The sequence below is a fragment of the Cydia amplana genome, chromosome Z, assembly GCF_948474715.1.
Source record: "Cydia amplana chromosome Z, ilCydAmpl1.1, whole genome shotgun sequence".
In the NCBI taxonomy this organism is placed as follows: domain Eukaryota; kingdom Metazoa; phylum Arthropoda; class Insecta; order Lepidoptera; family Tortricidae; genus Cydia; species Cydia amplana.
Window position 1 is genome coordinate 9,433,022 of NC_086096.1, and position 71,712 is coordinate 9,504,733.

Consider the following 71,712-nt stretch of genomic DNA (forward strand, 5'->3'; position numbering starts at 1 on the left):
TAATAACATCACAAATTGAACTGTGTGCAATCAATTTACAATTGTAATTCAAATAGTATACAACAGGGGCCGATTGCATAATAACTTGTAACTAATAATATAATCGAAAGTCTCTTTCTAATCAAAGAAATTGGAAAAGACTTCCGCTAATACATAATAGCTAGGTACAAGTTATTAATGTTATTATACAATCGACCCTCGTAAGCTTACATTTAGGCACAGATCTTAATATTTAGACGACTGACTTGTAATTTTATGGTACATAATGTATAGAAATAAAACTTGGACACGATCTTTGACGCAATTACGCGTCGTATTCATATATTATTATTACATACGGTCTTATTTAGTGTTGGAAAGGAACTCGAGTCTCTTGAGTCTATAAATATTGAAAGAACTTGACTCTTTTTATGATAAACAGTGGTTAAAAACTTCCCTGTCTTTTATTGAGTCTTTTTTAAGTGCAACTAAAAATAACTCGAGCCTCCAAATAAACACTCCGTTAATATATTATTTTAATAGGTTTTATCTAACTGTAAAGAAAATAGGCGTTATTGTATGATTCGTGTACCTACACGAATCATACAATAACGCCTATTTTCTTACCTATCTAACCCATGAATTTTACATGAAGGTGTTTATAGTTTCAATTTGATTGCAAAAAAATCGTTGTGAGTTCTTAAAGGGATTCAAATCTCTTGGTCTTGAAAATAACTCGAGTTACGACTTAGTTAAGTATAAATAAGTCTGAAAAACGAAGTCGAATCTTAAAGTAAAGGACTCAAAGGACTCGAAACGTAACCAACACTATTATAGTTCGTTTTTTTTTTGCATTAGAAAGAAGGTAAACAATCTTGATGTGTCTTTTAATTGAAAAACACATTTTAAAAATAAGTTACGGTAAATATGTAACAATTATGAATCTAATACGATCATTTATAGTCTTCTGCTTTCATAAGTAATAGTTATTAATTTTTTTAAAGTGTTCTTCAATTAAAAGACATGTCAAAATCGCTTACCTTCTTTCAAGTTCTTTCTAATGCTAAAAAAACGAACTATAGTCTCAGTATGGACCTACACGTCTTCATCAACACCACAAAAATGTTACCACAGTGCCTAACTCCAATGAGTATTATTTTAAAGCATGACGATTCATTCCATTATTAAATGATGTATACTGAAACTGCTTGGACTAATTTTGCCAAGTAATTAAAACAGATGTGTTAAGTGCCTATATTATAAATACAGATGCAGTTACATGGGCGATATACAAACAATACAATTGGCAGGTAATCACCAAACCTATAGAGCAATAAAAACAATTTAGAGTCGTTTCTAATTTCTATAAGTTGTTTTTCAACTTTCGGTTGGTTTTCTAAATAATTTATAAAATTCATTACTGTGGCCAATAAATATAGCAGTCACCCTATACCTACTCGCCCGTGTGACTGTTTCTTTAAGCAGACGATTCAATAGAATATAGCATTAAGGCTCCTTCAAAACATTTGCTCCATCGACCATACTATATTTATCCAAGTACAGTGTATGTACACTCAAGTATGAATCAAATGAATGACTGAAGCGTGAGATGATTAGGGAACCAAATGTCTGCATTTACTATTATAGTGATAGATCCACAAACCAACATTTTCTTGTCACAACGAGTGCAGCCAACAATAGGCCTAGTAAAAAAAATGGCGAGTAGCTTAGTTGACCGAATATTTGATTTGGCTGAATAAGCTTTTTTAAAGTTAGCTTCGGCGCTGTCGGCCGCGAGCTGTATCGCTGTGTACTTCGATTATGAATTGAGCTCGTCAATTAGTCATTGTCTACTTTTGTATTTAAAGCGCTACAAAAACGGTTTATAAATATTTTTTTGTAGTTTTTCTTTTGCCCGACAGACATTTTTTAGCTCTTTTTGGGAGATTTTTTGTATATACTGACAATTGACGGGCGAGCAGATTCCAAAATCAAGTAAGCAAACTCGATACGCGTAGTCGAGGCAGTATAGTAGTCAAGTCACCTGCTGTTGTTGGTGCATATATTATATGAAATTTATGAAATATTTTTGTATGAAATCAGTTTTACAGTCACGACACTAAGTTGCTAGGAAAACACACGGACTTGAATGTAGGTGAATTCTAGTGAACTTACGATAAATAACGTTAGGATAGGACATTGATCGAAGGATTTAAATACGCACTAGACGTATGTCACGGTAGTTCGTTTTTGATCGCGAAAGTAGACATGTAAGTGTAAGGCCTGAGTGGACGCTCGAAGCGGAGCGTTCGGCGGGGCGTGCAGCGTGGCGTCGGGCTCACGCGTGATGTGAGCAGCGTGCACTAAGGCCGCTCCTATACGCTTGCATTTGTTTAACATGCACGCCGCACGCCCCGCCCCGCTGCACGCCCAACTCGAGCGTCCACTCAGGCCTTACACTAACGGTGGTAACATTGAGTAGGGTGACTGCTATAGTTATTGGCCACTACATAGTAATTGGCCACTCTTAACAATAAAACTTATTGGCTTATTTCTTTCTGATTTGTTAGGACTGAGGAGTCATGGCCAATTAAATTACTAAAGCAGTCACCTTATATGGCGCCACAGTAATGTTACATGTTTCTGGTTGTATTTCAATTAAAAAGAGGCGCATAGCTTGAATTATAACAAAAGCCTCACCAGTAAGCAAACTTATGCGTTTTACGACGGTCCGTTGTGTCATTGCCACTAATTGGTGGTAAAAATATATTAAGATATAGAAAATATTGTGTTTATGTATCAGAAAACTAATTCCAGACACTGCTTCCAACACCACGGGCTTTGTGTATGAGATTGGCGACCGACCCCTGGCTGGTACTGGTGTCAATGTTGCCACAAATATAGTTCAATACACCAACTATGTACATTTAAAATTTTGCAATGCTTATAAATTATAAATTTTGTTTCGGTTTGATATGGTCTATTTAATGACCAAAAATTATTATTATGTAGTAAGGATCTCTGTTGATGTGATTTCAATTATCTTTTAAATGTATATACATAATATATATATATATATATATATATTGAATGCTTTGACTATTAAATTTAGTGGTGGTTATATATTTTAAGGAGGTTGTATGTCGGGTTCTTACCTTTATTGCTCACTGAGGTACCGTCAAAGATACATTTAAATGTGAGCCTTATTCAATGAAATGAGGTCTACTAAATGGTCTACTAAGGGTATGTTCGTTTTTAGGGGATTTTATTCTTTTTTATAGCGTTCTTATTTAATTAAGCGAAAACAAAGGGAAGTAAGCAATAACTTATGTACCGTCTTTAAGTAGGAAATAGGCATAATCCTGGCCTTCGATTTGGTACTATAATTTTTAACAATACTTATATCTTTAACATTAATCCACATCGACTGAAGCTTTGTAAGCCAAATAATAGTTAAAAAAGACTAATAGTCTTCCTCTAAATTTGAGATTGGATTTGAGATTTGAGAAACACTGGATTTACATCTGAATACACATGCTTATTCTTGAATGACAGAACAATTTAACTCTGAACTTCTGTTAGCGCAGCAGTTAACTGCACTCCTAAAACAAATAGCGCCATCTCTGTAGGAGGCCAATCAAATTTGATTTTTTCAAAAAAATTACTCCCAGCAACAGGGCGGATACGCCATACATCAAAAATAATTTGCGTTTATATATGTGTGCACGGCATGTCTGTACACGCGTCATTGTGTCTGTGTGGGTAAGTCGCTTTACTGAGAGCATGCCAGAAGTCCGCCAGATTCATGTCGCGGGGCGAGCGCGGGACGAGGTAATGCGAGTTATGCGAGTCGGGGCGGGGCGGTGCGTGGCCGTTCTGTATGATAATACTATAACTTATTATGTGCTCCCATGCAGCAAGCTGGAAATTATTTTAATACCTCCATTTGATCGTAAATGCGTGTAACCCGAGTTTGCTCCATCCCAGGAGGTACCACGTGCATAATTTTTTGAACTTTTTCCGTTTTTTGTTTGTAGATCGAAAACGGTACGTCCGACGGGAAATTTGTTCTAATCATGATGAAAATTTACATCTGAGGATCCCAAAGGTACCTTAATATAAATTCGTAGTCAAAGTTTGCAAAAAATGACCGCCACTTTTTGGTATAATCATAGTTCAAAATCCGATAACGCCTGCCAAGTGCCATTGTAATCGATGGAGGTAATTTTCTTTTGAGATAACGCTATTTGGCTTAGTAGGGCCGACTACATGTACATTACTAAGTCTAGAATAGGTAGGTAGACTTGCGTTACCCTTTGATTTAGCTTGCTCAAAAGGCGTCTTGACATGTATATCTATGCTATGTTTCTTCCCGTTGCCCTTACCGTATTTTGTCATATAACTTTATTTAGATACCTATCTAAGTTTAAAACATCAGTTGCAGACTAGGTATCTAATCTAATACCTTTAAACGAGCAATTCTTGTTAATTTATTTACTAGCGACCCGCCCCGGCTTCGCACGAGTTATTAAATTATACATAAACCTTCTTATTCAATCACTCTATCAATTAAAAATATCGCATCAAAATCCGTTGCATAGTTTTAAAGATCTAAGCATACATACAGACAGACAGACAGACAGACAGCGGGAAGCGACTTTGTTTTATACTATGTAGTGATTTATATGTTTATTTATATATATATTTTGGGGATCTCGGAAACGACTCTAACGATTTCGATGAAATTTGCTATATGGGGGTTTTTAGGGCCGAAAAATCGATCTAGCTAGGTCTTATCCCTGGAAAAACGCGCAATTTTGAGTTTTATATGTTTTCCGAGCAAAGCTCGGTCTCCCAGATAGGTACCTATTATCTAAATTATGAGAACAGGAACGCAAGTCTTTTTGACTTAATCATATTTTCTGGAGCGTATGGAATTGATACATTACTTACCAAGTGCTGTGTAATCCGTGTGTAGCTGTAGAACGGTATTAGGTAATATGTTTTATTCATCAACACTCGCTTGAAGTTTGTATGATGATCCTACTCCTACACTACAATACAGCTTCATTAAAAAATAACTGTTCCAAATTTTAGGTATCTACGTCAAATGGTCTCTGAGAAAAACGCATTTAGGTAACTGATTTGCAAGACCGAAGTGATCCCATAAGTGTTCCGTGAACAAAGTTTTGTACGGAACACTAATAAGCTACGCTGAACAGCTCTAAAATTGGGTTATTTTCAAAGTCAACTCGCACGATATTCTGAAAACCAAATATGTACTTCTATTTGCTTATTCTAAAAATGAGCATGTCATTGACAACTTAATTATGGATTATTATTATTATTATATAATTATGATTTGATGTTGTTTAACAACTCTTAATATAAGTACCTTGTGCTCGGACTCAAATTTAAATATAATATTTGTTTTGCGGGACCTGTGTAACCCAGGATGGAATAATGTATAATAAGGTAGGCTAGAGAACATTAGTGAATATTGTACTTATTGAGTTCAGGCTATTTAAATGACAGGGAAGTGTACATGTTTGGATAGAAGGGAAACTGAGGATGGAAGGGTCGAGTCGGCTGGTGTTTCCAATCGTTTTATTATTCCTATAGAATTATGAAAAGATTTTATGCATATTAGGTACTGCGTCTTTATTTATTGATACTATTTAATTTTTAAATGTCACTAAGCTAATAAATTCCAAAAATGTAACGGAGATAAAAGTATGCAAGTATAATTTACCTTATTTCTAATTATTGGGGCTGTAACAAGTATGTATCTCATATTTGTTGATGATATAATTTTATTTATACATCTTATACGCCGTATACGGCCAAATAGATCAGAATACCGCGGAGCATTTTGGCCGTACGGGACCATTTTGCGAATAAAAAGAAAGTTTATATGCCAGAACTATGGGAAAGATTGATTCCAACAAGTACTTGTAGATTATGTTTCACGCTGATTTCATGTGAAACACAAATAAACTGGCTAGGGTGACTGCTATAGTAATTGGCCACTACATAGTAATTGGCCACTCCTAATAAATCAGAAATAAATAAGCCAATACGCTAGATGACAAATTTTCAGTTATGGTATCAATCAATCAGGTTTGTTTTTAGAATCAAATGTCTCTATGGGACCCATTGCATTAAAGCAATACTAAAGTCGGAAATGATAGTCAAAGTCCGACAGTCGTACTTCGCTTGCGAAACGCCCCTAAGAAAACGTTAAGTGAACGTGACGTCAAGGTCACGAGAGTCCATCTTGAAGTATGAACAAAACAAGAAAACGCGTTTTTTTCGGTGAAATATTGCGTTTATGTATAGCCTGACCAGTAATATATGATAATTGTCAAGAGGGCGCTGTTTTTCTCATGTATAGGGTGACAATTCAGTGTAGTATGAAAAAATTAGTTCCAGTGAAATTCCGCAACATGGCGCACCCTCAATAGATCCTGGTTCACCTATATGTTGCTATACAATCTTTTTTTGGATAAAATGTGAGGAATCGAATGGTATCCTTACTTAGGTTACTTCGTTTTTGGAAGTTAAAAAAACTTAAATTTTGAAACTTGCAGATGCTTATTTAAGTATTATTTCGATATATTTTTTTAACCAATATTTAATTAATAACTTATATCTAAAATTACAAATAAAAGTTAAAATTATAAAAAAAAGACAAAACGCTTCAAGTCGTTCCTGGTGCAAAGGTGCCCATGATGCTCGCAGCATTGCCACGCTGGATCGCCACGGACAGCCTTTGCACAAGGAACGACTCGGAGGGGGGGGCCTTCCCCTTTGTCTGAGACGACGTTCTAAGTCGCGTGTGAAGCGCTTCGCATCGGCTCCCCAGCAACCCGCCGTTTCAACTGTGAAAGGGACGATGGCATATAGGCAGGGATATTTTTTTAATATCCACAATATTGTGATAAATTGCTCATTTCCTATCTATTCTGCTAGATTTTGTTATAAAATTCAACATGTGTCATCATCCCTATTGGCCACTCCAATCAGAAATAAAAAAGCCAATTGAAGCCTTATTGTTAAGAGTGGCCTATAACTATGGCAGTCACCCTATTTCAGAAATATCAGTGCTTAAGACTAGTTACTATTATGCTTACTTCCACTGTCTGAATGTCTATAAAAATGCTACTGCTATAATTAAGTAACAAATGAACAAATAGGTTAGACACCTAGTATTATTAATTTATAATATTACATCTGTTATGTTTTTATGAATACCCTGATTCTGATATTAATTATTTGATAAAAATGGTTATTGGTTAAAATCCGAACCATGTATTTGAATAGGTAATGATTAATGATCTTAATAGATAATTTTTTATGCGAAAAAAATATTGATCACAAATAAAATTATATTTAACGAGACATTCATAGACCTTACGTTGTTTTAAGGAAAAATGCAGTTAATGTACTACACAGACAAGACATCCTCTAGACTGAGCATAGTAACGCTACCCCCTCTGTCACTATATACGGTAGTTTTAATACTCCATCTTCGATTCAAAGTGTCAGAATCCCGTGCCGTGACTGGTCCGTGTCTTTTAACGGACCAATCACGGCACGGGATTCGCTCACCTCGTCCCCCCGCAACCCCGTATTTTTGGCAGCATCGGGTTCATCAAATAATTGCTCTAAACTCCGTATAGAGGATTCCTAGTCTATGATGTACTATTACAAAATTGTATCTTTAATCTACTGGTGTGCCATCGGAAAGATTGCAAAATTGAGAAATATCCACGTGGAAACATTTTGGATGTTTTAAATATTATATTTTGGAACCTATTTTTATCGGATTTTTATGAGGATCGTAGTGTTCCATTTCTGAGAAATATCCAGAAATTTCCGAGAACTTTTACAACTTTTTGTAACCTTTCCGCAACTTGCACATCGGTACCTACTTGAATCTGTTGGCGTGGAGAGTAACTTTAGCCCCTATGAATAAATTTCGTTTTAAATAAATTTTTCCAAATATCTAGGTCATTTTGTATCATTATGCCCATACGAGCAGCTGAGGCAACTTCCGGGTGGGGCCAAAGCTACTTCTCCCAGCGTGTTAAAGACAAACACTAATCCTCCCATATATTTTTAGGGTTCCGTACCTCAAAAGGAAAAACAGAACCCTTATAGGATCACTCGTGCGTCTGTCTGTCCGTCTGTCACAGCCTATTTTCTCCGAAAGTACTGAACCAATTAAGTTAAAATTTGGCACACATATGTAAATTTGTAACCCAAAGACGCATGTGTAACGTAAATAAATGAATTTTAAAAATGGAGCCCATTTTTGGGGGGTAAATGAGAAAATTAAAAAATAAAGTTTTTCAAACTATATCGTGTTACATATCAGATGAAAGAGCTCATGGTAACAATCCTAAGTATATATTTTTTATAATTTAAGGATAAATAGTTTAGCAGTTATTCAAGAAAAAAGGCAAAAAATGACCATTCCCCCCTTTATCTCCGAAACTACCCAAAAAATACACAAAATAGTTCTTTACCTATAGATGACAGGAAAACCTATTAGACATGTGCAGTTAAGCGTGAGTCGGACTTAATATACGGAACCCTTGGAACGCGAGTCCGACTCGCACTTGGCCGGTTTTTTTACTATTGAAATTATATAGGTACCTACATGAAGATCGCCCATACATTGCAAATATAAATAAACGAATTTGATTGAGAGTTTAAAAAACCTTTACAGTAGGTAAGTACATATGGTGCTACTTCTTGCACTAGTGCGGGAATAAGCATTTTCCGTGCCTATGTCGAAAATTTAAAGAGCCACATACTGTAAAACGTTGTACGATACACGTGCGAATAGGTAATTCGCAACTCGTGTCGATTTAAAACACTCCCTTCGGTCGTGTTTTAATTTATCGCCACTCGTTTTGAATTTGCTCTTTTCCGCACTTGTATCGTAAATAACTGTTGTTGTTGTAACATAGGTACTTGTACGTTATCACTGTGGACAAGGTACGATGTGGCACATAAATCAAATCAATTATAAATCAAAAGTACAGCACCTTACTTTATAGTTAATCGAACTGTGAATCTAATTTCTTACCTATACCTAGGTGATTGTTTGGTGTTTAGTCCTTAAATATGATCAAAATTTGAAAGGGTACATGATTGTAACGGTGATTTTCGTCCAGTTATACATTTCGCACAATGTATTGTATTTATAATATATGTATACATACATAAACATGTAATTCAAAGAATTTTGGTAGCAAAATACTTGTAATTTGATTCGTGTTTTAAGAAATGCAGTTGTGAAATGAAATAATAAATATATTGTACGAAAATTACATATGTGAAATGTATTTTCATAATTTTGTGTCGCAGTTGCGATAAGGTGATATCGATGAATCCCTTGTTTTCGTGATTTTATTAATGTCACAACGGGATTGCACTTCATGTCACTAATCATACTAATGTTAATAGGTATATTTATTCACGCTTATGCTCAATACCAAATTGAGACGTAATTGGAACAATAACACCGTTAAGTAATGAATACATGGATAAGTAGGTGGAAGTAAATCAATTTTAGTTAATATTTAAAATTCCATTGACATGACGAAAACATACAATTGAAGTATCTACTTACATATTTAATTATTTATGTAAATTGCAACATCCATACAAAGGCCAAAAAGCTTTCGCGTCAAAAAAATGTTTTCTTCTACTTTTACCTAATCAGAACGTCGATACCAAATATGCCTCTCAAAAGGATCCCCACTATTTTTGTTACATCCTGTGTGTTCGAAATATTATCCTTTGAAAATTCCTTCTTTTGGTTTTCCAATGTCTTTGAACCTACTTGCATTCCTGCCTAGGTACCTACATTCCAGCTAACGATTTTTAGCTAAAAACCATAGCCATAAAAACTTTGCTATAGCCTTTATCTGGTTAAAAAGTGGCTAACGAACAATAGGCCTATTTTTTTGTAATTGAGGTTTAGGTTAAAGCTGAGCGATAACAGTAGGTGTATACCTATACCTATATTATATAGTTTTCTAATCAAAACTCTTTTAATACTAGAAACAATGCAAATATTATTCAGTACCTATGTTTATAAAAAATAATAAGCGAATAGGCCAATTGTGTGATACTAGGGCTTTGTCTTTTTAGGGTTCTGTACTTATATAAATATCTACAACTGTTCTCTTCCACTGCGGAACGGTTCGGTTCGACCCCATACAAGTATGGTTAATAACGAATTATAGCTAATTGCCGCAGTGGAGGATGACGAAACTGCCTAAATGCAGTTAAATCTAACCGCTACACTGTTTTACAGAGACGGGTTTTATGAACATACACCCAAACCTAAAACGTGATGTTATACCGAGGGCCGAGATGCTAAAATCACAATTCGATCGCCCCAATTTGTCAATCTGATCCTTTGACACAAAATTGTTACAAAAGCAGGATGATTGATCAATGTGCCATTCTCGAGAAAGTTTTCCGAGGAATCGTTCGCGCCCGCGAATATTTCCCATAGTGAACGTAGAACGTTCTCGAAAACGGTGTAAATAACTATGTCAATCGAACTGTCGTCTTAGTACTTATCTACCTATATATAAAAACATAGCTTACCATCTCTACTGTTGACATATTGATACCTATAAAAACTTATTTGTGTTTCCTTAATTAGGATGATATGATCATAGTTATCGAAGTTATTTGGAATTAAAATAAAAGACCTTATTCTCTTTATCATTAAGTATATATGATATTAGTTTTCGGAAGGGATTTATTTTCATTAAAGGTAAATAAAGATGGTATATGTGCTTTTACGTTTTTAATTTTATCTCATTTCCAATCTAATGTATCTATAAGAGAACTTATTTTGACCCTAAAATACCCTACCCTACTTGGTAGGTACTGAGTAAATAACACCATGTGATTGGAGTTCCATTAATTTTATTGCTTATGTATTCAAAAACGCCACCATTGCCACCTATTTCAGTAATGGCCTGTGGCCTAGCTTTTTTATCCGAGAAATAACGTATCGATCTTGACTAAGCTAAGAATTTTCTATTAATATTAATATGTAGGTATAATTAAGTAGGTATATACTAATGTATGTCAAACAACCGTGCGTGCTTGGTAGACACCAAGACATAGACATGACATGTCAAATTTAGATATGAGCGCCGATAGGCAATTATCCGGCGGCGGCGCGCCGGTCAAAATTGGTCGGCGGCGGCGGCGAATCGGCGGCGTGGCCTTGAAACACCTTCGATTAAGTAATGAAAAAAATAATTCAAACCAAAATTTTACCGAAAAAACATGTTTTTGCTGTAAGAAAGTTATAAAATAAATGCATTTTCAAGGAATTTATTGAATGGTACGAAAAAAGTTTTATATCGTAAAAACTGTGGAACTGTGGATGAAAGCGTTATCGCGCGGCATCAGAGGCGGTCTTAATCTTGGCGAGGTTCTGGCCGGAAGATCTTAGCGAGGCCCTTATCTTTTGTGCTAAGTTAAAAATTGCGGATTGACTGTATCAGGGAAACGTCTTGTCTACAGTCCAAAGAAAATCGAGCTCCGTCATTAACCAATATCGACCCAACAAAACCGATCTACGTCAAAAAGTGAGGCCCAAGGCCGAGCTCCATGTAACACCGAAGACTTGATTTCGACTATTTTCGACGCCTCCCAATGCGAGGCCAGAGGATGAGCTGCAGGTAAGCATACAGCTAAGAATCGTACGCCAAGTGTGAGCTTGGCTGACGGCCGAAAGCCTGGAGCGCTGATTGCAGCGCGCTTCTGTGTGAGGCCGAGCTACAACGGCCGGACATTTGGACGTGGAAACCATTAATATCTCAAAAATAACCCCTTTTTATACCTTTTAAAGACGTTCAATCATGCTTGTAATGGTTTAATTCGCGGTAAATGACGGATGGTTAATAGCTGGCAAAATTAGTTATGCATTGGGTCGATAATCCAAAGATGTAGGTTCGAGTCTCACGTTAGCCAGAGTTGATCACAGTTAATTATTTCATTGTGATTGACATATGTCTAGTGTATATACAATCTATAAATTGTAATCTAGAACGTTCCACAATACAAATGGAAGGAAATCAGTATGTTTATTACGAGCATATTGATGTTTAAATTGATATTAAATAATTTCGTTTCCCCAAGACTAGTAGCGCGGTTACTAGTCAGATAAATTTGCATTTACCTTCGATATTTTTGAATTATATGGGCCTAAAATACCTTTTGAATGTCTATAAACTATTTTAAGTGGCGCCGTTAAAGATCTAAACTCGATTGAATATATATTATCTGATTCAGAAACCTCTGAAAGTAGTAGTAACTACCAAGGTCACGCCGATAACGCAGCGTCGGCGACGGCGGCGCGAAAATTTTGTCGGGGGCGGCGGCGCTCATATCTAATGTCAATCAAGCTGCTTATACCGGTGGCTTTATAATCGCAACACAAATAATTTTATTTCAGTTAATTACTTATAAATAGTTATAAAAGATGTAAACAAAAAAACACATTATTTGTAGGTAGTCATAGAGTTGTAACTAACGGTACTCACAGAAAACGGAGAAAAAATCTAGGTATTTTGTATTGTATTAAAATAAAAGTCAACCTGTATCAGGTTTATACGCAACGTGCGTAATAAAAGACTAGTTGATTGAGTTAGCGGACTGCCACTCGTGTAATGTTGACTTGCTGACACCGCGGAGGGAAAGTTGGTATTGTTGCAGCACGGGCCGGCCGCCGCCACTGCTTGTCCGCGCGCTCAAGCCCCTCAAGGTGACCCACTGAGACGATCTACCAGTTTCGCTAAATACGCTCTGACGAATCGCATTCCATATGCATACAGCTTATCGGGAGCCACATTATAATTGTTAAACAGTATGTAATGTTAATATTTCTTTATGTTTTGAGAGTATATTTATACGTATTTATATCTTAATTATGTTATTGCAGATGATGTCAGTGTACGTGATGTGTTTGTTGGCAATGTTAACGCCATCTCTATGCCGACCGTACGACCCGGAGGACGCAGGGCTCAAGATGGTGCTGCCATCTAGCGGGCAGTTCGAGGCGTTTTATCCGCGCGAGGCGCACGGCGTGCCGAACGGCTCGTCGAGGCCTGCGCACGGGCATGGCAGTTTCTATAAGCACCGCAACCCGGCGCTGGTGGACGTCAAGAACGCCGCCGCCTACGGCTTCAGGTTCGACGGCATGAGGAGATTCAATTTTGATGACGAATAGCTTCTGATAGCAAGATATTAAACAAATTCATATTTGATTTTTTTTTCTTTTGGTTTGTACATTTTTTTTTCATTTATTAAAGTTCTAAACAATTAAATGAATCGCAGAGTTTCATGTTTCTTAACTGCTAAGCCAAAAATGGCTTGTTTACAGCTAGAGTTCGGACTAAATGCACTACATAGGTACTTATGTTATAAAATTGTACACATGTTACATTAAAGTTACGTTTTATAAAACATGATATGTAGTACAGTCGACGTCAAAGAGAAATTTACAGCCAAAGTAACAAAAAAATGTTTACACGACCTAAATGCTATGACAATAAAGTCGTGTAAATAATTTTTTGTAACGTTAGTCGTAAAGATCTCTTTGACGTCGACTGTACAAGTAGTACGTAGGTACCATCGCCCACGACACTGTTAACTGATGGTTCGGAAACCTTAACACAAAAGGCATAAGGTCCACCGATGGACAGATAAGAGTGTTGATGTTAACCTCAAATTACAGATGTGCAAGTCTCTCGAGTGAAGTGAAAAATACATAATATTATGTTCAGTAAGTTCATGCGCAAATATTCTTGAAAATTTGTCGTGTGCGATTATTTTTCGACCACTTGCCTTCGATTTATAGCGCTCGAATCTCAAAAATTGCATGAAAAGCACATGTCCATTTTACCTCAGGCACATTCCGTAAGTAAATTTTGAGTCCTCAGTTACGATGTATGGCGGTTGTAAGTGTGGTGTCTATATTGAGATTTAGGTTTCATTAAGGATTATTTACTTGTCTTAATTGGATACCTAACTTTATCTGATCTGAACCTGCTGATAAGCGATTCTTATGAATTTTTGTCTTTTCCATGACGGAACTATGGTGTTCTAGACCTTTGGGACGCGTCCGCGGAGCTGAAGCCAACACGTAGAGTCCCTTTTGACACTGCGGATGCTGCCCTTGCCCGTGTCATGGGATGCAAGCAGAGGCAGCTCCCGCCAGGGTTTAAGGACTGTTTTTGACTACTTTAACTATGTACTTATAGTCTACCTATTTTCATTCCAAGTCCATATTCTAGAAATTTAGTTAAATAGGTAATAAGCGTAGCCTTATATCGAATCTTAATTAGCTGTAGATACCTACTATAAATGTGTTCGTTGAGATGATTTGTACTATTTATAGCAAGAGGCTCAACATTTCAATAACAATTTACTAAACTAATATCGGTCTTCGAAATACTTAACCGCAGGTACCCAATTGATTGCAAATGTTTACAAACCACAACTTGTTACACAACAACAATATTGACTAACATTTCATTTTGTCGGTAAATTATCGCAAACATTATAAACAAAATATTTGTTTTATTTGACTTCTAAATAAGCATACTATTTGCTCGCGGTTTTCACGGTGAAACGAGTTTGTTAAACAAGTCTAAGCAAAGGAACTTTCAGCTATATCAGAGTTCGGCAACCTTTTAGCAGCCAAGGGCCACATAGTAGTTAACGAAGTTGACGCGGATCGTACTTTGTTAATACGAGTATTTATGACTTTATCAGACATTGTCGTTTGTCGATATTACGAGTAGGTACATACAAAATAGCCAGGGAGGCTCGCGGGCCGCAAAGTGACAGGTTCACGAGCCGCAGGTATCCGACCGTTGAGCTATATAATACCTACTTACATATGAACTGGATACCATGCCGATAAATGCCTAAACTCTTAAATATACCTAAATAGCTACACTTAAGAGGGGGCTAACGGGGTCCGCGGAGTACCTACACTTTGTGAACTGCTCTACCTATATGCCAAAAAAATGTATGTCAAAAATGCCTTACATCATTTTGGTAAAGAGCTGATACTCTTCAAACTGCTAGATATATTTTTACGAAAAATAGCTAATAACCACCGTAAGGAAACTCACATTCATGCAAAATAAAAACACATCGAAATCGGTCGATCCGTTGGAGAGCTACGGTGCCACAGACAGACAGACATACATGCATTGGCGTCAACCATATAACATCCCTCTTTTTGCATCGGGGGTTAATAAAATAACTCCAATCTTTGTTATTAGTTTCAATAAATGTTGAACTAAAACAAAACAAAAGGTTTACGTTTCACTTTAATAACATAACAGTTAGTTCTCCAGTTGCCTTTCAGCGATGACATTAATAAGGTTAGTGTCAACATAGCATTTAAATTGACAACAACTTAATTCCACATTTTTAATTTAATGCTAAACAAAAACAAACATAACAAATTCCACATTGTTTTTGATAGCTTTTTTAAAGACATTTAAGTTTCATTACAGGTTACATACTAATCTACGGTTTCTTCCTGTCAATATATCGCGAATTAACTGAAGAATCCTACTCAAAAATTAAATAAAATGTTAACAAAGTGCCTTATGTCATCTTGTTTGAGGTTATTTTTCTTCCTTATATTCTGTGGAACCGCCTTGGGCTTCTGGGACATGGGAACCTCCACAGAGGGCCTGCCTAGAGACATGCGTAAGCGCCTGAGCATGTTCCAGTGGCAGGTGCAGACCGACTGGTTCGAGTTCTGGTTTCCGGATTGGGACTGGGCTGACTCCTGTTATAGACGACGCATGAGCGTCGTAGCTGGGATATCTATACGTGAGTAAAATTAAAAGCTTCTCTACTCTCTTTCCCTCTCTTACACTGACCGCCAATTAGGTCCTACATATTTATTTAAGCACCTGAGCGTTTCTTTTATTTTTTGGCATTTTTATATATTGTGACCTTTTTTGCCACTTGTGTTATTTCTAGTCAGGATCGCGAGCCCTTTTCATCCTTATAGGAGAAAAAAAGTGTCCTAAAATTTCCATACATTTTTCAAACTTTCCTTTTTGTTACCGCCATACAAAGTATATTGGGAAATGGTAACACAATAGAAAAAAACTCCGGGACATTTTTTTATCCCATTAGGATCGAAAGAGCTCGTGATTCTGGCGGCCTAGCCAAGGTGACAATCACTATCGCTTCGCCATCGAATCACTCTTCCATATTAGTGTGACAGTGACAGTTGCGTTTCGTTCGCTACGTAGCGTTAGCGAATGGCATGTTGTCTACGGGGTCTGAGTAGAAATAACACAAAAGTGGCAAAAAAGGTCACAATATGTAAAAATGGCAAAACATAAAAGAAACGCTTACCTACATAGGTAGGTATTGTTTACGCTTAATGCTAGGTAACGTCTCCCGATATATGTGACGTTCCACGGGAAAAGGTACCTTATGTCACTTGGCGCTTACGTCGCATAGCACCGCAATTGTATTAGAGCGGCGTTAATAATAGCGTAGGCGCCAACCGCCATAAGGTACCTTTATCCGTGGGACGTCACATATAAACTGCATTAGCGTCACACGTATCTTGATGGCCGCAGGCCGCAATCATCAATATTATAAAAAAAATCATATCAATGCAAGATTTAATTAAGTGGATTTTAAAATCACAAACATTAATTGGATAAAACGTCATTCATGTTACCAACTCATCCACTGTACCTAATATTAATTTACATTACATTATTGAAATCGTTTAATTATCAAAATGTAAAATTATTAAAATAATATTCATTACATAATTAACTAGCGATCCGCCCCGGCTTCGCACGGGTTAACAACTTATACATAAACCGTCCTCTTGGATCACTCTATCTATTTAAAAAAAACCGCATCAAAATCCGTTGCGTAATTTTAAAGATCTAAGCATAATACATACATACAGACAGACAGACAGCGGGAAGCGACTTTGTTTTATACTATGTAGTGATGTGTGCTTATAACCGCTGATTAGTATAGTATGTGCGGAAAGAGAGTCGTGGAATGTGTTGGGCCCCATACATTCCACGACTCTTCTCTTTCCGCACAGAGGGCCTACCGCGAACCACGTTCGACATGTTGCCTCCCTGTCACACTTACGCACGAATTTACAAGTGCGATAGAGAGGCAACACGTCGAACGTGGTTCGTGGTAGGCCCTCTGACTCTTCAACGGTTCAATTATTTTTTCGGGTAAAATTCATTACATTTTTCAGATTTTACTAATCTCGGTGTGGGGAGCCTTATTAACCGGCGGACAGTAATCACATCAGCGAACGTTGTGGAAGCTTATTTAGATGTGGTACAAGACCTGCGCATCTGGGCACTTGGTCGAGGGACTTACTACTACACACCTTTCAGGTATAACCAGCCTTTATTATTTTTGAAGAGAATACTTCTTTAGCGGCGCTGTGCACTTTTTGAGGTGGGGAAATTTTTTTAAACTCGAGACAGCGTAAGACGATCATGTGAGCGTAATATTTAGATGGCCACTCATTTAGATGGCATTTAAATCAATAAAGAAAAACTCAATGACATTACATGAAAAACTGTTACATGTAATGTCATTGAGTTTTTCTTTATTGATTTAAATGCTATCTAGTGAGTTTCGCTCTAACTGGCATTACTATAACTCAAGTACTAATAATAAATTATTATAATTATTACTAACGGTGATGTGCTTAGGGGTTTCAAGTAACGCTAACGCTAGATGGCGTTAACCTCAATTATACATAGTGCATTTTGCACTAGTCATTGAGTTTTTCACTTCTGCCGGCACTCCCTGAGTGCAACGCATTGTTTTTTTTATTTATTTATCTAATAAAATACAGAGGTATTCTTAAAATATAGTCATAGCCCCGCAAAACTCAACAATGAGTTTGACTGTGGGCTCATCAGTCTCTATATAGTTACTTATGTAACTTAATAACTTATGGTAGGTAATAATTATGTTACTTGTTATGGTAATATTACCTACACCTGGTACGATACACTTAATATTACATAGGAGATAAACATATATATATATATTTCAGGCCTGAGTTGTAATTATGTAATTCTCGCTTTTTCTCGTTAGTTTTCATGTTTTAAAATGTTGTTGAAATCTTTAGACCTGTTTTGAGAAGCAATTTACAGGTACAGTAGATGCCGCTGAATACGGTCACGTTTAATAATATTTCCCGCTAGTTTCAGTTAGTTTTATTCTAATTTTACTCATAGACTGAGTTGTTAACACACGGGTTGTATTAGAACGTATAATTTTATAATTTCAATGATGTACAGGTATCGAGTTTGGCGAGCCAGAAGAGTCATACCCAAGAGCAACAACCCAGAACACGAACACGGTCCAAGAGGCACGCATATACCGAGACACGACATCTCCATCATCCACACCAGAGAGCAAATGTACTTGTATCCGTACTTGCCCCGCACGTACCACTATTCAATAAGAGCGCTCATCCCCCCAAAGCACATGTCACTTCCGGATGACATGATATTCGCAGGGGCAGGTTTCGAAGACCTAACGCACATCAAGGAAAACTACAAAATAAATTATCAGACGCTGCGCAAAAGCGAAATCGTTGACTGTTCCCGATACCTCGTCAAATGGTGGGGTAAATTTATATGTTTTAAGGCTAATATCGACCAGAAGAAAAGAGCTGGAGTGCCCGCTGGAGGCCCGGTGTTGACAAACGATATGCAAATTGTGGGCATAGGATGTTTTGAGATAAGGTACAATGAAGATCGTATATCGGTGTTCACGGACGTGAGGTACTACGTTGACCACATTTATGTACTGTCCAATATTACTTGGGGAGAGTACTATGACTACGCTTATCAACTTTATGGTAATTATTTAAGTTGGTTTTGGTTGGGCAAAAATCAGGCTTTCATACCGGCGTGGTCGAGTTATATTATGCATGACAATTTTGCTCCTTTGGGAAAGTAACTGTAGGTACCTATATGAAAAATTATTATACCTGTTATTTAAAAATTCAATTTAGTTTTATTAATCTGCTACCCCAAAACTAAATATTGTATCTATAACTCTATGCAGTAGCTTGTTACCTAATCGCGCACTTACAAAAATAAGAACATCAAAAACTGTCCGTTGATTGTATTTTAAAATATCATGGCTTTATGGTTAAAAACTAGAGAGGAAGTAGTCGGTACGTATGTAAAAATGACTGCTAATGATTCCTCTTAATGCGGCAATGTCTTAAAGTGGGTGCGCATCCATTACGTCCGATAGGTAGTCCATAATGACGGCGACAGCTGGTCGTAAACTGTCCCTGCTGACCGATATCTACGCCAGCCCCCACTATAAATCATAGCACGTTACTTTGATATCGATCAGAAAGGGGAATGTTAATTTGTATGCATCTTATAAGTAACGGGACTTTTGAGTATGGAGGTAATCTTACAAGTGTTGTCGATTTTAATAAATTAACATAATATGTCACAGCCTAATAGATATCCAACAAAATTTTAAGTTGGTACTTAACTACGTATAATTTTACAGATTCTCTCCGAGTCGTCAGGAGAGCTTCCTATAGAAATTTTACGCAAAATATGTATTTTTGCATACCCTACTACATCATGTAGCCTTTATAGACAAGTTAGGTGCTTAAAAATGTCGTATTGAGGGGCGCTTAAAGTGCTATTGGGTCAGAGTTGCAAGTCATGTTGGGCCAGGGTGTCGGAAGGCTGGTAATGGAAACGTCGGCCATTCGACACGGCGGCGACGCATCCTTCCGCCCGCGGCGGAGCGCGACCCCCCGACCCCACATACAACACCCACGTCAAAACACTAGCCGCTTCACCAAAAAAGTGTGAAATTATCTTAAGTGGTCTGTGTCTACGAAACTCCCTCTTAAAATCGGGCTAGTATAACGGTACGTTTTAAGTAAAGATAGAGGCATAGATAAGTTAATAAGATTATTATTATACGTCCGGACGGGGTCGGGGACCGGCTTTTAGGGACGGAATGTTTCTGAAACCGTGTATAAAAAACGAGTGGACCTCTGGGATCAGTCATTCCGCGCTTGACCAGGGTGCGCGCCTCTCCGCTCCCGAATAACTAGTGTGGAGCCTCCTGAACCCTCGCTGTTCCACTCCTGGCTTCGACTTTGTAAACGGTGAACGTTTTGCTCGCATCTGTATCCTCTACGGCAGTGCAATGTTTCCGGATATGACAGGAACGGTAAGTTGTATTTGTTTCAAATTATTATATATTTAATATATTGTGCAATAACTAAAGTTAATGCTTGTGACATTAGGAACGCGATAAATTATTATTTTATTTTAAATATTCAACAATTTTGTCAAATAATAGGTACTATAAATATAAAGTTTATGACCTTATCAAACACAATAAAAATACCTAAAACTTTTTCTAGTAAAAACGAGGGAGTATCGATACGTACAAAGCTACCTCAACTCTATAGAAAACTCTAACATTGTTCAAGATGATAGCTACCGCGAAATACAAGAAATACAAGCTGCTTTAATCTACCTATTATAGTAATTTTTAGAGACTTGTTAAAAGTTCTAACAAAAACATTTTGATAAAGTAACTAGGTATGCTCTAACATGTTTAGGTAGGTACCTACCTACTTGCGAATATGATATTATGTGCATTATATATTGTACAAATAAACAATAGTGTTTTCACCACACCAGCTTGGAAAGGCTTACTTTGCCCTTCAAAAACGGATAGCAAAGTTGCACTTTGCTATCAGTAATTCACATGTGAGGCAAAGTAATCAAATGCAAATTTTGAGTTGTTTTCTTATGTTTGCTGGTAGAATTGAATTTTAAATGATGATTTTTGATGATAAATATTTAATAACATTCATTTGAATTTGATTTGGTTTGATTTTGTTTGATATTTTACATTTAATATTTGCTTCGGGTTGGTGTGGTGAAAAATTTTGTGTTTCACTCGGGGGCAAATTTTGTTTAACCCTCGTGCTTTGAAACCCTCGCAACGCATAAGGTTCAATTTTGGAATCTTTCGCTTGCTCGGGTATCAATATTAGCACGAGCGGTTAAACAACAACTTTGCCCCCTTGTAAAACATATAACTATTTTTGTGTAAGAACTTTTAAAACCTTTTTCACTTGTAATAACAAAGTTTATTATTTATGTCACCATAACTTATAAGGACGTATAAAATCAAACATTTACACCACAGCACGCAAAGACCGACGCCTACCAAGACAGATAAATAAATTTATAATATAATAGATACTTGTATATCTGGGGTACCTATTTATCATACCCCAGATCTGGTACCTTGCCCTACCATACTACATATATTATATATCTTAGTACTTATATTATTGACATTATTGTATAATATCTCATAGGCAATTAGGCACCTAACTCTTAACTAAATCATTTCCAAAATAAAACAATAAGAGAATAAGACATAAATGATACTTATTTATAACTTGATAGTCGTATTAATCAAAATAAATCAATGAATAACTTTTTATACGATCCAAAAAGTCGCTGGCTATGTTGTTGTTTACCTTCCCTTAATGATGGTGTATTGTAGGAGTTCAACCGAGCAATTCTAGCACTGTTGCAAGTCATGCGGTCGGCTACTGCCCACTGCACTTCGTTGTGACATGCTGACTTACTTTAGGCTATTGTAATGTCATCTATCACGTCATCATTTAATTTGTACTTTCTTCGGCATTAAGGATTGAGAACACACAAAAACAAATACTTATAATCAGTTTAGTTTAGTTCTGATTTTAAATTAGGTAGGCACCTATCGAAAACTACAAGGTCTAGTTAGAAATCATTCTTTTTGCTTTACCAAGATTTTACGCTTAGTGTAAGGCCTGAGTGGACGCTCGACTTGGGCGTGCAGCGGGGCGGGGCGTGCGGCGTGCATGTTAAACAAATGCAAACGTATAGGAGCAGCCTTAGTGCACGCTGCTCAAATCACTTGGGAGCTCGACGCCACGCTGCACGCCCCGCCGAACGCTCCGCTTCGAGCGTCCACTCAGGCCTTACACTTAGGTAGATTGATTTACTTAATTTATTTTATGTTATGAGTGTTTTATAACTTTTATGAGCTTCTTATTTTAGTTTTATCAGCATTTTTGTAATTTTTCATTAGTTAACTATATAATTGATTGATAGTTAGGTGCATTTTTATTATATCGACCGGGTTTTCGAGTAGGTAGGTCCTACCTACATATTACAAATAAATGTTTTAAGAATAAACTAAGCATGTAGCATGTAATTATAATTCTTGTTAATAGCACACATATTTTAAAGTGGAATAACTTTGAATTTAAAGGACTGCCGATGGCCCGGCCGGGACTAGGGTAATATAAATTTACGAACCGGGGCTCGCTCGGCCCATTTAAAGATTATTCACGGACCGACACAAATTACTTTATAATGTTCTGGCAAATCACTGTTATTAAGGAAATGTAGTTGGAATAACTCGATACATAGTTTATCCCACAAACAGGTTGAAAACTAAATTAACTAACGAGAAGAATGAAATTGTTACGCGATACAATCTTCCTTTTTCTGCGAATAGGTAATCAGTTAGTTATAAGTAGTATAAGTACACGACAACTTGTAGGGAGACCCCTGTTACTAACTTATTTCCGCTAGCTGTAGGTACTCGTATGGGAACAATTAATTTTATTAATGATACTGATGCTTATACATTTATTAGGTCCAAATGTCCAGATGGGGTACAGGTGTATCCGAAAATAATCAGTCTCTCAAACTTAAAAAAAAACAGATTCATTGAGTAGGCAGTTTTAACTAGTATCAATTACTAAATAATAATGCACCCTTACGATACTCACTAGATAACCAATGCGAAACTTTTTTTAAATTTGAACTTTAAGAGCCCATCAACGTGCACACTAGCGCCACCTGTGCTGCTAAATAATCGTGATTATTTCAATTTAACGAAAGATATTTTAAAAAAGGGGGCCGCTACGTACTGTATCTTGTATTACAGTACCTTTTGAATACATCAAACTAGTTTCTATGTTGCTGGATTCGTCACAATCTATAAACTTAAAACAAAAACGGCCGTTTTAACTTTGGACGCGTAAATTGACGAATCCAGCAATATAGAAACTAGTTCAAAAGTTACTTTAATACAAGATACAGTACGTAGCGGCCCCCTTTTTTTAAAATATATTTCGTTAAATTTAAATAATCACGATTATTTAGCAGTGGCGCTAGTGTGCAAGTTGATGGGCTCTTAACAGATGTCAAAGAGTTCAATGGCTTCGTATCGACTAGAGGGGTCAATTGCTATTCTATTATAACATGTTTGTACAAAAAGGATAGACAAATAAATTTTCAATTATCGTTATATTTCAACTCTGACTCAATTAGTAAAAAAACCACTACATTAAGTAACTTCCTAGAGTAATGGTTATTGTTAATAAGCTTCAATTATTTTTAGGGTTCCGTACCCAAAGGGTAAAAACGGTACCCTATTACTAAGACTCCGCTGTCCGTCCGTCCGTCCGTCCGTCCGTCTGTCACCAGGCTGTATCTCACGAACCGTGATAGCTAGACAGTTGAAATTTTCACAGATGATGATTTTTCTGTTGCCGCTATAACAACAAATACTAAAAACAAAATAAAATAAAGATTTAAGTGGGGCTCCCATACAACAAACGTGAGTTTTGACCGAAGTTAAGCAACGTCGGGCGGGGTCAGTAATTGGATGGCTGTGTTTTTGCTTGTTTTTTGGCTTGTTTTGCTCTATTTTTTGTTGATGGTGGGGAACCCTCCGTGCGCGAGTCCGACTCGCACTTGGCCGGTTTTTATTATTAATTGCTTTCTCACTGAACCTGATTGAAACGAGCGCGTGATTGACAACTACGTTTATATAAAGCATTGTAATTAGAACAGAAACCATCAAGCAGTTAATAAACTAGCTCTAAAGTCATTAATCACGAAGTTATTATAGATCAAATTATCTGTCTTGAACCTTCCCCCATAAGTAATAAGACAAATATTTACGAAACTTTTTAGGGCCTTTCCGATGATTATGATTTTCTTGGACTAATTGAGTTGTGTTCCCGTTTTGTTTATATGATACTGATACTTTAGGGTCATTCAATAACATTGCGGTATCTTTTTGTTGCAGACTCGCTTCCTTTTGAGCTTGGCACTGCTAGCCTCGACAGAAGCTTTCTTCTTAAAATGGGGTTCGGACACGTCGTAAGTAAATATGTTAATAAAATCAAGGGGCTACTATAATGGTCACGTCTATTGTGTATCAATATATAGATAGTAAAATATCATTTTACATCACTTAAAAAACAAACTGATGATTCAGCATTTATAAACGTGACCGTAATAATGCCATAATTGTGGTGCTCACTCACACATTGCATTTGTGAATTACTTAAGTTTTTAGACTTTACCTATTGCTAAAATTGCCAAACCCGAATGCAATGTCTCTAAAAGCTTACCTCGTTGTCTAACCGATTGTTGATTTTAATTTTTGGCTGAGCGACTGCGAATTGCTAATGCTGCGATTTTTAATTTATTAAGAGCAAAAAATGTATGTTTAAATCCTATCACTGAATGGTGCGTCTCATGTAAACAATGACAGATTTTATTTCCGCTCGCAACTCAAGAAGTGGCTTCCTATTCTTAACGTTCTCTCTATTTGATTTCCTTTTCTTTTGTGTACAGTCACCCATAAAATAAAATCTAAAGCTTTTTATCTTTTTAATAAAAAACTATAATCTGCCACGATATAGAGCTTTAGTATACTTACAGCTTTTTCTTGACAGTGACGATGTAACAATTAATGTCGGGAATTATAGTTTTTGTCTTTTCACAATACTTTTATTGGTGAAATTACTTTGGGTTTAGCTTTTCGGTGAAGGAAAACATCGTGAGGAAACCTGCATACATCCGCGAAGAAATTCAAAGGTGTATGTGAAGTTCCCAATCCGCATTGGGCTAGCGTGGGGACTCTAGCCCAAGCCCTCTCGCGCATGAGAGGAGGCCTGTGCCCAGCAGTGGGACGTATATAGGCTCATTTTTTTTATATATTAATTCTCTCGCTTCAGTTTCTCGTAACGTGACGCTTTAACGTTCTCTAGCTAGGTATTACCGTATCTGACATTTGTACCCACTGATTGTACTGTAAGGGTTCGTCCGTCACGCTATAAGGACAGCCCTTAATTTTAAGCAGCCCGTAAGCACTATTAAAAAGCGATAACACAACGATAAAACTATGTGAGACACAATTTTACGATCAGAAATTGGCCTTTAGTCTAGGTTAACTACGTAGATTGTAAATGATACATGTACTATTTAATTTAATCCATCATTAGAAACGATATGTTCCTAAAGTTACTTATTTTATATTTTACGCAAAGATCAAGATTTTTACGGTTCCGTACCAAAAAGGTACATAGGAACCCTGGTGCGACGGTGATCGGCTGTCTGTCACATTTTTTATTTTGTTGATACTGATCGCCCTAATTCGACTACTTTTGATTGTTACCTACTCGTACATAGGTAGGTACTATAGAAACTAATCTTTTTTTATTTGTTATAATCAATATAGTACAAGCTTAACAATAGGCACAACTTACTATTACTTGCTTTTTTTCTCTTTGGCAATGTAATTAAACTGACTCGCAATTCCGGAACTACGAATAATGCGATACTTACATTATACAATCATCTGTTCTCTTTTTTGCTTGCGCGCCTCTTTTCGGCTCCCACCGGAACGGAACCTATTAGTTCGATCTTTTGTTGCGTCGAAACTAAAAAAACCCGAACTACCATGCCGTACGTAGGTATCAATCCAAAATGTGATTAATATTAATAACATCAAAGTATTTCAAATCAAGTCGCGGTAGATACCTACAAGTTCTAATATCCAGATTAAAGAATTGGACTCGTTAAAATGAATCATACGACTCCAATCTCGAGGAGTATTTTAGTACCAAAAAAACAATCCACTATCCATCTTCTGGCTTCGTCATCAAATCAGCTGAATGATATTGTTATTTGCATTTTCAAAGTTTCAAATCGATACGGCTATCAGAGTAGGTAGGTTGAAAATGTTAAAATTGATTTGCGAGATTTAATTACGTTGAGTAAGTTATAACACTTATAACTGAAGTTAATACGAGTGTGTTAAAGAAAATGAGGTTAACCCTCTTCCTCTCGGTGGGGCTTTATTCAGAGTAAAGGTCAAACCCCCATTAACAGCAATAGCTGCCGAATTTCCCAATAAGGTCAATACGGGTATGTGTGGCTGGCCTTTATATTGGGGCCTGTTACACATTGATTAATATTTATTGAGAGCTACTTGCGTTTAGTGTCTAATGTATGAACTCGCAATAAACTAATCAATGTATAAATAGACCTCAAAATGAAGACCAGCCTCTCTTAACCCGCAGTCACATGCACATACCCATATTGACTTTACCTGTTTTAATGCGGTTCAGTTGGCACCGCGCTCTATAGGTAGCTTATATTTTATTTAATATAAAGGTTGCAGATAGTGTAAAGGGTGAAATGATAGTGTTAGATGTGACCTGAGCGCCTACCGCGAACCACGTTCGACGTGTTGCCTCTCTGTCGCACTTGTAAATTCGTACGTAAGTGTGACAGGGAGGTACCACGTCGAACGTGGTTCGCGGTAGGCCCTCTGTTTCTACAAGCTTACAAATCCCTCATCCAGTCGAATCTCATTATTTATATCTATCTACGTCGCGCGTAACATTTTTTTACCTATGCAAACAACCGCTATTTTGCATGACCGACATTTGACTAAATACACCATTTTCACTTGTTTCAGCAGGCAGCCGTCGTCATCAAAATGGGTTCAAACTTTAGGGCCTAATATGTCTCCCGCCTATCGGTATCAGTACTACTCGCCATACGAGCCCCGCAAGGTGTACCAAATGGCACCCCAGCAGTACCAGGCCGAGATGCCGATGCACGCACCGCCGAGCATGGCGCCCATCCCTATCAGCATCCCGGCCGGCGCCAGCCTGACTCCGGTGTCCCTCCAGCACGTGCAGCTGGTGCCCTGCATGTGTCCCGTCGCTCCCGAAGAAGCCGAGAAGCTACAGGAACAAGTTGGCCCTGGACCCTACTTGGCTCAAACCTACGCCCCGCAATCACATTCCGTCCCGCAACAAATGACTGTCGCCACTGCCGACAATACCAAAATCTCATCCAACCAATAGGGATTTTGTTCCTTAATCTGTAATTATTATTGCAGCGCAATAAAGTCTAGTGCCTTATCTTTGTATCGCGGTCACGTATCTCGATTGTTAATACCTTCAGTTGCGGTGCAGCGCCGGTGGATCAAAAGGGCAATTAATATTTTTAAGAATCCCACCAAATAATTTAGTGTTTTTACCCTAATTTATTTTTATTTATATTATTTCATGCGAAGACTGATAGAGTAAGTGAGACACCTGTATGTTCTTTTTTAAATAAAGTAATATAGAATAATAGTTTGTTATTTAATTTTCTACAACAATATTAATATTATACATCAGCAATATGTCTAAGAACGTATTCTTAATAGGCGTTTATAGTACTAAAGTCAATTTATTATACTCTCATTGAATGGCGCAATCAACTTATGGCCGCTTAATTGTCAATTTACGTATCAAAGAAACTGGCTTAAATCAACGTAACAGTGCAAATAACTGTACGGTGTCGTAAGATTCCCATTAGTCTGGAATTGATTCGGATGTACGCCCAGCCCACAATGCTTGGCGGGCACGCGCCTCCTTGCACGAATGCGCCCAGGGCTTATATTCCGGTAAATTATAGACCGTAGACGAGTCAATCGTCCAGGTGAAATAATATAAGACCGCTCGCAGATCACGTACATTTGTTAAGATTCTCGAGGCGATAGTTACACCGGTTCGCCCGATTGGACGATTCGCCGGTGCCTATTAAGCAATGGAAATACTACGTAAATAGCACTCGGAAATAACAGAAAAATTACGCAAACACTTTCATTGTGTTTTCGATCTCACTAGAATGATACCGACCATACAATCATAACAAATGGGCTAGCCCACTTTTGTTACGCCTTAACTGCTACCTGTAAATTGGCATATTTTCAAAGACCCTTCCGTAAACATGAACTAGAATAACTATCCGTAAAGCTCAAAAGATATGGGGCAGTGCCCACTGAGGTCAGATAACGTGGAAACTGTTCTATAACTTACGAGTAGAAGCTCTCAGCGTTGGATGCGATGTATAAAAATGTCTTTAAGTCAGTAAACACTCATACACATCTCAAAATTATACGTAGAACATCAGCACCACACGATTATATTAGAGAAATGGCAGCCTGTACGGCCTTTGCCACTGGCCAGGGTCAGATTACAGGGTAGAGAATATCAAAGTAAGGTTACCCTTTTATGATCCCTTTTTGAACCCTTTTCACACACACTGTCACTGACTTGACAGTCGCTCAAAGTTATTTGGATTTGTATTTCTTTTTTTTTGTTAATAATTATTATACAGGGTGGTCCAAACCTTGACGTCCAAAATTTTTTTTTACATTCCACACGTCGTGGGCTATCAGAATATACCCCATGTATGTTAGCCGATTTTTAGTAAAATTTGCTCAGTTCAGTATAATCCCAAAACCTCCCTGGAAACGGGAATGCAGTTATTTTTTAGCCACCCTGTATGGGAACCCCGGAATTTCATAACAAAAGTTAAAAGTTTAAAAAATCATAACTCGAAAACTACGATAAATCGGCTAACATACATGGGGTTTATTCTGATAGCCCACGACGTGAGGAATCTAAAAAAATTTTTTGGACGTCAAGGTTTGGACCACCCTGTATGTATTATAATACATAACAAGTAGTAAAAAGTTTAACCCAATGACGAAGTTTGTCGAATAAGTAAAACTTCATTACATTACATTACGAATACCGGAACAGAGTCGTACCAATTTTCAAGGGATTTTCATAGATAAAGTGTGGGATATCATCAATAATGTCAAATGTCTATGAAAATATGACGTTTATATAATGACACTCCCTCACTTTGATCTGCGCAAGTCGGTGAAAAGTTAGCTTCTAGACAGCTAGACATAGGTAAAGTCCAGGAATACAGGTTGATTCATGAGACGTGATCGTTCACCACAATATTTAAGTAAAACAATCACGCTTTTTTTGTGTTGTTACGTTTTGGTAAGAACAAATTTAATTATCTACAATCATGGATACCCTACAACATTTAATTAACAAAGATGAAACCTTTTCACCTCAGCAGCTCGAACAGGGGTACTTTGCTACTTAAAAAACAGTGAGCAAAATCGCATTTTGCTCACTGAGTGAGACAAAATGAGCAAAATGCGATTTTGCTCACTGTTTTTAAGTAGCAAAGTACCCTTGTTCGAGCTGCTGAGGTGAAAACTTAATTGTTGGTATATCTTAAGAAAACATGAGTGAATAGAGGTACGTAAGTGATGAAGAAGGAATACATTTTTCGGGTTCTCCAATATGTTCTCACTGCTGAGGTGAAAAGTTTTGTGAACTACACGAGATCAAAGTTATTTACATCTCGTGCGCTTTTGAGTCCCTTACTACGCTCAAGATTCTAAATTAGATTCACTCGCTACGCTCGTGAATCTAGTATAGAATCTTTCGCTTGCACGGGACTCAAAATAAGCACTCGAAAAAATATCAAACTTTGATCTCTTGTTGTACAAATAACTATTTTAACAGTTATGACAGCACTTTGAGTATGAAGAAAATAAAATGTCACACTTGAGTGAGATACGATTTTTCAAACGTAACCAGCATGTAACCAGACTCCGATGACATTCAATTTGGCACTTGTTATGGATAAAACTCATAAAACAAAGAGGGTGACCATAAATGTCGTAAATAAATTTAAACTTGTTTTTTTTACAGAATAGATTAAATTAAAGTTAATCTCACAAATACTGGTACGAAACAGTTGTTTATAACTTACTGTATGCGTAGGCTTGATCCTGCTCACGTCTCCTGAATCACCCTATATAATTATGATCACGCGCCATGTTGCGGAATTTCACTGGAACTAATTTGTTCATACTATACTGAACTGTCACTCTATACATGAGAATAACAGATCCCTCTTGAATTTACTGGTCAGGCTTTACTTGGGCTTTATTACCAAACTAATAGCCCCACAAAGCAGTCGGATTCGTACATTACGATACAAGTGCGAAAAGTAGATAATTCGCAACGAGTTGGGCCTTTATACACGTTTTTTTTGTATTGTGCCAATTACCGCACTTAGGGCGGTAAAGTAAAGTAGCACCATAGGTATGTACTGTAAAGTTTATATTTTAAGTTGTGCAAAACTCCAAATAGACACAGATGTTATCTATGGATGTGAGTTTCGCCTTCGACTGATTTTATACGATTACACTTCCATCCTGCGTAATATAGTTAAGTTTTATTACTAGAACATACTCGTACACGATAGTGTAAAAAGACGCACGAATGAGGTGTAATCGATTACGACTGAATTTGTAAGTTCATAAGCGGTGGTTTTGTTCCATCGGCACGTCATGGGCGAGGTTGCGCAAGGGCAGGAACTCGCGACTAGAGTAACGACTGTGACGAATAGGCGAGCATGTTTTTTTTTTTTCTAAACTACTCACCACCCCACTCAACCTACATACTTGCCCTACTTGCCGATAATCACCTGACAGTAACTTGACAGTCACATTTTACCTGTACGTTACCATGTGTCATTACACAAATTTATTAGTTCTTACTATACAATATATATCTTCTTTTTATAACAATAGTAAATAAATTAACCATTTTGGACGGTGTAAAAGGAGTAAACGTATTTGAATTATGAGAGTCACTCAAAGATTTACTGAAGAAGAACTCGAGAACAAAATCATTCAGCTCAAGGACTTGTATAGTCCGATAGATTTAAACCCGACCTTCCATAACAACAAAATACAATGTGCAAAAAAACTAAATGCCATTCTGGACAGAGTAAACCGACAAGACCTACAGAAAGCCAATACGAAAGAGATTGTACTGTGTGCTCTAACACTCATATATTATTTTAGCATGCGATTCAAACTAAGTAGCTCGACTTCTAAGCATTTTTCCCGGTGGTATAGTAAAAGACAATTTCTTAAGGCGGAAACTGTCTTTCAAAAAACAATGGATAAGCTACTACCTGAATGCAGTGAAGCGACAACAACAATCATGCTCACGTTTTTCACTGATGTCGCTTTATGGCCTTTCGAAAAATTTATTGCCCAAATTTTTGAAATAGTTCTTTACTTTACTCGCCAAACAATACTAGTGCTCAATATGATACTCACAGACGTACAGTGCGTGTTGTGTCACGATATTGAAGATGCGAGACATCGCATTAGGGTAATATACGAGCTGCTAAAGAGTGAACATTTAATTTTGGAGACACCAAAACTAATATCTTTTATAAAGCGACTCTTGGACTACTATACAAATGATATAGTTGATAGCAACAACAAACTAGTTGTAAATTTTTATTTGAAGAGAGGGTTTGAGGTTTGCCTGCGGCAGGTTTTTGAGAGAGTTGCTAATCAACACCGCATAGAAATCATATCTACTATGTTAGATTGGTTCTCGTCGCTCAACAAGGAATACGACGGCATACTGGAACTCTCCGCGTTAGTTCAATATGCAGCAGAACTTTATAAAGTGGGCTTGTTAAGTAAATATCTGCCAGAAAATTTGATGATTCGTGTCTTAGATTCTTTTGTTGGGTCGACGAATCCATCGCACTGTCTGGTTGGCTGCCGTTTAGTTCAACATTTTCTAGACAGACAACTAAACGCGCAATATTTGGCGGAACCTAAATTGTATTATGAAATAACCGATGTAAGTTTTAATATTTTTTGTATAGATTGAAATTTGTGAAACTGAATTTGGTAGTTAATATTATTTTGTGCAGTCCTACAGCAGTTTACTATTTTGACAAAATAATTTCAGACGCAGTTAAAAATTGGAGAATACAATGCGAGCGATGGAGAGTTTATAAGGAAACATAAAGAACAACTTCACAAATATTTCATACTGGCCGTAACGGAGCACTGTAAGAATAGTACGAACGTGAAGGCTGTATTCACTGTAGTATGTTGCATGATCTTGGAAGTGCCATGTGGCTTGACCGCAGCGTCAGCCGCTTTCATGATGATGGTTGTGCAAAATTTTGCACTCCATGAACAGAACATTCCGCTTAGATGTAAACACTGGATGCATGCCATTGTCATTTCTGTCATGTCCCTTATATGCTGGGTGCATAAAGCCCCATTTTTGTGTCGCTATGTGAACCAAATAATGACCCGACGTGCGAAGGAAGCCCCGCAGCTGAATCCGCCGCTGCTGCAAGAGTACAATGTGAGAAACACAAACGCGTGGACCAATGCAACACTATTCTTTGAAGATTGGGAATTAAGATACGGACTGTGGAAAGCTTTTTCAGTTTCGCCAGGTATAGTATTAAGTACCAACTACCTGCTACATAAAATAAAACCTCAATAAAAAAAATATATATACCTCTACAGGGTGCCATTTGAGTCGTGATCAGTAATATGTTTTTCTAACTCCATTAAACAACGAGCAATTTAATGCCCCTACTCTTACTAAAAACAGACAAGATTTTTTTAATTTTTTGTTTATTTTTGTCATTTATTTTACTTTTATAAGTGGATTTAGGATATTACAACGGCTTATTAAGATATTTAAATTAGTAAATTGAATCGCCTCTTTGAATCGGAACTGTCATTGACATCAATTTTGTCATTTGTCCCAGTTAGAAATAGAATTTAACTTAATTTTTCATTTGAAATATCTTACAAAGCTGTTTAAATACCACATTGCCACTTGTAAAAGTAAAATAAATGACAAAAAATAAACAAAAAAATAAAAAAAGTCTTGTCTGATTTTAGTAAGAGTAGGGGCATTAAATTGCTCGTTGTTTATGGAGTTAGAAAAACATATTACTGATCACGACTCAAATGGAACCCTGTATAAGTTATTAAATATTTGTTATTGTAGTTGGACTGTTGTGCCGAAATAAGGGATTGATACTTACGTATGTGCTTAGTTGTAGATAGGGTGCAAACGTGCAAAATGACTTAGTAAATATGTAGATATTACTGCTGTAATAAATACTTTGTAAAAACGATCTGAATAAAAAGTCGTGGCTATAGGTAGATTGTTCCTGTAGTTTTGTGCAATATCATAGGCTACACATACTTTATTGTCATATAATTAATATGACTTGAATATATTTCAGTGTAAACAAGCATCTAGAAGACTGAAGAATTACGAAAGATACATATTACCAAATTGGACTGAAAAAGAAATCACGTGAGCTTACTTATTTTCTAATTAACTGTTGCGTTGCGTTGCTTGTTAATATTATAATTTATATCCATAATAACGAGACTTATGACCAAACGTAACGATCAAGCAACGTTTAGTAAATAGTTAATATGCTCATTATTCTAATACCTTTAAACGAGCAATTCTTGCATATTTATTTATTTATATATTTATTTAGCCGTTCCCGAGATCCTCGAAATATATACATATATATATATATCGGGGATCTCGGGAACGGCTCTAACGATTTCGAAATTTGCTATACGGGGGTTTTTGGGGGCGAAAAATCGATATAGCTAGGTTTTATCTCTGGGAAAACGAGCATTTTCGAGTTTTTATATATATGTTTCCCAGATATTATTTATTATGTGATTAAATAGAACCTAGAATGTGTGATCTATAGTTTTATGATAACTACCATGTCTGTATAAGTATTTGGTGTGTATTGGGTACATGCAGTTATATTTGCGCAAAGGCCAAGTAAGTTGCCGCCTTAAAGATCTCGCTTCGACGCGCTGTGAGGCTGTGACAAAAACGTGAACTTTTTTACTTTAAAAAGCCAAGAGAGCTAATGTGAACTTTCTCGCTGACTAATTGATATAAATGTACAATGTCAGTGCAGCACGTTTACCTCGTAACATGGTAATGATTGAGTGCTATTTATTACAGAAGTTTCACTCTCGTTTAATGATGACGTTACTGTCTATGCTTACCGTATCATTTGTAAGATAAATGTCGCGCGGTGAAAATATATAATTTAGCCCTGATTCCGATAACTTGTTAGAAGGAAATGTGACTTGGTTTATGAATCTTGAGGTAGTTCACTTTGAAGTTTCGATTACGAATGTTTTAGACGAAAATTAAAATATTTGTAAGTATATTCATAAATACTTACCCATATTTGACCCACATTATACTTGTACCTGCCGATTTTAGTACCTACATTTCATGTTTTCGAAAACTACTTCGGCATAAAATGTGTTAACTAGGGAGGTACTTACTAAAAGAAAATATTATGGGTTTTTATGCATTAATTTTTAGTGTGAATCGGAAGTTGAGGTCACTGTCCCGACACAATCAAGGGTGATCTTTTGTTGATCTTAGATATAACCGACTCTTCCCTAGACCTACATAACAGCAATTAAGATAAAATAGCAGTAGAAATAGGTCAAGCAGTTCAAATTCATCGTGAAATTTGTGTAAGAACCATTATAATGGGCTTGCAATCGAGCCCTACTTTAACTACTTTGGATTGAGTCGTCGCAATTTAATGGCATTGCCTTTCGATCATCTACGCCGTGCAATATCGCTGTGACACCTGTGACGGATTACTAAAGCGAACCGCTCCATAATATTTTTACGCAGTTGTTATTACAAATACTGCAATACGCATAGTGTTGATTTATATTCCGGCGAAACAAAATGTTTTGTGGTAGAGTCTTGATTTATATTCCGGTGAAACATAATGTTTTGTGGTAGAGTCTGTACACAAAGAGAAGAGTCGTAGAATGTATTGGATCCCATATATTTCACGACTCTTCTCAATCCGCACAGAGCAGACTTCAGAAAAGGAAATTTTTGCTGCGTTAATTAAGATTAACTGCAAAATCAAGCCATTAAAATATTTGGTAAATGAAAACCAACAAGAAAACAAATCAATAACTGCAAACCTAATCTGCTGTAATTAAAAAAAAAATATCTCAGAGAGAAGAGCTGGACTTTAAATTCGGACATTTGGAATAGGTTCAGTCGACGTCAAAGATGTTTACATTTTTCTCCTTATTATATGTATGGTGCAAAGGTGTAAACATATCTTTGACGTCGACGGTACCTAAGCTACAGTAAACTGGGATTACATCAGTAACGTTCTCTGCGGGTTCATTTCATTACATTTGGATCTACTAATATGATTCTACTAATCTACTACCTAGTAATAATTAAAATATATTTCGAAAATATTTGGACCGATAGTTTTCTTATTGTTGGTACACTGAACAGAAAGTAACTATTCAATGAAGTGTGGTAATCATTATATAGTTTGATTCGGGGTTACTATTACTACTGCTGATATAGATAAAAATATGTTATTAATTGCTACCGGACCAAATGTTAATGAATTTCACAACAGTCTAGAAAAGTCTGATCCCACTGTTGGCGGATCGATGAAAAGAGATAGCGCTGTGAAAACATTGCATTTGAAACGGGACGAAAAATGCAAGTGCTCCAGAATAGGGGATCAGTGCCTCCGTGGGTTGCATTCATGCAAGGCATATATAAGTATTGACAGAAGCGTCGGCTTTCATTGTATATCGGTACATAGCGAGGTGCACATCATTTTCGCGCAAGTGTGGGAAAGTGATTTTCCGGAATTGCATTGCCAGCGCTTATTGATCAGTGATTCGCACGATTCTCTCGGCGCTTTTTGCTCTGAGAGTTACATATGTTAACTTGTGCTTTCCACTTTATTGTTAGTTCACAATAGACCCACCGTAATGGATTGTCGAACAGTGGTAAGTGGTTTTTGCGTGATTCTATTATATTGGCTTACTGAATTTGCATGTTCTGACTTAATTCATTTACACGTTACACGCGCGCAAATTGTCATCAGTCATCGTGTTCGTGATATTGAGAGATAATCTCGGTGAATCAATTTGTAGCGCTATTATTATGTCAATGTAAATACTACAGCTAACATGCTCCACGTGGGATAAAACCAATGATTAATGAGTACGCTCGATGATATACTACAATGAGATGTATTAAAGATTAGCATTATATAGTTGTTTTTTAACAACCTGAAGACTTCGTAATATAAATGTTCCTAGACATATTTACAATTTTGCGTCAACCAAACATTTGCTAGTTTTATTGATACTAATCAACATCTAATATTATTTATCTTATAAATCTGTTAAACAATAGAATTTTAGATTTATCTTTTAATTTCATACGAGCGAAAAACAAATAAGAACACGCATTTGCCAAGCCTTTGCTCATCTGCTACATATTATATGTATTAAATTCTATCAATGTTAATAAAGTAAATACTCAACTGTGATATAAATTTTCTGTTTCAGTTTTTGTTCAGCTTAGTCGTCCTAATGGCAGTGCTTCTCAGTTCAACTGAAGGGTTAGTCAAAGTCATTAATTATATGCACTCACAAATGTGTTGTGAAAAGTTTCCAAAAAGTTGGAAAAATTATCTTAAATTACATTAAAGAAACTTTTTATTGTGGATATGTAATATTTGGTTACGCATACAAAGAAGTGACATATTTCTGAAAAAAAAAAATCATATTTATGGAAACTTTCCGACGGCACATCAGGAAATATACCTATATCTTGCTATACTGCCCAACTAGCCTAGTGATGGTTCCGCTCATAGATTGGTATATGTTATTACTGTAAGTCCCGCTTATCGCGGCAACGGGAACATGTAAGGGTTAACACTACATACTTAACTTTCTGACACCGTTCGATAGTAAGAGAGAGACGCTATGTCTAGTCATTTACATTATCTTGGATATATCAGATCGGCGAAAGTATTCAAAAATATTAGAACCCGCACTTTAACGCCTCGATAATAGAGACTTTGTTCAGATATTTGTGGACACCTTGGCCATTCCGATATTATCTGATGGTGACTACACCTGCTGTAACAATAAAGGTACTGGCGCAGTCAGTAGGTACTAGATATTTGCCCAACCTTGTGGTTAAGTTTTTTTATTTAGGCGCCATTTATTTGCTATGTGCGATGATAATACACAGTGAGCTGCAGAGCCGAATGACTCTTTCATTAAAAAATTTATGTATATGTATGGTGTATCTCTGCAGCCAAAGGGACCCGATGTGATCATAAATATTTTTTTATCGTTACACCTCCGTCTTCGGGTCATTACACTCCGGCTCCGCCTCCGACTAACAAAGATACATGTACAAAATTTCAACAGTATCGATTAAGTAGTGTTAGCCTCCTGAGACCCAGAAGCATTTGTTTTGCTTATGAATTTGGAACCAGTTACCTACTAATAGTAACTCAATAAAAGTTCCAAATAAATTGTGGAATATATATTTGTTCAAAATAGACTATGATAGACTGATGTTAAGGTTTCTGTTCTTTAGACGTACGGAGAAGAGGAACCTGGTTTAAAAATATCGAACCTCCTAAAACGAATTGTCACCTACATGCGTATCAATATTCATATAAATCTTATTTCAACACGGTAATGATCTGTTGTTAATCACTGGAAAAAAGTAATTAACATGTGCATAACTTGTCAAAAATCTAAAAATATTTGTCTCCTGAAATCAAGCCTAATATGTCAGACAACTTAAAATAATATCATAATAAAAATGAAGACAATATAAATTAATGTTTGCTAAAAAAAATTGTATCTTTAGTTTTCACGTATTACTTACGTTTGCATTCTAGGCCTTAGGTTATTATTTTAAAGAATATTTAATTTATTTATTTTTATTTTTAGGTATATATATTTTGCACCGAAGATTGGAAATTTATAAAATTAATCACAGCTTGATTAGGAACCCACAAGGATTTTAATTAAGATACATCAAATCATATACATATAAGTATTAGAGAAAGAGGCACTTGGTCGTCTCTTTTTATACTTTCACTAGTTAGTACAATTGAGTAACACGTTATCTTTGCGTATCAGTAATCCAAAAATGGTAAACCATTTGTGGAATTACATAACACGCCCTCGGCAGCCGGAAACAACTGTAAATAGCATGTGCGCGGATCGCACGATCATATTACCCGCTGAAGTGTGACGCAACCATAGTCGGCTTTTACCAACTATATTCAACCTTATTTTCATAGGCGAACATTTGAAAATAAATCCAAACTTTAAAGAGTCGCGTGGCTGAAGTAAATATTTACAATTTCGCGCGTATTACATAAGTTCGAGAAGTTTCTGTAACATACGTAACGTCCACACTTGTTGTTTTTCTTCTTCACAAAAACGGAAAGAAAATTTCTACGGCATTAATAGTAACATTACTTTTTAGGTTTCACTGTTGTGATTGCATTTAGTAAGAGTGCCAAAAAAAGCGTGTATTGTGTGAATGTTCTATCACTATTGTTTGTGAAGCTTAGTCTTGGTGCGGCGTACACATAACGTGTCTCTTATAAAAAATGTTCAGAACAATGTTAAAGGGAAAACTTGTAGACAGGTGCCACTTGGTGACTCAATTACGTGCCATTTGATTTTCGTGCCTACTATTTTGTTTAGTACAAGTAATATTATTTATATAGAGTTAATAAAAGTTACTGTACCTAATTCTTAAAAAAACAGTACATTTTTCATTGACTAGTAGGTTCACACTATCAACGTGAGTTTATATTTTTATCGTTCGTAGAATTATAGTTTTATCGCAGGTCTTGTATTAAAGGGGCCCACTGATTACCAGTCCGCCGGACGGTATCGGCTTGTAACAACAATTGTCACTTTAATTAAATATGTCCCATTTTAGCTCAAGGTTCCATGTTGTTGAATTTTAAGGACCCATATATTTTAAAATTATACTTATCTAGACGTAAATATTAATATTTAGTTACTTAGTCAATGCCCCTATACTCAGTTATAAACAATTGAAAGTCAACACAATAATGTTTTTAACAATGTGTTTGTCTTTAGTCCAACTCACGCTTGACCGTAGTCGTCGTTAATAGATTTTCCCATACTCTACATGTAAAAAACCACATTGCGTTTTTTTTTATTTCTCTTTCGAACATAAAGGGAGAATGGTCTATTTTTAAGTAGGTAACTTCTAAACGATTTATTTTAAAAATAATAATAACATAGTTCACTTCCTCGCATATAGCAAATACTCTAGAAAAGTGTAGGCTAGACTAAGTTTACTTCATTCTTCAATAATCAAAACATTTTTTGATTAACGTGTCGATCAACCACATATCTGTTCACAGGCGCAAGAAGAAAGTAGTCATCCACGTGCCCTATAAAGTGAAGAAGATTAAGCACACGCACACGGTGTACAAGACGATACACCACCACCACACGCACCACGACCACATAGACCCCCTTCTAGCGCACGCGCCCACAGAGGAGCACGAGCACTTCCACCACATGCACCTGCACGACGAGGGTCAGCACAGCCAGCCGGTGCCGGGCATCGGCATCCCCGAGTTCCTGCCCGACGTGCCGCTGGACACGCCCGACGACCACGATCTGCCTCTCCTTCCCAACCGACACATCATCCCGCTTTACAGAAGAAAGAACTAGGTAAGCGCCAATTTTAAACTATTCACGACATGTCAGTGGTAGTTTGTTAATCAAGGAAATAAAATAGTGATAAAAAATATTATTTATAAGTTTTTAATATTTCTTATTAATTAACTGGCCATCCATTTCAGTCGCGATATTTTGATGATCCATATCTGATTGTATTTCTTAACTGGTTACCGTGAAATTTGATGAGCAAGGTTGGCGTTCGATTACTAACTATATAGATTTTTTGTCGATTCATATCTTGAAATTTTTTTAAATGGCGTAGGGATTGTTAGTTTTCAATAAAACTTATACTAATTAAATTATATACCGTATAAATAATAGAATGTAATTTCTTGTATTTTCAGGAAGTTAAAGGAAGTAAAGAAGGAACAGAAGACTCGGAGACAGCCATACTTAACTTATTTGTACCTATTCGAGCTTTAAATTAAAAATTTGGAACGAAATTATAATGATGTTACTAAAATTATAAATTTATCATTTTAATTTAGTCGCTAACATGATAAAAATACATACTTTTATTGAATCAAATGCATGTGTTAAGCCTCGTTTATAAAGTAAATACATTTAAGTAGAAGATAGTTATGTGTACAAAATCTCTTTCGGTTTGCTAATGTTCATTAGTTATTTTAAAAATAAGATACAATTTACTTTAGCTTCCTTTTGCCAAAGACTTAAATACTTCATTCTTTATTTAATTGTTATAAATCTAATTCTAACTCTCTTTAAATAATCCTACAATAATAATAATAAGTAGTAATTGTTTATATGTATATATAAATAATTACTATAATTAACAAGTAAGTGAAGTAAGTGCTAAGTAGTTAATTAAGAATTGAAAGATATTGCATATACCTATAGTTAAATACTAAAAGTGGGTAAGTACCTAAGTGTTTGATGTTTTACTTAGGTACACAATAATGCGATTTGTTACATAATAAGTTGTTTTTAATAAATTTCCTTGAATAGAAACTAAACAGGCTCTAAACAAGTTGGTCCATGTATTCATATGAGTACCTACGTTATTGACGTGTGCAATGCGAAATCAAAGTAATAAAAATATGATTATTGATTGCGAATTAAATTACCTGTTATGTTATTTAATGTCAACAATGAACACTAAATACCTATGTAGAATGATTTTGTCATATCTGACCATTCCTTGAGAAGTGAATATGCAGGTCATAATGTAAAACAACGCCACGAAAAATCAGCTTTTTCATACGTTTCAGGCCATGTGTGTGGAACAGATTTTACGCGATTTCGAGGTAGGCCCCAAAATTGTTTAGTATGACATACATATTCAACAAAGCCACAGTACATATGATCAGTTATAACAAACTCATTCTGTGTAAGCAATTATGATGGACACTATGCGTCTTAATTAAGTATGTGCAAATATCAGCAGAATCAAAATAAGTATTTATGACCCGATTTTATCATGGCAAACACCACCTTAAATAAAATAAAAATAGGTAAGTAATTCATGTTGCGTTTAGGTACAGGTAAGTAAGGTACAAAAATTGCAGTTGGAAACTTGTCAAGTATTTATGTTCTGCTGTGTTCCAAATCGCAGTGAAGAAGAGCTAATTGATGGCTGGTTTTTACTTATTTTTGTACCTATGTATATAAGCATCATGCGTGCCTGTCAAGCAGCTTAGATATTTAAGTAGGTATATAATTATTTTAGTACCAACCTAAGCTGCACCAGCAAATGTTTAGTTTTGTTTAATTTCCTATTATGTTCATTAAAGTTATCTGTAAATATTATACAACGGATTACTCATTCTTACCCGTTTCCCCAAAAGCTATTACCTATATAGTAAGATATCCACGACCCAGAAATCACCACCCTGTCTGTATATTCCGCAATGGTAATAAGTTTTTGGCAAAAATTTCATTTTTGGTACAAGCTTTTATCGCTGACTGTAGGTACTCTTCTTACGAGATACAACTAATATTCATCGAGACAATTCTAAAAACCCCTAACACAATTTGGTTGCGTTGTTTCATCACAGAGTTCCTATGGCCACCTCCTGTTTCCATCATCAGATCAGCTCGATGGTAGCATTGTCACCCGACTTACATGTGTATGCAAAATTTCAGCTCAATCGGAAACCGGGAAGTGGATCAAATTTAACTTGCAAGATTCCATTACATAGTTACATACAGGTGGACCTAATAAAAGCTTGTTAAAAAAAAACAAACTTCATACCAATGAAACCCGACCGTCATATCATAAGGCAACAATGAAACTGAAATAAGTATGATATAACGCTGTGACGACAACGTAAGCGGGTGTTCTGATAGTACCTTCCCAATGTCTATGTGATGTTATAGTAGAAACCACAAATGTAATGGCGTTAACTCTTACTGCGTGTTCTTTCACTCATCGCATCACATTATAAAACTAAAATAAAGTAACTGTGACCAAAATATAACGACGTTAAAATCTGATGTTACACTCTTCTTTTTTATGTAGGTATGTACCTTTATTAAGTATTACGTAGAAAATACTTTTATTTGGAGTGCGGCATTCACGACATGTCCTACTTTGGACAAATTAGTTTTGCTTTCATATAAACAATAGTTTCAAACGTTATATAGGATTAATAAAAAACTAAATAGTAATGAACAAAAAACAATGAAATATATATCATAATAAACTTTGGCTATAATTTGGTCCTACTTTAAGTCACTACGATTACCGACAACATTCGAGAAACACAAAATCTTTATCCTAATGAAAAAAAAAGTAAGTGAGTAGAGTTAGATCAAGATAAGTTTGCAACGATTTCGATAGCACACACAGTGCAAGTGTTATCTATACGTCATAATTTCATAGAAATATGACGTTTAAAATAACGCTTGCACTGTGTGGTGCTATCAAAATCATTGCAGATTTATCTTGGTCTAACTCTAGTTCTCTGACTTCCCCGTACACTAAACAAATGTGTTCCGGAACCGGACATTTCGGAGGCGAGCTGAAGCCAACACGTAAGGGCCCTTGGGACAATTTAGGGTCGGTTGCACCAAACTGTTCGTATCGTTAAAGAGTTCGCTAAATTTTTATGTATGGAAAGTTTCATAGTAAAGCGCCGGGGCGCGCCGGCTGACGTTGATCAGTCTGTCAAATGTGGTTGGTGCAACTGGCCCTTAACCCTTTAACCGCCAGAGTCTGATATATAAGACATTACATATCCAGCTCATTTCGCCACAGTCTGATAAAAGACAAAGATCTGATTTGGTTTTTACAGCACATTTATAACTCCCGTAACTATGCCAACCTTACTCTGCGTGGTACAATTACTGTCGGTGGCGACACGAGCACGCTCGATCAAAAATTGCTGGTGGTTAAAAGATTAATGAAGTGTTACAGCAAGTGGATGCTGCCCTTGTCGTCATGCGGTGCACGCAAAATCAGCACCCGCCAGGTATAATATACAGGCCATTTCATAAAAAGAAATCCTACGCCTACTACCTAGGAAACCGAAATCCAATTTTATACAAGGTGTTTTTTAAAAGTCCGTTAATTTCAAAGCTTAAATTAAGTAACTTTCTCAAAGTTACCGGTATTCTAATTAACTCCATTTTGGAGATAATAAATGATTTATTTTTATCTGATAAGGCCCCTACTGGCCCCTACGAGCGTGTGCACTAGCTAAGGCCATAAGACGTCTATTGGCTTGTTTATTTCTGATTTGTTATAGGAGTGGCCAATAACTATAGCATTCACCCTTTCAGGATGACCGAAAAATCAAAATAGATGTTGATAAAGAATAGGATCACCTTCACCAGCAGAATCAAAAAACCTAATACGTGACTGCTACAGTAGACCATGCGGTGCCTCGATATGTAGAACATATTTTATTTCTGTGGCTATACCAGTTGTCGGGTTGTATCTAACCATTAAGCGTTTTCAAATTTGTTAAATAAATATGATACCAATTTGATTTTAATGTAAGACATCAATCGTCACGCTTGCATTAGCCCTTAAACCATAATATATGACATTATTTTCTTATCATTCAATTTCGAATCGTAATTCTTGTTGTGGAGATGCGTTTTTGTTTTAAGTATGATGACAAGTAGTTAGTTAAAACATATGTGCAAATACGTCAAATACGACGCACTGATATTGAAGAAGTATAAATTATGCTCCCATTGGCTTGGGAAGATTAGGTCATTAAATTAATCTTCAGCCCATAAGTTATGTTATTATGCACTGATATTGATGAAGTGTTATAATGTTGTGATCATAATTTAACATATCTTAATACCGCCCCAATTACTAGTACTAGTACTGTATTTTACGTGATCACTAAATTCATCTTCAGCCCATATGTTATTTTATTTTTGTACCTATTTATTATAAAATTGTATCAAACACCTTACAAACTCACAAATTCAGATTACAAATTTGGTTTTTACAGCACATTTATAACTCCCGTAACTATGCCGACCTTACTCTGCGTGGTAGAAACTGTCGGTGGCGACACACATTCAAATCGATGCAAAAGAGCGAACGCAACAATATATCTTCCAAAAGTTAATTGATATAAAATCCGGTGCCGGCGGCAAGCCATAAAAAATTATAAAACCACTAACAAATATCCTTCTCGAGTGGAATCAATAAATCCGATTGAAATAGATAATTAAATTTTACTGAACCCGTTTACACTTGGGAATATTTACGGACTCAAAACTGACGCCTACAAGCGTTATTTATTACTGACGCCGGCCATATTTTATGACCATTTTGTTTTATTAAGGTTCATTATGGAACTCGCCGTCAATTATTTTTATTGCTAGGAAATTACTAAAACGGTTGATAATTCATAAAGCCCCTCACGATGTTTTGGAAAACACGGCCCTTCCGACGTGGCCGAGCCTCTAGCTAGACGGCCGACACTGAACTGATGGCGTCGCAAATTCGGTAACGCGGTTCACACAGCAGACTAATCGAATGCGTTCCTTTGGAACGGTAACGAAATACTTGTTTCACACAACGCCGGTAAAAACGATTCTAACGTGCCAATTCCTAATCTGCAATTGCAACTCTCGCAGCTAACAAATTGGAGCGGTTATCGCTTCGCCGACTTCCTAGAGTGTGCCTTGCTCACTGCATGCTTCGTTGACAATGGTCGTTATTGTCTTTTTGTTGATATTACGGGTTTATTTAAGTGAAATTGGATAAATGGTCATCTCACGATATTTCGCTATTCAATCCTGTTCGGTACACCGACCGTGCGGCGCGGGCTCGCAGCGCTAGTAGCCTCGGCTTCAAATACGACTAAAACTTAGGAATGAATTGAGTAAACACAGGCTGACAACAAAATGTGAAATAGATTTCGATCGTAGTGTTACAGTGTTCCTTGGGACTCGTATGCTGGTCTAGATAATTATTTGGATAAGTGTGTGATAAAACTGAGAAATGGATTTGAGTAAATACATTGCAGTGCTGGTGGTACTCTTGGTGGACGGTGGCGAGAGCGGTGGACACGGAGAGAAACATCAGTAAGAAATGAATTTTTGCTTGATAAATAAAATAATAAAATATTAGTTATGCTTTGCGAGTGATTGATTTGGCATTGCTATTCTGCTAACGAATTCTACGTACTCTTAAGTATAGGTTTTTATTAATAAAGGTAAATTATTAATTCCTTCCATTGTTAGCGTAGCGTAGTAAATAGAACTTCGTCACTAATTTAAATCTGGACAAATTAAAATACAATTTTAATTATTTACACCATTTACCTATTTACGATTGTATTAGTATACCTGCTTACTTAATTTATATATCTTTATAATTATATATCGAGTTTTTTTGGCTTGTTCACAGTGATCATGTGAAACTGCACGTACCCGAGTTTATTCACCACGACCACCATACAAAAGTGATTACGATTCACCATCATCACTATAAACCAAAAAAGGAACATCATCACCACCACCACCACCATCATCATAAACCGCACACTCCTCATGGACATCACTACCATCATGTAAAAAAGGTGCACACAAAGAAGACGGAGAGCAAAGGCCACCATGGTCACCATGGCCATCACGGACATCACGGACATCACGGCCACCATCACAAACACCACGGGCATCACGGGCACCACGGCCATCACGGCCATCACGGCCACCACGGCCACCACGGCCACCACGGTGGTCATCATCATCACGACAGCCCCTCGTATTTTCCTCAGCACGATGCTCCGTCGATCAGCTACGACCCCACACCCACGACCTTCGAAGATGACTTCAGTGGCTACAGCCCAGCAGTACCGGCTTACGGTGCGCCCGCATTCATCCCTCGTACACCACATGTCCATGGCATAACGCACACAGTCAAGCAGGTCAAAGTGTTCGATTCGTTACCAGGTGCCATACCGAGTATTACAAATGGTCACGCCGCCGGCGGCGGGGGCTATCAAGTGACAGAGGAAGGGGAGGAGGAAGACGACGCTTTTCAAGCAATAGATGGACTTCAACAGAGTTTTCCCGGATCGTTCGCTTTTGTGCGAAACGCGGCACCGGATCCGGCATCTAACGATATATTCTCTTCGCTGGCTCCCCAAAGCACAAGTCAGGCTGCCAATCACGATCCATTTGCAGAAACTCCCACACCTACGGCTTTTAGCGGAAATGAATTCACCAGCCCCTCAGCTCAGGCTCCGCTGTCCTCTTTAGCGCCAACTGAGCATGTTATCCCCAGCGCTGAATCGACTCCCGAGTTCCCGGTGACATTCCAGGCGGCGCCCACTGGGTTTGACGATCCCGCGAATGCATTTGCAGGGACGCAAGCCGGCAGCACGGCGCTGTCGCCCGAGGATAAGGCGGTTAACGACATCGTGTCCTACTCGAGGGTCGCCGGCATACAGCAAACTATTAATACCGGAGGACACGAAACTGTGGTTTACTAGTACTTATTATTTAAACCTTATTTAATTCATGTGGAGGTATATCAACAACGCCACATTTTGTGCGGTCTGTTCAATCATTCTTATATAAATAATGTAGAACAAGAATACTACTGATTCTAATGAGTTCTAAATACCGTAACGGGCCGCGAGTCATCTTACTTCGCGCCTATATAGTTTAGATTGGTATACTTACTCATACTCAGGTTATTTAAAACTAAGTGGCATTATTTAAAACAGTTGAGTTCAGGTATGGGCAATGTTTAAGACACATACATTTGGGCCTATCAAAAAAGTGTTTAAATTCAAATACATGAAATTAAGAGTGCCAATATTTTCTTACGTTTACCGTGCTGCATACTCTGTTACCGTTAGTTGTATAAAACAACACGAACCCCTTAATTCTCGTGTTATTGTTAGAATCGAAAGAGCTCAAACTTATGAGTAAAAAATTACAAATTACATGAATTTTCCTATAGAAGTAAAAGTAACGAGCATAGTAAAAAAATATTTTATAGAATAAATGAATGAATGAATATAGAATAGCTAACTAAACATACAAAATTAAGAGTTCTGTAAACATGACTGTAATCTTAGTAGATAAAGAAAGTACAAAATAAAATAGAAAAAAATACAAGCCAAAGGATGTATATTTTTGTTATTGCATAAAATGTGTTTGTTATAAAATATTTGTAATAAATTGTTACATGTAACACTTTCGTTTAGTCGCCTGTAATTTAGTACATTATGTAATAAGCGAGTCAAGTCATAGTACCTCGAAAAGTCTGTCAAGCGTTCTGTTGCATTCATGGTAAGTAATAATAAGGTGTGAACGTTATTAGATCATAACTCGATGTCACCTATTTTTAACAAGTTTGAAAGTCTCTTATCTGAAGTAAGTAGTAGAACGGCTAGTTGTTAGTTATGGCACCCAAAAAGTACACGATGGACAATTTAACACGCCCCAGTTACGAGATTGCAGTTGAAAATAAACCGAATCTAATGGTAACGTAACCAAATATTGCGCAACCGACCGAATCGCTCAACTACTGAACCGAAAATTTGATTGAATTGTTGAATGTCGATAAATTGTTTTGGGGGAGACGCTTCATCGCAAAATAAAGGGTCGGCCACACTGCTACCCAAAATACGCTGACGCAATGAAGATGCAGCAAAGTGTGTGCGTATAATATACGGTGCGAATAGCATATTATGCTATGGCAAGATCCAGTGTGGTTGATCCTTTATTCCTTTCTACGTGACATACTTCTCGCCGGTTGATGGGATAGCAAAAGCAGCAAGACATGATTATATCTGTCTAACTACCTATGTAGTTTATATTCTTAGCGTTACTGTAAATCGATTTTGATTTTATCCTGGATGGCCTATGGAAAACCTAAATTAGGTAGAGTCTGTGCGGAAAGAGAGCGGAGAGAGAGTCGTGGAAGGTAAGGGAGCCCATACATTCTACGATTCTTCTCTTTCCGCACAGACTAAGGGGGAGTTTGAATGCAGATAAAATTCAGTACAATAGTCGTTAAAGTTAGTTTTCTTTTACATTGTTAAGAGACGTATATACGTATAGCGCTCCGATAAACGTCGGTTCCAGCGCCAACTATAACAGCTGTACAGTTCACTCCGCATTCCAACGCGCAAGTGGCCCTTATAGAATCATTAGAATCGCTGCGTGTCTTTGTCGTTTGCCAAGTCGGTGCAGAGTTGCTCGGGCGCATTCTAAAGCAAGCAAAATAAACAAGAAGAAAGATAAACACCAATCATAATTAATACCTATTTACATTATATGTTAGCTATCTCACTATCTTTAGCAAATTAATGAAAGGGTTTTCTATTTACCAAACTTTCTATGATTTTCTAATAATCACACTACATAGATACACATCACATTCATATAAATAAATCCCTTACGAATGTAACATAAATATAACTACATATATTGATACCAAACCTAACTTTTTATTTGAAGTAGAAACTACTTAAAGAATGATCAGTACGTAGGCAGATGGTGTCTTACGGGTAAATATATCTGTCTCTCTTTAACAAAGCACATTCAACGGAAATAAGTTGGGGAGAAATAAAATGCGTTTCATATAAACAATGGGATATTTGGGTACAGTCTGAGTGAAATAAATAGTTACAGACAAAGTGGCCAAATATATCGTGTAACACCTCGTTATTTATCTACTAACAAAGGAGACGTGGCCACTTTGGCTGTAACGATGCCGACTATTCAAGTATTTTTTTTGAAATTTGCATGGGCAAGTGACATGATATGTTAACTGAGATACGGAATAGGCTATAAGAAAGAATCCTCCCACATACTACTTAATTCTGGTTTTATTATAAAAATACATCAACGGTTAGTACCTACCTACAATTTAAAATCACATCACCTTAGCGCTAGGATCTACCAAATATCCGCTTTTAATTGGCTATAATTAAGTAACTAAAATGTAAATACCCTCACTTTTTAACACCAGTTCGGCTACCATCAGTTTGACACTGACGTATTCGCTAACGTCTGCGAGCAAGATAGGAAGTATGTAAGTTACGCAGACGTTAGCGAATATGTCAGTTTGGCACTGCTAAGGCAGTCGTGGTAAGGCTACAGGCTATTGCAAGAAACACACTGACATTAATTATATAGGTAGGTACATTGTTAGAATGACATTTATTTATTAAATAAGTGACACAGCATTACAGTAAAAAACCAAGGCACTGTGAAACTACAAAACAAGAAACAAGGAAACTAATAAAATTACAAATAAAAACCAATGACAAATTAACTAAACACTAGATTTGTGCGCGAACGTAACAGCGTGGCTCCGTAGCGTCGTCTGACTCGGCGTAGGGTTCGGCAGGTTGCCCCGGAACCGCCGAAACACTACCCCCTTCGGCCAGAAGTCCGAACGTCATACATAGGTATTAATGGTATTATATATTCTTCAAACACGCAATTCTTATTTATTGTCAATTAATACTTATTACCAATTTTATCGTCAGTATACAGGATGGCCCATTTAGAACGATCAGTATGGGAAAATCTGAAACTATAAGACATACGACGATCTCTTCTTAGGAACCATGTCATCGATTTTAGTAACAAGAAAAACTGCATTCATACATTTAAAAAAGAATGTGTACTCAGCTCGGGAATCGAACCCGGACGTTTTGAAAAAAAAAACTAAAATTATTTATATTTAGATATCGATTGTGTAGGTCTTAAGCAGTAAATGTTACTATGAAACATGATGTCTGAAATGAATAAAATGCATTGTATTCATATCCTTTACTTTATTTTAGTATGTTTTCGAAATGGCCACCATTTTTTTCAATATATTTTACATAAAAAAAATTAAATGTATGAATGCAGTTTTTCTTGTTACTAAAATCGATGACATGGTTCCTAAGAAGAGATCGTCGTATGTCTTATAGTTTCAGATTTTCCCATACTAACCGATCTAAATGGGCCACCCTGTATAGTTACATAAAAAGTAATGTAGAAATGATGAACATTATACCTACGAGATAATGGCATGCGAGGCACATGTCTTTGTAATTGTTACATCGGTATAGTTCTTGTGGCGCTCGCTCCCACACTTCGTTAGTGGGAAACGGAAAACCGTCAACGGTGAAAATGCACGCAAAAACTGCTTACGTTCAGTCATTTCTAATTCTAGAATATTTTAGAACATTCACACGTAGCTTTGGAACATGCGAGTCTGAAGGTGACTTGACTACCATAACATTACCGCGTTTGTGATTGGATGAATGGCAGAACTATCAAATTTTGAAAGATATCAGACCAAAGGTCGAACAGACAGATGGACAAGGCGAAACTATAAGGGTTACTAGTTGACTACGGAACCCTAAAAAGAACAATATCGTATTAATATAAATATCAATTTGATAATTGGATTTGATTTGTTTTAGATTTTTATATTGTTCTTTTGTTTTTTGTAAATATTAATATACCTAATTGAAACACGTTACATTTGTTTTTTATTTTATTTAACCTACCAACCAACATTTCAAGAATACGCTGCACCCTAACCTACTAATAAGTAGCATCTAAAGACCGATAGTCGGTGCAACTTAAAAAACCGGCCAAGTGCGAGTCGAGCACGGAGGGTTCCGCACCATCAACAAAAAATAGAGCAAAAAAATCGTGTTGTATGGGAGCCCCCTTAATTATTTATTTTATTTTTAGTATTTTTTATTATAGCGGCAACAGAGATACATCATTTGTGAAAATTTCAACTGTCTAGCTATCGCGGTTCATGAGATACAGCCTGGTGACAGACGGACGGACGGACGGACAGACGGACGGACAGCGGAGTCTTAGTAATAGGGTCCCGTTTTTACCTTTTGGGTACGGAACCCTAAAAACTAATATTTGACAGTCTGATCTTACAATAGTACAATAGGTACATTTATCCATACTTAATATTATAAATGCGAAAGTGTGTCTTTCTGTCTGTCTGTTACCTCTTCACGCTTAAACCGCTGAACCGATTTAGTTGAAATTTGGTATGGAAATAGTTTGAGTCCCGGGGAAGGAAATAGGGTAGGTTTTTCCCCCAGAAATGGCCTTTTAAGGAGGTGAAAAGGAGGGTGGAAGTTTGTATGGGGAATCGTTAAAAAGCAGATTGGGTAAAAATAAGGTACCCAAATTACTAACTCCACGCAGACGAAGTCGCGGGCAAAAGCTAGTTTATAAATAAAGCTGAGTCCTACCGTTTAACTGGTAACCTTCACATGTGTAACATACGCTATCTGTCAAACATTCGTTCATACGTTGCGTCGATAATAACAACTGGGCCAATCAAGCGGTCTAGTCATTTATTTACTATACTGGGTCAACCAAATCTTGTCAGTAAATAGGAACAAAAAAAACTATACTCTTCCTTTTCTTTTGGGTGCTAGTACTAGTGTAAGACAAAGATAGTATGATTCTCTCTGTCTATGTTTGAAATCATACAGACCTTTGACACACTATAGTAAATAATTCCAGCCACTGACGTGTATTACATGAGCATTGACCTATAGTTTTTTTAATTAAAGCAAAATGACCACCTAGACCTTTTCTCGAAGCACACAAAACAAATTAAAAGAAGGTAACTTTCGATTTGTTACGAATGGCGTCATAGCGGTCACAGACCACACGAAGACATTAGAAAAAGACCACAACTATTAGAGAAAGTAAATGTTACGGAATGTTTTGTGGACACCAGATCATGCAGGTTTGCATAATAGCCAATTGCTTTGTTACAATTGTATAGTTTAAAACTGAAAAGGAGCTTTACAAAACTTACGAAAACAAGATAAATTAAAAAAAAAATAGTTTAAATATTAGTGTCCGACCGAAGTTTCGGTTTCGGCCAAATAACGGCCGAACCTTTCGGCCGGGCCGAAACTTACGAAATGGTACTTCGTACTATGAAACACTATGTGACAAAGACCAAAAGTTGGGAAGCATGTATATAGGACTCAGTAGGACAACAATATTTATGTATACAGAAATTAATTGGTTTATTAGGAAACACAATTCCCCTAATGAGGGCGCCACTGGACGGTCGACGCAGTATTAATATGTATGTGTATAAAAGCAGTTTAATACATTTTTTCAACGATTTAATTTTAATTAATATCAAATTTAAATAATATTTAGTTATGATTCCTATTCTACGTCAATTCTTGGGATTACTTGTCAAGCGGACCCCAGGTTCCCATGAGCCGTGGCAATATGCCGGGATAACGCGAGGAAAAAGAATGAGAGATTCCTATTCTGATATCGATTTATTAAGTTTACGTACTAACACGATCGCTTGGTCTCCACGAAAGACCAGCGTCAAGATAGGTACCCGAAAGGTAACTTGAAATCAAGCAGAGAATAATTATATACTGAAGAAAAAAAAATATTTTTAAATAATTTGCACCGATTTCTCGATCAGGGGGCCGATTTTTGAATTTCGATCGCTCGATTTCGTCACTCGAAAATCGGTGGAAAACGGCGAGATGCTGATTTTTGAAATACGAGCGATATAAATTGTGAATTTAGTGGTATTGACCACTAGTTTTTGATTCTATTAGTAGAATTTACATGCCTAGTAGTGGAGATATTACTGAACGAAATACACGAAATCGAGCGGTCGAATTTCAAAAATCGGCCTCCAGCTTTAAAGGAGAGCCGGTGCAAATTATATTTCGTCATAAACAAATCGAGATTTTTTGCGTTGCAAGTATGTATTAGGTATGACCTGAACATATTGATTTCCACTAAACTAGAAAACTAGAAAAATAAATGTTTTTTTTTCATTCAAGTATTTCGTATGCACTCTTATGCGTTGTAATCGTACACATGATATAAACTAAGATACATATTGTCTATGCAAGGAGTGGCAAAGACTTGATGCAGAAAACTATACGCAGTAAGAAGCAATAGTAAGTAAATTCTTCGGAATTTTACTCCGTCCCCTTTTTAATAAGTAGAACTTGCAGTTACATAAGAATCCATTTCGAGGTAGCTAATTCTCTAATTACAATAATATAGCGTATTTGTACATAATTTAATTACGTTCAAAGCTTTACCTAGCTTATTACCGTATCTTGTTGACATAACAGACACCTACATTAAAAAAAATTGTTTCTTACTCAAAGTTGGTAAAGTACCCACTAACAATCTATCAAATTGTAAGTGTAGCCGCCGCCGCCCGTATGTGGTCCTTGCTCACACGTAACGGCAGGCCGGGTCGGAGTAACCAGGCGCTTGTGTCGTTCTCGGCAGGACGGCAGATGCGGCGCGCATTTATCAAAAGGTTGGACTAATGACCGGAGTCAAAATAAAACACTTACAACGATCAGGATTTATCTTAACCATAAAATATAATATTAATAACGATATCCCATTTAAAACAGGATTTAATAAATCACAACAACTTTTAAAACGATATAACAAACTTTAAAGTACCGTGAGGATACTTCGTAACACAACAATAATTATTTTAAACACACTGTAAAGTACATTTAAGTGGTTAAAAAGTCCTTCGGATTTTATAAGGGCGCCGTTTGTCGACGGCGTTTCGTTTTCAGTTATTTTACCTAAACCGGAAGATATTTTGTACTTCAGTAATAGTTAGTTTGACACTCCGAACACCTTTACTTTCCCTCGGATTAGGGTTTGAGAGTTTAACACAGGCTAATATAACACATCACACCAACGAAACTAAACTGTCGTTATTATGAGCAGCTAATCGAAAACAAAAACGTTTTCAATTTGAGGTATATAAATGAGTATGTCGATTGTATCAAGGAACATTCACGGAATGCCTCGGTGGAATGTGTCAGTCGAACTACCTATATAGGTAGTCGACAGCTTAACACTAGAGATGGTGAGTTAGTATTCTCCATGGCCACCGTAATCTTGCCCTTCGCTGCTGAGTCCGTAGCTGCCGTGGTCTCCGCCGTCGAAGCTCACGGGAGAGTCTTCGAGACCCTCGTGGCCTTCATCTGCCGCGTGCCATCCATGTCCTGTAACCAAACAGAAAGAAGATTATTATTCATCAACAACGTGGAGATCGAGCCGTAGTTTGTATAGAGAATTCATCTAAAACACATACCTACACGTATCTGATTGAACATGATTAGTGACAGAGGCTAACGTAACAAGCAGGAAAGTGTAAATGACTCGTCACACTGATGAACATTAGCCACGTAACTGACACCGGAACCGTGAACGACTCACGTTATGCGACAATTAAACATTGAGATCTGTCACGCTCGTGGTATAAATTGAGCTGTGGATTTGCGCATCGATTATATGGAGTTGGTATCAATTGCCTAACCAAATAAAATGCGCAGTATAACGTGACAAAATAATTAAGATAATTGAACAATCAAATTAAGTTTAGTTAGAATAATTATAACAGTGTACAGTTTGACTGAAAGTGGTTAAAAACTCATTAAAAGCATAAGATTCAATGTATACGATAAAACGGAGGCTGAATCGAACTTACTATAAACTCTGATGTCATAAGGAATCTAAACAAAAACTTTTTTAGTATGAGGGACCGTTCCTCATACTAAAAAAGTTTATGCCAAGGTCCTGTGGACATGATAAAATAAAAATGGATTAAAAATGCTAATTTCCTCGCTCATGTTCAAACCTTCTACCTATTTCTTAAAAGCTTTATGATACCCAAAGTATTTATATTGCCCACAGAAAAGATGCCCGATTTCCAAATTTTTTCTGACCCTTCTCCTTTTCGGTTGTCGTTCGCGCTCATAGACTAGGAATCCTCTAGACTGAGCATAGTAACGCTACCCCCTCTGCCATTTATACGGTAGTTTTACTCCATCTTCGAGTCAATCCCGTGCCGTGATTGATCCGTGTCTTTGAACGGACCAATCACGGCACGGGATTCGCTCACCTCGTCCCCCCGCACCCCCGTATTTTTGGCAGCATTGGTTTCATGAAATAATTGCTCTAAACTCAGTCTAGAGGATTCCTAGTCTATGTTCGCGCTACACGATTACAAATTAATCTTGGCTACAGCTCCATATTTTCAAATTTTAGACGGTATGGATGTATTTATTTTATGGAAATATTCCATTAATTATATTATATACTTGTACTGTGATCCCATATATTCAAGGGACAGAACCGAAGCGGCGGTAGGCATAAATATACATGGGGAGAACAATTAATAATACTCATAGCGTACATAGCTAATTTTACTCTACAGCTGTGGCATAACGGGGTGAATATATATATCAATACATATTCTGTTTTGACGTAAATTTTCCAGATGTTTTCGAAATTAATTGATATTAGGTATAAGACTTAGCAAACGGTCATGAAGTACCTAAGTATAATCTTAATTTGTGTTAAAAACAATTGTATATATTATTTGACATCAAACGTTAAACACCTTCCGTTTCGTCTGTTTTTAGGATTCCGAAGGAACACTTATGGCACGACTCTGAGGGCCTACTACCGCGAACTCGGTATTCGCGGTAGACCCTCTGTCTGTTTGTCGCATCGCCAAATAATAAATATCATGGGAACTACTTATATATACGTTATCGCGTTGAAATTTGGAACGGTAATAAAAAGGCTAACCCATGCGCATTTTTATTTTTTAGTGATTACTTTTTATTTAAGTTACTATAATTTTATTTCTATGAAAAACGACTAAATGACGGCGGGAAAAAGTTCAAAGTCAAGTTCAAAGTTACTAGGTCAAGTGGGGTTTTGTCATGAAGGAAAAAAATACCAGTCTCTGAAGATTATCAACGGAAAAATATGAAATTATTGTATAACGTTAACAATATCAAAAATAGTCCAGGAATAATACCTATAATCACATTTATATGTTGATTATAATTTTTAAATAAACAAAAATCATTTCTGAACTAAGGTTACAGAGGTCATTTAACCGCCTCTGCATCTTGAAATTTATATAAAATCATGATAAAAGAAAAAAAAATATGTCGCTTCAAAGTTTGTGCGGAACCCTCAGACTATATTTCATTTCATAATCATTGGTTTATCATGTGTAGACGATTTCGAAGATAGAGGAAAGCATCTTCAATATCTATAATATTATAATAACACAACAGAAATATAAATTATAAGTATAAGGATAAGGATTAATCAAATTTCTTAGATAAGTAAAGTAAACAATGTGTCTGCAAATATTACGTTGCAGAGTCTGGGCGGAAAGAGAAGAGTCGTAGAATCATAGAATGTTTTGGGTCCCTTATACTCCTCGACTCTTCTCCTTCCGTACAGACTTTATTAAACAATTTAAATATGTCGTATCTTTGAGGGGTTTGGGCTTCAGCTAAGTTTTTGACTTTTATGCCTACCCATGCCAACGTTAAAGCATGACAAGACTCTATTTGGCCCTGAGATACTTAGTGTCGCTCCAAACAGCTTACATAGCAGTGTGTGTACCTAACTACCTAGTCAAATTCTATTTGTCTAGTATTCGATTTTGTTTGATAAAGGTTTTACCTAAGTATTTTATCAAACGGTCTTTGAGAAAAAAACTCATTTAACCGAAAGAAAGGTTTATAAGGACCATTAAAAATGACATCTTTCATGTTAAATTTCTATCGGAATGCGACGGTCCCTAACTTTGTTCTGTTCAAATCGATGCAAAGTTAGATGGACTGTGCTACAAAATATTAGTATGATTGTACCGACCTCCGCCGAAGTGCGGCGCCGGCTTTGGCTCGCCGTACGTGTAGCCGAGCACCTCGTAGTGGTCGTCGCCGCCGCCGCCGCCGTGCTTGTGGTGCACGTGCTTCACGATGGTGTGTTTGTGGTGGTGGTGCTTGACGAGCACCGGCACGTGGATGATCACCTTCTTGTGGTGCCCGCCGTGCCCGCCGCCCGCCACCAGGCTCGTTAGCTCCGCGACACAGATCAGCGCTATCTGGAATTACACATTCACTATTTTTATAATTGGTACGAGTTGATACATTATTTAATATCAGGATGTCGTAGATTTAAAATATGTTGGAAGTTGTTGTTATCATATTTATACAGTCAAGATTGACGTAGGTATCTAATAAGTTATTTACGCATTGAGTAAACCTGTAAATATAACTCAAGTTACATAGGTAGGTACACGAAAACACAACAAATATCTGACAGATATATTTGCAACTGAAGCTTTACATAACATATGGAGTTAAGGATCCAGACTAGTCTAACAAACCCATGGCTTGTTATGTGTAGTCTGAAGTTCCTATGTCTCCCGTCCTTATTATATCATCAGAACTGTAACGGCACCTGATGGTTGTTACCGAACTTACATAAGAAGGTAAGTCAAGTTTGAACGTTAGCAGTGGAATAAATAAACAGCTTGCGGATGAAAGGAAATAGGTAGTTACTTACATGCAAAGATTGCTAATATAAAACTTATTTGAAAGTTCTTCTCCTCGGAGGTTTATGTCGGTTACTCAAATGAATAGGCAATACATACTTCTATTAGTACAAAACTAACCATTTTAATTTAATACAAGAATTGCTCGTTTAAAGGTATTAGATAAATGTTGACACTAAAATTCGCTGTAGCATGAATTGATGTAAAAATCGCTTTCGCAAGATATATTATGTATTACGCAACCCTGATGACACAATGAAGCGTCCTCCGAACGAAATTTCATGTTTTTTTCTAACCCCAGACAGTGAGAAATGGAGGCACACAATATAATACCATAGTTATGTACCTACTGTTACTTTCCGTATCTGAAATCAGTTGACTTAAAGAAGGGAACACAAATATGTAAAATATGTTGGTTTACCTTGTACTGGCATTTTTTTAAAGGGCATTTTACATACCTATACGTATACGTATTGAATAGCAGGAACGATGTTTAACATAATTAGAACTTTGGTGACGTTTATACGTTTCCAAGGTTTTACCATTTGATTACCTGATTTACTTAATGAACCCTTACACCTGCAATAACTGCCGATAAAACCACGCTGTACCGTGAAATTGCTCAACACTGCTTACCAGGCCAAATCTTGAAAATGACATGGTTTTAACAAAGTTTAGTTTAGATTCGATTTGTTGATACTATTTCAAAAGAGCTTTATCTCTATATTGATCAGATGGCGGACCGATCACTGAATAAAATGGCCGGGTGTCGTAACGGTGGCTGACGCGCTGAGAAAAGAAAATCACGTCGGAAACTTAATCGGCCATGATAGCTAACCTATCGCTTGCAATGCGAAAGTCAATAACTTGGGTACCTAAGTACGCCTTGATTATTAAAATTAATATTTTAACTAATATCGAAATTAACTTATTAGAATAGGTATTTAATAACTAATTTACCTCCCTTTTATATGTATAAATATTTTAGTTAAAGATTTTTTATCCGATTCATTTTCTCTAATTATCAAATATATTATTAAAAGACGATTAACTAATGGGTATTTAATCGCAAAAGTTGAGTTATTATTTCAATAGTTATCTAAGTAATTTAATTCACTGGGAAATTATAAACATAGAAATTGGACTTTGAATATGCACCTACATTTATTTACTTTTTTATGCTTAGTCTTTTAAGCATATGTAATTAAATATGTAAATCGAATTACATTTATTGTCACTAATTGAACTATTACACATGTGTATTAATTAATTTATCTAACTCACCAAAAAATTCGCAGACATGGTGCACATGGGCAAATATAAAATCCGAGCGTGAGTGCAGGCGGCTGGTGTGTGATTGATAAAGAAATTTAAACAAAACTCCTTTTATATCGCAACGTGGTCGCGTTTCGCGACACTGCCTCTCAACGGCTGCACCCTGCCGTCAAACAACACGAAGCCACTTCTATTTCAAACAAATAAAGTTGATTTCAACTTGGCAATGCAAACTTTACAAAGCTGATATTCTGACAATGGAAGTTGGACCGGAAACCGTCAATACAAAGTCTATAATCGAAGAAAATAGATGCCGCACATTCGTATCTGACGTTCAGCCATTGAGTGAAAATGCAGCATTGGTGAGCGTAGAGTGATCTTATTGTACGAAATGGTCGAGATCATAAAGACCGTACTGATTGACTATTGTCAATGAGACTATTGTGTGAGAGAGGGGTAGGGGACATTACGAACAAAGTTTACTTCAACGTAAAGTTTACCTACCAAGAAATTCTGACAAATTGATGAATACTATTTACACATAATCAATCAACCTAAATCTACTGCTAAATTTGACATTATCGCACACGCAGTGCTGATGATAAATATAAAACATAGTGGAGTTTTGAGGGACACGTGATACAAAAGTAAAATGTTACAGTATTATTATTGAGCATTTAGTAAATTTAATGAGTTTATTTCTCTTATTAACCTATCTATTTTAAACTCAAGTCTTACTTAATTACTTGGGGTAGTATAGTACTTAGAGCAGTTTAAACAGTCACAGGGCTAATTGTTCAGTGGGTTTTATTTAATGATATTGTTATTTAGCTAGAATCTAGATTCTTCATAAATACTAAGAACGCTAAAAAATACTGTTTAGATTATATAATATTACCTTTTAACGCAGGAGGCCAGTTTTCGGCATGTTAAGTCAATCAAGTTGGAAATTTAATAATAAAACTTCACATAATAAGTGTACCTATGTACCTATGCAAAATAACAGTCAATCAAAAATCAGGAAGTGAGTCAAATTTAGCTTCCAAGATTTGCCCCACACTAACTAACAAACCAACATACTTACATGCTAACAGGGCAAGTAAAATAATATCTTGTAATAATAAAATATTTTACAAGTTATTGTTTACTGAATACCTAATACCTAAACAAAACAGCTTAAAATAAATCAAACATTCTTTTGTTAGTAAAAGATTACAACACAGTTACAAAACAGTAACATACCTACAAAGTGTAGGAAATACTTAATTGGTAGCTCTCGGCGGCCCATATTCAAGAAGATAGCATCGAGACTAACAAAAGGAAGAAACAAAAAGCGCGTATCGCGGTCACGCCTCCGTAGCTTGGACCGTATACTCACTGAAATAGTGTTTGATATTAATGCTCGTTGTTGTATATCTGTGCAATTGCACACGCGGTTGCACTGTCGGTGGATGAACGGAACTTGCTCTCACTTTTACCATCATTACGACGAGAGGGAAGCTGATGCGATTATAACAACCACCATAACGTTTCAGATTATAACTGTATTACATAACTCGGTATGTAATCTGTTCAGTGCCTAGAGTACTGGTTAGTAGTATATCTATAAACTAGATATTTTCTGTCTCATAATTTTATGCTCAGTAGCTTCGGAACGGAATGGGAAGGAGGTTGTGGTACCTACAATTTGGCCTATTTTGTTAAATAACTTCAAAACTAAGTATTTATCTTAACATTTATAAAACAATTTTTAATTTTTAACAAGCAGAAAAGTCTGCGATCGATGCTATTAACCCATATGGCCCATATGGGGACCCATATGGAGGAAAGATTTGGTGGCTATGGAGGAGGTCTTCGTGGCTCAGATGGCAGAGCGCTGGAGTATCGATCCAGAGGCCGTGAGTTCAAGTCTTACCCAAGACAGTAATTTTTCCGCTTTTAAATTTATTCTAAGATTATTAAAACAAAACTGAATTTTAGATTTTTACATCGAGCTCTTTCATTTACCTACCGACCTATGTCACACAACGTGGTAAGCAAAACTTTTTTTAAATAGTGGATCCCATCAAATTCATTTACATAGTTACTTTAGGTACACGTTCCTCTTTAGGTCACCAACTTATAAAATCCACAGAATGTTAACTTAATATATTTACCAAATTTCAACTTAATTGCCTGTGACAGACGGACGGCCTGCGTGTGTCTACACGCACGAGTTCCTATGAAATTACCTTCTTTTTTTTGGTTACCAGGTATGGAATCCTTAAAGTGTAAATGCCAAATTTTTCATACGGTCTTAAATGCCTAAAAACCTCGTCCATTCATCCATAACATTTGATTTTTTAACTTCAAGCAGAAAAAACGGAGGTCACCAAGGGAAACTTCTACAAGGAAGTATTTCCTCATAATTTAGCACAATAAGACGATATTTTCAGTTTCTCAATCACCTTAATTATACATAGAGTAAGAAGTGAAAATTAGCGTCACCTTGGATGCTTTTTACAATGACTGATTAATAAAACGACTGTCTAATCACTCGTATAATTCATCGGCCGTTCGTTCAATGAACCTGGTCAGTATAGTGATAGTGCTCGTTAATACAATAAAAGTAAGAAACTCAGTGTAACATTTTTGTAAGAACAAGGTTCCTTGTTCCACGTTAAAGATTTTTGGCTAAAGTATCATAAACTGAATCTCGTGTATTGAGACTGATAGTTATATGTACACATACACGACCTCCGAGAGCGGACGACACATTAAATACCGCAGCATCATACCTAGGTCGCGACTAGTCGCGATCGAGGTAAAGTTATTCGTTATTCTTCTTCTTCCTCGCGTTATCCCGGCATTTTCTCACGGCTCATGGGAACTGGGTCCGCTTGGCAACTAATCCCAAGAATTAGCATACTTAGGCACTAATTTTTACGAAAGCTACTGCCGTCTGTCCTTCCAACCCAGAGGATAAACTAGACCTTATTGGGATTAGTCCGGTTTCCTCACGATGTATTCTTTCGCCGAAAAGCGACTGATAAATATCAAATGATATTTCATACATACGTAGGTGAGTTCCGAAAAACTCATTGGTACGAGCCGGGGTTTGATTTGAACCCGCGACCTGCGGATTGAAAGTCTTACGCTCTAACCGCTAGGTCAACAGCGTTTTTACGTTACTCGTTACTCTTTCTGCCTTACTATAAGTGCCACAACTATAGCGTCTATAGATATGTATGTATACAACTAAGTAATATAACTCAGCCGTGACTATGTACGATAAGGAAGCCTCGAGAGCGGAAACTAACGCCAAAACAGTATAAAAAATACACTCCAGTTATATTCAGGTCAAATTATATAAGCCTTGTAATCTTAGTATACTTTCACGTGATAGGTAAAATGTTACTACAATCTAATCAACGACTAAATAGATTCATCGGTTTCTTAACCTCGATATATTGTCAAATCGCTTCCGTAAGGTGCTTTGGTTCTTTGGTTTGGTGATTCGCAGTTGCGTTTCTCTGGCGACCCCGTCCATGTCATCGGCGCAAAGCCGCAAAAATGTATGACGTGTAAAAAACATTGTATTTTTTTACCAATAATAAATCTGAATCTGAATTACATATTATCAATTAAACAAATAATACGACAGATGCAATTCATGCATATCTCCCGCTAGCATCATCGTCATAAAATGACTTTAAAATTAAATTACTTATTTAGAAACACACGTTAATATATGCAGACCAAGCCTCAATCAAGGGGAACGAAACAAGTCGGAACCGGGACCGGGACCTTGTCGTGAGCTTCAGCCACGACTATAAAATATATACAGTATAAAACCCTGTCATCTGTCTGTTACCGCCCGGCTTAACTATGCCTTGATGGATATTTTATGGTACGCCGCTCCGTGGGTTGTATACCCATGTCATATAAAAGAGTAATTATTGTGTTACGGAGTCGGAAAGGATTGATACCAGTATTTATTCCAAGCGATTGTTTGACTAAAATAGCATTTCTCATAGTGTATATTATCTATGGTATTTTCCCTGTTGAGACACGTACTTCTTTTTAACCGTTTTTTAAATTTAGAAGAAGGAGGTGCTCATTTATTCGGCACAAGTTTATTTTGGTTACTAGGTAACCTCAGAACATTCGTTATTTCTGAATTGATTTGGAATTCATTTTTTCCCTCTGCTCTTGCTCTGGTGATAGAGTCCATGAAAGATTGAAGTGTATGGTTTGGTAGTCCAAGGAATAATGTAGGTATCTTCATCAAAATGTATACTAATACTAATACAAAATACATCAATAATATTGCATTAGAATGAAATATTATAACAAAACCTACGGGCTACCTCTTCATGCATAAAAACGCTAAACCGATTTGGACAAAATTTGGTATGGAGATAGTTTGGGCCCCGAGAAAGAACATAGGACATATGGTAGTTTTTATCAATCATAATCATCATCATCCACGCAGACGAAGTCGCGGGCAAAAGCTAATAGTTACCTATAATTTAACGTTTTCGCAACCGTATCTTTACTGGGCTATAGATGGAAAACTGACATAGGCTGCTTCTTATTTTTCTGTGCGAGTGGAGTCGATTGAAAACGTTTGTGGTCGTCTTGGGTGGCATGGGACCCGCCGGACAGGCCCCCGGCGTGCATACAAATGACAGTTTAATTAGAATTATGACATCTCATATCTTTAAAGGCTTTCAATTAATGAACGACCCGAGGCCCGCGCAGCCGGTAGTCGTTTGTTGAAAAGCGAGAATATTACGTAGAATACCCATTCCCACGGAATTACCATTGAAACGGAATGTTATTACTATTTAAAATAGTTTTTCTGATAACTGGCATCAACGATACCTGTTACGATTATAAAGTTATATTATATTATGACCATCTAAAAAAACTTAGAATCAGTACGTTGACATTGACTGACAGTTTGTTTTTTAAATGTTGATGAAGACGTTACTTTTTTTTAACCTTTTTAGGATTCCGTAGTCAACTAGGAACCTTTACAGTTTCGCCATATCTGTATGTCTGTCCGTGCGCCCCCAATGGTGTGGGGTATTACTGGATAGGTCTTTCAAAACGGATTCTCCAACAAACATTTTTGATACAGTTAATATTTTCGGGAATAATCACTCAGAAAGACTAAAAATATGTGTATCAAAAAAATACTTTCTATGAAAACTAGTAGTAGAAAAAGTAGTCATACATTGAAAATTGAAAATTTTTAATCAACCTGTTTTTGTAGCAAATATAAAACCAACTCCATCTACAGCTACGTTGATAAACCAGAAAGTGAAAGGCTTTTGCTGCAATCTTCAGTGAATGCAGTGCATGCGCACCTCGGTTGCGAATCGCTAAGTTACTGGAAAGAGGGGCAGATGGCGCTCACTGACAGTAGAAAAACAGATCTGAACGTGTATATAATATAGTGAATCACAGGGATAGATTTACATGGGTGTATGTAAGTAGGCAAAAATGCCAACTTACCGAAAATATCGTAGGCACAAAGCCGCATTGCGTAACCGCTATTTAAACAATTTTGACGCTGTTCCCTAGAAAAAGTATGGCGCGTATGTTACTTACAGCATCAATATCGTAGCCAAGAGCGTCGTAAAAGCGATAGTTCCATTTATCAGAGAACACATCAAGAGACGCAGCCGCGGTGGTCCGCGCGGCACACGGCTCGAATCACCGCGCACGGCGTGAGTGGTGTGAAACATGTGCGGTTTCCTGACCAACCTGCCCTCTTGGTAACTTGAAACATCTCGAACCAGATTTACCGTAACACAAAAAATATCCAGATAAGCCGACTTTCTAATAAACCCCACTGGACAAGCCTTCTTCCTTGTACATAATAAATGTTAAGGAGCCCTCTTTACGCGTCGGCTCTCAAACTGTGACGGGTTTAGTGGCTGCTCTGATTAATGCCAACGCTTTATACAAGTACCTACATCAGTGAATTCTTTTTAAGTAAGATAGATAAGAAGTTTCTGGATGGCTCTAAATCGTGTTTTGTTTTAATTTCTGGAATAGAAGTTATATCAAGTACTTAGGTAATGTAGGTTCTTTTTGTACTTTAAAGTGTATTATTGATTGTATCACCGTGAAAAAAATAGTGACGGTCAAAGTGGCTAAATATATCGTAACACACCATTGTTACTATAGAAATAAATATGTGTACCGATATGACCACTTTGGCCATCACTATTTATTTGATACTGACTGTGCATTCAGCAGCAAAAGTCGCAAAGCTTAGCGACTTCTATTGTGCGCCGTACCTTGCGCTATAACAATATATGTACCTAGGTATTAGGTTTTTCATTATTAAGTTCTATTGCATGAATGAGCAAGTATTTATAATCCACAGCACAGCCCGTTAACATTAACGTAGAACAGTTGCCGCTTTAAGCCGCTTCTAACCTAACTGATTTTACTGACTGAGTAGGTAGGTACAGTCCAATAAATCAAATAAGTTATTCAAATGCTCCAAAGTTTCAAAGTCTCAGCCTGACATTTTAATGTGCCTTAATAATCGGAAAGAGAAAAAAACTGAGTGTACCGGTGGGTTTAGCGATACGTGGCCCAGATACAGCCGGAGGCAGGGCCCTTATCGACGCATTTTTTCCTTTTTATCTCCAGTTTGAATATTGCCTTATAATAAGGCTTGGACCGTTAATTGGGAACACGGGACAGTGAATGAACTCCAACTGTTTAGTTTTTTAGAGGCCACACTATTTTTTAGTGTGACTCATATATATAGTTATCTATTTAAGGTTTGTAATATTTTCAAAATTTGCGTTTATACAATTCTAAGCGCTGGTGGCCTAGCGGCTTTACGGGCAATAATAATGAGGCATGACAGGGGCCAGTACAGCGGTGTGAAATCGCTACAACGCGATTGGTTGATAAGTTCGCATCACGCGCGCGATTGGTTGACGAGTTCGCATTACGCGCGCTATTGGTCGCAACTAGTTGCGTTTAGATTGCACGATTGGCTGGAATTCGTGAGTAACACCGCTGAACTAGTACCATTTTTAGTGCCCCATTAGCCCGTCCTTAGATATTATACGTCAATGGATTGGACGGTGTCGACATTGAACAGATTGGTCGGTGTGGGTGTGTGCCGTGTGTGTCGCCGTTCGATAGAGACTAATTAACACCCACACATTTACGCGATTATTGATTGTAAGGCCACGATCACAACGAATTTAACAACTGGATTTTCCAATACAATATTAATTATACACTTTTGTGCCTATTAAACACGTTCAATAAATATCTAGCTTAGTACATATCTAAGTATTCCTTTGTACTATAAAAGCATTTTTCCTGTAGCCATTCAACCGATTTGGTTTTAAAACAGTGATCTTTCTGTAGTTTAATATCGTCAGGTAGTCGATTGTACAGGGCATGTTAAAACAACTTTTTTATAGATTGTAGTGTGACAAGGAGGCTGATGTAATATATACATAGTAGGAACCTATTTGCAAATTATGTTTTATGCAATGTAAAGTGAACAGTGCACGTCTTGACTTTTTGGTCAGTTTTTAGATAATAGCATATTATCTTATCTCTAATGTTAAAGTTGTATTTATAATACAATAATTATGCATTAATGCCACGTTATAGCAATCAGCATAAAGTCTATTTTTTTATTCGGTACACTGAAATGACAGTTCTTAGTATGAATATAAAATGTCATTTCATACTATGAAATGTCATTTTAGTCTACCGAATTAGCTATACGAGTAATTTAAATATAGTTCAAAAGCTCCCAGCTATGGACAAAAATTAACTTGAATTTGTATCTTTGTTTAGGTGGGACTATTATTTGAATGTGCCTATAGTTACGAGTATATAGCTAAATATTTCTTTAATTGGAAGAAAAACTTCATACAAAGAGTACTGGTAGGTACTTGTACCTATACTATGCTTAGCTAATTACATTTTGAACTTTTGGAGCATTGTTGTAGAGACTATACATAGTTGGGTGGTGTTACGTAGCAAAAACACTCGATTCAATTGTATTCTTACAAATATTAATTATATAAGTAGGTAATAATATGATATGATATGATAAAAAAAAAGAAAATATATCATTTATTTCAAGTAACACGAGACTCATATTTTATGGTTAATATAGGTATATGACCTTATAGCTATGTTAGAATCTATTACACTTCATAGAAATAAATATTGAATAGGGAAATGATTCTAGAAGTACGAGTATGTACCTACCTAAATAGTTAGTACCTAGTTAAACATAATAGGTACTTCTAGAGACATGCAAATCATCACAATGCCTCAAATACGGGCAGTCAAACCGCTCGGCTATCCAACGCAGAATGGGGTTGGGGCTGGCACGCACCCGGCGCACCAGGGATGTGCATCGTTTACGCATAGTTGTATAAAAGTAATCTATGCGCGCTTCAGCAAACATCCCTGATGCGCTACAGAAGCGGGGCAGCCCCACCAGCCCTAGTAGCACAGTAGCATTTTTATCGTTTATCACCATGCCTGTCACGTTCTAACAAGTATGTAAGTGCAAAAGTGACGGGCATAGTGATAGTCGATAAAAATGGAACCGTACTGAGCCCGCTGCACCCGGAACGATTTTTCCACCGGATTTATTTATCTCATAACGGTTTCTGGGCAAATATACGCTGCAGGGTGGCGGGTGTCTTCACGTGATGTTACGTAACGTGAAAGATGGAGTGTGCAGTGTGCAGTGAATGTGCATAAGCGTTAGTATCGTTGCGTGCGTGCATAGTATTTCCTGCACTGGAGCGCCGGTGAAACTCATGAAAATGCGGCGATCAGGGAAGCGCTGGCGGGAAAGTGATTTATAACTCGTACCAAAAATTGCAATACTTCAGATACTTTGGTGTTAAGTACTTATTAACACTTCAGCATACTAATTACTTTATTAGGAATACACCAAAATTGTTTAATATAGGCCCTATATCAATTATAGTTTGTCAAAGGACTGTCTCGTTTCAAACATAGACAGGGAGAATCATACTAGCTTTATCTTACACTATTTAGTACTATGTAGCACCCAAAATAGAAGGATGAGTATAATTTTTTTGTTCTTATTTACTGCCAATTTGGTTTGATCAACTATAAGTGAATTATAGTATTTTAAGTGACGGGTAAAATAAAATGTTGTAGGTAAGTATTCTGTGCCCTAAAATATAAGGCACAATGGACCCTACATTTCTAGTTGTGACTTATATCGTCGAAACCGCCGCCGGTGGACCAGAATGTGGTTTACCAATTTTGGGAAAATAGAATGAACAATTTTGGTCCAAAATATTTGCAGTCAACCTGTCAGGTAGTATAAATATGCGGCTCAAAACTTAAGTATTAAATTATAGAATCCATCTAAGTAGTAATAACTAGGTGCTTAAAACTAACCGCAAACTCCCCACACAAATCATATTTATATAATACTTAGGACGAAACATCCCGATATTGGAAATTTACTTTTCGAAATAAAAGTATCGGTATGTAACTACTTACCTCCTACAAAAAGATTAGTATAAATGCAAAATATTCTAATGCACAGTCCGTTTATTTGAAATAAATTATTTTTAAATAAATGATATAGGTATACTTATTTGGGGAACAAAATACAGCATAATAGTAACAGTTAAATAAATCTTACAGTATATTCGTACATGTAAATAAACACCAATTGCAGCATATATAGGTACGTACACAGCTACGTACTTATCCTACTACAAAAAGAGCGTACTTACGTTTATCTCTTATAGTACAAGAAATCAAAATAAAAAGATCCATAATCAGGGTATAGGTTATTTAACACCATATTCCGCCGTAATTATCGGATTTTAGACACGGCGCGGTTTGTATATCTCGATGTACACATTAGGATATATACTGCATAGTTTAAAATTAACAGTACAGTTATATTGATTTTATCCTTTACGTTTGTTAAATGTAAGTATTTATAAGTACATAAATTATTAGGTATTTACTAAAACTGGAGTAACGGTAATTTTCAGAATTATCATCGATATTATTTTACTTTTTTGCTTTTGTTGTATATAGGTATACCTATTGTTACGATTGGTTAAGTTATGCAGGCTAAAATCGTCTACTTACAATGTAAACCACAGTTTCGAGTTTTCTTTTTGGTGCTCCTGTTGTTTTTTTTTTTTTTCAAATTATACGACATTATGACTTGCCTCGTAGTTTTGTCAGGAGTTCTCAGCTTTTTCAAAAACAAAAAACCGTCAAGTTATAGAAATTAAAAACCACCACTGACATTTACTAGTCTACAGCACCCACTTTCGATAGGCGCATTAAACCAAAGCAGGCGGTCTAGCATGAGTTGCGTTCTCGCGCGCGACTCCGTACTTAGTGACAGTCCATTTCCAACCGCAGCTGCACTACTGTTAATTTTACTATGGAAATTGACAGTAACAGCGTCGCGTTCAGTACCAGTACCTAGTGCTGCTGCGGTCAGAAATGGAATGTTACCCTTAAAGTCGCGCTTGATGTATGGAGTTGGAGTCGCGTGCGAGAACGCAACTCATGCTAGACCGTCAGAGAGCCTTTTTATCTGGAGTAGAGTGGTCCCCGAAGCGTGGCGGTCCCCGGGGCTCGAGATAACAACTAGATAGTTGCATGGGGTAATAAAAAGGTTCAAAAATTGGTTACAATTACTCTGGTTACTGCGTCGTAACATTTTAATGGCGAGTTACCTTTTAGTGTGGGAACGGGCCGCGAGTGACGGGAGATGGACAGCGGTAATCTCAGGCCCTTTTGTTTGGAATTGATACTGTTAGGCTCAGCCCGTCAGTAAACGGACACAATTATAGCTCATGGCAATATGGTGCTTGTAGAAACTGGGGAACCAACGTTAATCGTTTATATAATACGCCCGAAATGATCACGAGACTTTTCGTTCATATTTGTCACCCTGATGCATGTTTAATTTGCGATTGAATTTTGTCGTTCACTGCCCTTTATCGTCTATCGTGTCAAGCGTCACTATCTCATTATGGTCACACCTAATTGTTAAAATGTGACAGTTACGAGTACGAAGACAGAGAATAAAACCGGCCAAGTGCGAGTCGGACTCGCGCACGGAGGGTTCCGCACCATCAACAAAAAATAGAGCAAAACAAGCAAAAAAACGGTCACCCATCCAAGTACTGACCCCGCCCGACGTTGCTTAACTTCGGTCAAAAATCACGCTTGTTGTATGGGACCCCACTTAAATCTTTATTTTATTCTGTTTTTAGTATTTGTTGTTATAGCGGCAACAGAAATACATCATCTGTGAAAATTTCAACTGTCTAGCTATCACGGTTCGTGAGATACAGCCTGGTGACAGACGGACGGACGGACGGACGGACGGACGGACAGCGGAGTCTTAGTAATAGGGTCCCGTTTTTGCCCTTTGGGTACGGAACCCTAAAAACGGGATCATAATAGGGCCACACCCACGGGTTTAAAGGTTTTTTGTCATGTAAACACAATACAATTATTTTTTGTCATAGGTACGTAATGAACGAGAACATTATTGATAGGCTATCAATAATGTTCTCATGCCAAAGAAAGTTTATGTCATCAGTGGTATATGATGCTTATGAAAACTAATCCCATTGCAAGAATGCCGTAATTTACACCTAATGCCAGCAATATCTTAAATCTACGCGATAAGGAATTTAAATAAATTATTAGTATATATTGCCCTCTAAATCACAGTCATCAAATCAAATAAAAAATCCCCAACTTTGCTGTCAGTTATCACTTATCAGGTTAGTGAGCGTCTAGGTAGGTAGTTAGGTACACTAGGTACAGGCAGCATCAACAGTTGCTGATTAAAAAAACGTGCCAACATGCGTGCGTGTATTTGTCAACCTCACACTGTTTTACAAATAGTGATATGTTTTTAGGTACACTTCTCGTTTAAAGGTATTCTAATTGTTTTACTTTAGTCATATATTTTTTTATTAAAGCCATAAGAAAATAGTAGATATATGTACCTAATTCTGACGCTTCATCTCATCCGTTACTATTTTAGCTGACTGTACTTCTCGCCATTATTGATATTAACAATTATGCATAAAATAGGCCATCTTGGATGTTAGCTTTGTTTTACATAGTTAATTGAGCTATGCTATAATTCAATATGAAGGAACAATTTTTTTGTCTTGTGTAGCGATAATGCGCGCTCACGGCTGATGGACAAGCCCGGTAGAAAGCGGGAAGCATTGCATTAACAGAGACTAGTATATAATGTAGGCTGTCAATCTCTGTACCAAGCAGCAATACAAAAGGTCAGTGTTGTAAATTCTCTGAGACGTTATCTATAGATTAGATATCCTGTATCGAAAGACAATATCCATAGAAAAAAATTACAAATACGACGACTTGTTTAGAATGTTTAGCTTTTGACAAATAACATAGTAATTTAAAAACGCATGTGAACGCAAACGCAAACTGATTTGGAAGACCGAAGTGATCCCATGTTCCGTGAACAAAGTTTTGTACGGAACACTAAAAGTTAATTCATAAAACTTTTTAAATTCATGTGTTTGTCTACATTTTCATTAATCTTCATTGTATACTTATTAATAATGCAAATTAAGTATTTCAAATATAGATAGGTACGTAATTAGGCAACTAATGCTGATGCTAAATTTAAAACCTTGTCTTGTTAAATTTCTAGCTATTTTTCACCCTAAAATAACAAACCTTTTTGTCAAGCCGTTAGTTAAAAAATATTGTCGGTTAAGCAAAAGTCAAAGCGCAGTTTTTATTTTATACCTGTCTCGGAT

General features: G+C 36.7%; 7 protein-coding genes across 8 annotated transcripts; 6 read left to right on the forward strand and 1 right to left on the reverse strand.

The window, feature by feature from the left end:
• Positions 1-12,676: 12,676 nt before the first annotated feature.
• LOC134661143 (uncharacterized) lies at positions 12,677-13,290 on the forward strand. The gene is made up of 2 exons (XM_063517093.1): positions 12,677-12,892; positions 12,968-13,290. Exon 2 carries the CDS (start codon positions 12,968-12,970, stop codon positions 13,253-13,255), a length of 288 nt encoding a protein of 95 aa, XP_063373163.1. The 5' UTR covers positions 12,677-12,892; the 3' UTR covers positions 13,256-13,290.
• A 2,384-nt stretch (positions 13,291-15,674) lies between these two features.
• On the forward strand, positions 15,675-19,105 carry LOC134661263 (uncharacterized). The gene is made up of 3 exons (XM_063517253.1): positions 15,675-15,882; positions 17,303-17,447; positions 18,369-19,105. Exons 1-3 carry the CDS (start codon positions 15,720-15,722, stop codon positions 19,033-19,035), a joined length of 975 nt encoding a protein of 324 aa, XP_063373323.1. The 5' UTR covers positions 15,675-15,719; the 3' UTR covers positions 19,036-19,105.
• Positions 19,106-20,068: 963 nt separating this feature from the next.
• LOC134661473 (uncharacterized) lies at positions 20,069-27,589 on the forward strand. 2 transcript variants are annotated; one of them, XM_063517585.1, is made up of 3 exons: positions 20,069-20,289; positions 24,238-24,311; positions 26,926-27,589. In XM_063517585.1, the coding sequence occupies exons 1-3, from the start codon at positions 20,266-20,268 to the stop codon at positions 27,314-27,316; spliced, it is 489 nt and encodes a 162-aa protein (XP_063373655.1). In that variant the 5' UTR covers positions 20,069-20,265; the 3' UTR covers positions 27,317-27,589. The 2 variants fall into 2 exon arrangements, with proteins under 2 accessions (XP_063373655.1, XP_063373653.1); XM_063517583.1 differs by having other exon boundaries at positions 20,077-20,289; positions 26,923-27,589.
• A 3,328-nt stretch (positions 27,590-30,917) lies between these two features.
• Positions 30,918-32,653, forward strand: LOC134661587 (uncharacterized). Its single transcript, XM_063517717.1, has 2 exons — positions 30,918-31,990; positions 32,102-32,653. The coding sequence occupies exons 1-2, from the start codon at positions 30,965-30,967 to the stop codon at positions 32,651-32,653; spliced, it is 1,578 nt and encodes a 525-aa protein (XP_063373787.1). The 5' UTR covers positions 30,918-30,964.
• A 2,985-nt stretch (positions 32,654-35,638) lies between these two features.
• On the forward strand, positions 35,639-39,762 carry LOC134661589 (uncharacterized). Its single transcript, XM_063517719.1, has 3 exons — positions 35,639-36,009; positions 36,577-36,629; positions 39,447-39,762. Exons 1-3 carry the CDS (start codon positions 35,992-35,994, stop codon positions 39,760-39,762), a joined length of 387 nt encoding a protein of 128 aa, XP_063373789.1. The 5' UTR covers positions 35,639-35,991.
• Positions 39,763-44,702: 4,940 nt separating this feature from the next.
• On the forward strand, positions 44,703-46,716 carry LOC134661077 (midnolin homolog). Its single transcript, XM_063516980.1, has 2 exons — positions 44,703-45,285; positions 45,611-46,716. The coding sequence occupies exons 1-2, from the start codon at positions 45,203-45,205 to the stop codon at positions 46,695-46,697; spliced, it is 1,170 nt and encodes a 389-aa protein (XP_063373050.1). The 5' UTR covers positions 44,703-45,202; the 3' UTR covers positions 46,698-46,716.
• A 7,163-nt stretch (positions 46,717-53,879) lies between these two features.
• LOC134661257 (uncharacterized) lies at positions 53,880-59,109 on the reverse strand. Its single transcript, XM_063517244.1, has 3 exons — positions 58,892-59,109; positions 56,923-57,154; positions 53,880-54,242 (listed from the first exon to the last, which is right to left on the reverse strand). Exons 1-3 carry the CDS (start codon positions 58,916-58,918, stop codon positions 54,109-54,111), a joined length of 393 nt encoding a protein of 130 aa, XP_063373314.1. The 5' UTR covers positions 58,919-59,109; the 3' UTR covers positions 53,880-54,108.
• Between the last annotated feature and the right edge of the window lie 12,603 nt (positions 59,110-71,712).

What these genes read in the sequence shown, in the direction of transcription:
- LOC134661473 (XM_063517583.1), top strand. Translation starts at nt 20,266, where the DNA reads ATGTTTCCGGATATGACAGGAACG. An exon ending in TTCCGGATATGACAGGAACG is followed by an intron (nt 20,290 to 24,237) that starts GTAAGTTGTATT and finishes TTTTTGTTGCAG; the next exon opens with ACTCGCTTCCTTTTGAGCTT. An exon ending in AAATGGGGTTCGGACACGTC is followed by an intron (nt 24,312 to 26,922) that starts GTAAGTAAATAT and finishes CACTTGTTTCAG; the next exon opens with CAGGCAGCCGTCGTCATCAA.
- LOC134661589 (XM_063517719.1), top strand. An exon ending in CTTCTCAGTTCAACTGAAGG is followed by an intron (nt 36,630 to 39,446) that starts GTTAGTCAAAGT and finishes ATCTGTTCACAG; the next exon opens with GCGCAAGAAGAAAGTAGTCA.
- LOC134661263 (XM_063517253.1), top strand. Translation starts at nt 15,720, where the DNA reads ATGGGAACCTCCACAGAGGGCCTGCCTAGAGACATGCGTAAGCGCCTG. An exon ending in CGTAGCTGGGATATCTATAC is followed by an intron (nt 15,883 to 17,302) that starts GTGAGTAAAATT and finishes TACATTTTTCAG; the next exon opens with ATTTTACTAATCTCGGTGTG. An exon ending in TACTACTACACACCTTTCAG is followed by an intron (nt 17,448 to 18,368) that starts GTATAACCAGCC and finishes AATGATGTACAG; the next exon opens with GTATCGAGTTTGGCGAGCCA.
- LOC134661587 (XM_063517717.1), top strand. Translation starts at nt 30,965, where the DNA reads ATGAGAGTCACTCAAAGATTTACTGAAGAAGAACTCGAGAACAAAATC. An exon ending in TGTATTATGAAATAACCGAT is followed by an intron (nt 31,991 to 32,101) that starts GTAAGTTTTAAT and finishes AAATAATTTCAG; the next exon opens with ACGCAGTTAAAAATTGGAGA.
- LOC134661143 (XM_063517093.1), top strand. Translation starts at nt 12,968, where the DNA reads ATGATGTCAGTGTACGTGATGTGTTTGTTGGCAATGTTAACGCCATCT.
- LOC134661077 (XM_063516980.1), top strand. Translation starts at nt 45,203, where the DNA reads ATGGATTTGAGTAAATACATTGCAGTGCTGGTGGTACTCTTGGTGGAC. An exon ending in GGACACGGAGAGAAACATCA is followed by an intron (nt 45,286 to 45,610) that starts GTAAGAAATGAA and finishes GCTTGTTCACAG; the next exon opens with TGATCATGTGAAACTGCACG.
- LOC134661257 (XM_063517244.1), bottom strand. Translation starts at nt 58,918, where the DNA reads ATGTGCACCATGTCTGCGAATTTTTTG. An exon ending in CCATGTCTGCGAATTTTTTG is followed by an intron (nt 57,155 to 58,891) that starts GTGAGTTAGATA and finishes GTGTAATTCCAG; the next exon opens with ATAGCGCTGATCTGTGTCGC. An exon ending in GGCGCCGCACTTCGGCGGAG is followed by an intron (nt 54,243 to 56,922) that starts GTCGGTACAATC and finishes GTTTGGTTACAG; the next exon opens with GACATGGATGGCACGCGGCA.